The 72,089-nt window shown below is 39.4% G+C and overlaps 3 protein-coding genes, 1 long non-coding RNA gene and 1 pseudogene across 5 annotated transcripts; 4 read left to right on the forward strand and 1 right to left on the reverse strand.

Moving 5' to 3' along the window:
- Positions 1-15,015: 15,015 nt before the first annotated feature.
- LOC121803961 lies at positions 15,016-15,634 on the forward strand. The gene is made up of 2 exons (XM_042203530.1): positions 15,016-15,253; positions 15,303-15,634. The coding sequence occupies exons 1-2, from the start codon at positions 15,016-15,018 to the stop codon at positions 15,632-15,634; spliced, it is 570 nt and encodes a 189-aa protein (XP_042059464.1).
- A 3,172-nt stretch (positions 15,635-18,806) lies between these two features.
- On the forward strand, positions 18,807-29,042 carry LOC121805008 (protein DJ-1 homolog A-like). Its single transcript, XM_042204755.1, has 8 exons — positions 18,807-18,968; positions 19,053-19,253; positions 19,830-19,979; positions 20,111-20,293; positions 21,054-21,134; positions 21,469-21,669; positions 21,750-21,890; positions 28,695-29,042. Exons 1-8 carry the CDS (start codon positions 18,834-18,836, stop codon positions 28,896-28,898), a joined length of 1,296 nt encoding a protein of 431 aa, XP_042060689.1. The 5' UTR covers positions 18,807-18,833; the 3' UTR covers positions 28,899-29,042.
- A 665-nt stretch (positions 29,043-29,707) lies between these two features.
- On the reverse strand, positions 29,708-30,348 carry LOC121803532. The gene is made up of 3 exons (XR_006051046.1): positions 30,079-30,348; positions 29,878-29,939; positions 29,708-29,741 (listed from the first exon to the last, which is right to left on the reverse strand). It is a non-coding gene; the product is annotated as an uncharacterized LOC121803532 (long non-coding RNA).
- Positions 30,349-46,474: 16,126 nt separating this feature from the next.
- On the forward strand, positions 46,475-50,317 carry LOC121805014 (annotated as a pseudogene).
- A 6,137-nt stretch (positions 50,318-56,454) lies between these two features.
- LOC121805015 lies at positions 56,455-58,762 on the forward strand. Of its 2 annotated transcripts, XM_042204762.1 has the most exons (3): positions 56,455-56,749; positions 57,006-57,050; positions 57,836-58,762. In XM_042204762.1, the coding sequence occupies exons 1-3, from the start codon at positions 56,747-56,749 to the stop codon at positions 58,634-58,636; spliced, it is 849 nt and encodes a 282-aa protein (XP_042060696.1). In that variant the 5' UTR covers positions 56,455-56,746; the 3' UTR covers positions 58,637-58,762. The 2 variants fall into 2 exon arrangements, with proteins under 2 accessions (XP_042060696.1, XP_042060697.1); XM_042204763.1 differs by lacking the exon at positions 57,006-57,050.
- The last annotated feature ends 13,327 nt before the right edge of the window (positions 58,763-72,089 follow it).

Raw genomic sequence — 72,089 nt, forward strand, 5'->3', positions numbered from 1 at the left:
TTTCCAGAGGAACATTTGTGTGAGGTGATTTTTGTGCCCAGAAAAATTGATTGGGAAGAAGTGTTCAAGCTTACTGGTCAGAATGATACAGCAAAAGGAAAAGAGAAGGTAGGGCAAGAGCCTTGGTACGCGGACCTGGCCAACTACCTGGTAACTGGAGAGCTTCCAGAAGTGCCAAGTGTTACCAAAGCCCAAAGAATGAAGATCAAGAGTGAAGCGAAATACTACTTTTGGGACGACCCCTATTTGTGGAGGATAGGGTCCGATCAAGTGATAAGAAGATGCATTCCTGACTGGGATCAGCGGGATGTTTTGACCCACTGCCATTCGTTAGCATGCGGAGGACATTTCGGGTCCAAGAAGACGGCTAGGAAGATTTTGGATAGCGGCTTTTATTGGCCAACCCTCAACAAAGATGCATACGAGTTTTGCAGAAGTTGTGAGCGTTGCCAACTGACCGGTGGAATATCTGCCCGGGATGAAATGCCACAGGTACCCGTAATAGTTTGCGAGTTATTCGACATATGGGGAATGGATTTCATGGGGCCTTTCCCTTCATCCTATGAGAATCTGTATATCCTAGTTGCTGTAGACTACGTCTCCAAATGGGTGGAAGCCAAGGCCACAGGCACGTGTGAAGCCAAGGAAGTGGCCAAATTCTTAAAGAGTCATATCTTCAGCCGATTCGGTGTGCCCAGGGCGATCATATCCGATCAAGGCACACACTTCTGTAATCGCACAATTGAAGCTTTAATGAAGAAATACGGTGTGCACCATAGACTATCCAGCCCTTACCATCCGCAAGCAAATGGTCAAGCAGAAATCTCTAACCGCGAAATAAAGAAAATTTTGGAGAAGACGGTGAACACTTCTAGGAAGGATTGGAGTGTCAGGTTAGAGGATGCTCTCTGGGCGTATCGAACAGCCTACAAGACTCCCATAGGCATGTCCCCTTACCGGATTGTCTTTGGAAAGATGTGTCATTTACCAGTTGGAATCGAGCATCGAGCATACTGGGCAGTACAGAAAGTGAATATGGATGCTACAGCCTGTGAAGAGGAAAGGAAGCTGCAACTGCAGGAGCTTGAGGAACTTAGATTGGAGTCATTCGATTCCGCCATGTGGTACAAAGAACGAACTAAATTATGGCATGATCGAAATCTGAGGACTAAGGAGCTCCATGTTGGCCAGAAAGTACTACTCTTCCAGTCAAGATTGAAGCTTATGCCAGGGAAACTCAAGTCCAAATGGACAGGACCTTACATCATAACTGCACTCCGGTCCAACGGGGCAGTAGAAATTTCAGGGAGTTTTTCTAACTCTGAACCTTTCATAGTAAATGGGCATAGGTTGAAAATATTCAGGGATAATAGCGAGGCGGGTGTAGTGGATGAAATTCCACTACAGCCACTTACATCAGTTTCATACTGATCAGTAAGATAGGAATTTGGAATTCCGCGCGGCCAGTTTCCCTTTGAGAATAGTATGCATATACTGGCCAAGTTGAATTCCAAATTACCTAAGGAAGTTGTAAATATTGTAAATACGTAATTAATATTTGCACGCTAGATAATTCCTAAAAAAAAAATCCAAAAAAATATTTTCGGGCCTTAATTTTAATTTGAAGTGCGCATTAACCAAAGGATTGCTTATCTGGTGCTATTTCAAAATGTTATTTAAGTGCCCATTTAGATTAGTCTCTTTTTTTAGGCAAGTAGAGGAGGAATTATGGAAAGGATGAAAATTTGAATTAAAGCTTGTGCAGCTTTTGCAGGGTGGCAGCAAGAGAAATGGCGCGTGAGCAGAGGGAAAAGACGCGCGGACCAATCAGAGGCCAGCAACCTCAACCGCCCTTCCCGTCTGAAACGTCGCGACCGGCTACCGCAAATAACCGGTTACAACCACCTGCAACTGCTCTCTCTCACCCGAATTAAACTTACCGTCTCAACCCTTTCCCCTCACAAACCCTCATTTTCAAATTCGCTCTCAAGAAATCCTTGTCCATCTCTCTCGCGGAAACATCATTCTCAACCCTCAACCCTACCTTTACACCACTAAATCGCAGATTTCCACTCATGGGGAAGAAAGCTTTCGCCCGGAAAATCAAACCGCGCCACCAAGAAACCCAGGAGGCGCAACCACAGCAAAATCCACCGCCACCAGCACCGACCGCTCCGCCACCACCTATGATCTCCATGGATGCCATGATGGCATTTCTTCGTCAACAGGACCCTACTCGGGACTGGACGGCGGCATTGACTGGTTTTGATCAAATAGGGGGCGTAGGAACCACACCCAGTGAACTCCCGCCTGCGCCGGACAGTCATTCAGCAGATTCAGTGCCGAATTCGGCAGAGCTCGACGCTATCACCGCACATTACGACTCCGACTCTGAGGAGCGTACGAAAAAGTCAAGTCAAGGCAAGACAACTCCGGAGGGGAGCGAAGGAACAGCGAAAACGCCCAAAGCGGAGCTGGTAGTTCAAGAAGTGAGAAGGCCGGAAATAGATTTGAATGAATCGGCCAGAAAACAAGGCCTAATGACAGACGAAGAATTTGACTCGATTCTGAACAGGGTCAACCAGAGAGAAGAGGACACTGCACCAATGGCTGAGGGTCTAGACCTCGCATTGGGGGCAGTAGGAAACAGGGAGAAAGCCACATCAGGAGACATACCGGAAGGCCGACCTTTCCAGTTGGTAGGAGGGGAAGGAGAAGCACCGAGTAAAGAAAAAGAGCCAGTAGATCCCTGAGTAGAAGTAGGGGATGGTAGAATGCAGGAAGGAGAGGAGGAAACAGCTGCAGAAACCAATGAACCAGAACCGGTGGCACCTCCGGTAGTGAAGCCCAAGCCCATAAAGCGGGAACTGGTGGTGAAAGCAGACCCCAAGGCAGACTCGCCCAAACCGCGGAGAATTTCGCAGAGATGCTTGGGAAGGTGGGCAGCTAGTAGGGATCAGCCGAACACAGCAGCAGATCCCGTGGAAATCTTGAGTGAAGCTGAGGAGGAAGCCAGGTACCAGATGGAAAGAAAAAGGAAAGGAAAAGCCGTTGTGAAGAACAAGCCGAGCACCAAGAAACCACGTGTCATGAACACTGGCATAGTGATCACCGAGGCTGCTCAGAGGACCCCATCCAGCCAACAAGAGCAGAGTGATAGTGAGTATGAGATCAGTGAAGAATCTGAATCCGATAGCGATACGACCATGGAAGATGAGGAGTACAAGGAGCAGCAACTCCCTAACGATCATCGGGAGCTATTGCATCCACCTGCAGAACCACTCCGATATAAGCGTTGAACGGTGGAGCTCACAGATGACGCGGTGGAGGGGATGCAATTTTTTGACTCCAAGGAGCTCCAATCCGTCTATCGCACCAAGAACGCAAAAGGCAAGAAGGTTAAGTGTGGAAAGGTAATTCATCTCCCCTCGTTAGATGAATTGAAGATTCGGGAATCGTTTCTCGCCCTTTTCCACGAATTGGGTTTTGAATGGCTGTTAAGGAATGAGAATTTGAATGTTCCGGTCGATTTGGCTAAAGAATTTTTCGCGACCTTTTGATTCAAGGTCACAACGGATTTGGATGTAGAGTGCATCAGTTTCAGAATATTTGGAGGAGAGATTAGGATGAGTTTGATTGAATGGACTGTTCGGCTAGGGATATGCAGTTTGGAGGAGGCCATAGGGCTCGAGTGGAGAGATAGGGAGCGGGGGATTCCCCGCAGGCATGTGGACTTTGAGCCCCAGGTAGCTTGGGAAGAGCTTACTCACCCCGGGGCAGGACAGTTTCAGTCCACTATCTCCCGATCTATCCATCTCAACGATCCTAATCTACGTCTGGTTCAACTCTTCTTGGGTTACAACCTTTTAGGACAGTCGAATTCGGCAGTCCGGACATCGATGACGGAATTGTATCTTTTATGGTGTGCCAAGAGAGGCAAGAAGCTGCACTTAGGGTTCTGGACTGCATACACATGTCACCTCATCGCTACCCACCCAGCACGGAATATTTCCCTCTGCCATATATTGGGAATCTTTGTGAGAAACAACGTCTCCGTTTCAGAGGACGAAGACTTAACCCCCTTGACGATGGTGGACGCCCCAGGATTGTTTGATACCCCCCTATTCGTCCGGACGAATGCGGTGTACATGAGGCAAGGCGTGCCACACTTCTACGCGATGGGAGAAGAAGCTGCACCCACTGCTCGGTTGGCAGCAGCTCATGAAGCACCGGCACACGACCAGAGACAAGAGGGGATGGAAGAAGCTGTGGAGAAGATAGCGGAGGGAAGCAGACAGATAAGGGCAGAAATGATCGGATTGGCATCGGACCAGGAACAGCGTCAAGCCAGAATGGAGAAGGAAATGAATGAAGTTAGAGAGGAGAATAAGAAATTGAAAGCAGAGATGGTCAAGCTAGCGGCAGTGATGGAAAGGATGTTGGAGAGATCTGCAGAGCAGAAGACATTGGCTCAAAAGCAAGACGCTATGGAGACGTTAGTGACTACTTTGGGAGAGGAAAACCATCGATTGATCACGGAGATGGGCCGGATGGCATCCGTGATAGATGTGTTGTTGGAAGAAGTGACCAGCCGGAAGAAAGAACAAGCTACAGGAACAAGCGGCCATGGAGGCCAGGACGATGAGACCCACCCACCAGAGACAATGATAGACGAGCCCGAGGAAGAGAACGCTGAGGTGCCGGCAGCAGCCGAGGAACCGGCGAAGGAGAGTGAGGATCACACTGGAACGGAAAAGGAACCCCTGGAAAAGCAGCCTACACCACCTGCCCCACGGAGGAGCAGGAGACTTCGCTAAGACCACCCCCATCTGACCAGTTAGTTTTTCTTTTTATTTTCTCGTTTTTAGCTTTTCGTTTTTAGTTGTGTTTTGTGTGTCTAGGTAGTATAATTTCTGTTTGTGCGCAAACCCGTTCGTAACACTTAGCCTATTCTATAGTCTAAGTGTGAGAAGTTAAGGGTTTGTCTTTTGGCGCATGTGTTTGTGTTTTCTGTTTTTCGTAAGCATGTTAACTCACACTTAGTCCGTTGCACGGCCTAAGTGTGAGGAGTTTTGTGTATATATGTGTTTTGTTGGTTGCTGTTTAGGTTTCCAAAATCTCACACTTAGCCTATTCCATAGTCTAAGTGTGAGAAGTTTTAGTTTTAATTTGTTGTTTTTATCTGTTTGTCTATGTGTCCATCATACTGGCCATTACCTTTTCCACTTCACAGCCCTATCTGAGGGCAGACACTTGTGAAGTGGGAGGGGGGACGCAATGACCAGTATGATGAGTATGTGTATATGTGTAGTTTTTGTGTTCGTGCTTGTGTTAGTGTCTTGTTAGGTTTAGTTTTTTTATTTTTTTTATTTTGTGTGTTGATTGGGCTTAAAACTCAACCGTCTTGAGCTGACGGTGAAGGGAACTGAGGGAGATAAGACGTGCTGGAAAACTGAAACCACCCTCCCTAGTACCTCATAGTCAGGATAGATGATGTGAGTATGAGAGAAAAGCCCATACTTAGAGTCAAGCGCGAAAGCCCTCTTAAAATGTGAGTTATAAGCTTTAAGTGGAACCACTTTCCACATATATGGAAAAGAAAGAGAGGCTGCCACAAATTGCCTAGGAGGAAGTGACCACGGGTAGCAAAGACTGAAGGCAGTAGGAAACCCCCCATCTGAAAAAAAAAAAACCACCCTTAGAACCTTTTTTTTTTCCTAACTCTTTTACCCAGATAAATACCCCTAGCCATTGGGACTGTGTGTGTGCAAAGCATGAGGCGAATGAAGCCTACTGGCCAGAAAGATGTACAAGAAAACAGACTCCAGCTGGGCAAGAAGGTTCGGAAGAAAAATCGACCAGGGAGTTATCCCGGGTCCACAAAAAGAAAAAAAAAGGGGAGAACAAGAAGGAATAAGGGTGGCGAAGCCACATAAAAAAAAAGAGAGAGAGAAGAATGTGGAGAAAAATGGTCAGAAACTTGACCACAAAAAAAAAGAGAAGGAATAAGGGTGGCGAAGCCACATAAAAAAAAAAGAAGAGAGAGAGAAGAATGTGGAGAAAAATGGTCAGAAACTTGACCACAAAAAAAAGAGAAGGAATAAGGGTGGCAAAGCCACAAGATGATACTGAACAGTTGGAGACCCTAGCCAGAAGCGCCAGCTAAAAAGCAACTGATCAGAAGCCTAATGCACACAGTTCCCCCGCACCAACAAAATAGAAATTTTGAAAACTTAGAGCCTTAGGAACATCTACCCCAAAACACTGCAACCCAATAGCCCCATTACAAGCCTTAAAGACCTTCAGTAGCTGCACGTGAGATCCAAGTCCGAAGCAAGCGTGGTTGAGCATATTGAGAGAATGCGGTCCCAACATTCCTGGTGAGGTATGAGAGACCGAGTGAATCTAGTGTTTGGCCGAGAGTTTGGGCGATCTTGACAAGCGGATATACTGACCAGGAAGGAATGGGGGGTGGCAGGAGTTCAAGGCTGTCTAAGGCCGGATTGCACCAGATCCCGAGGTAAGGGATGGTTGAAAATATAGCCCAAATCTTTGTGTTTCGGTTTTATTTGTGTTTGTGTGTTTGTGTGTCTTTTTCTGTGTTTGCCCAAGTGTTTTTCTTTGCGTCGAGTCTAGTTTAGGTAGAGTCGGTCAGGGGAGTAACCAGGCTAGAATTCGACTTATTCGTTTTTGTTTGTTCTTCACGCTTGAGGACAAGCATGTGGTAAGTGTGAGCAGTTTGATAAGTCGTATTCTAGGCCTAGGTTACTGGTCAGTATGATGTGCGTAATTGAATTATATCTGCAAAAACTAGTTGCTTAAGCGTGCAGGGTAAGCATTCTAGCCAGTAGGCAGAGTTTCAGACACTTCAAGTGAAAAGGGCGTCAGGACGATTACGTACTGACCAGTATACATGCAAATATGGCTCGAGATGGAGAAGGAGGATAGCTGGGACTGCTCAATCACAATTAAGGGCAAAGAAGTCATCTCACCGCAAGGTCTTACCCTAAAAATCAAGGGTAAGCCTCCCTATAAAAGGAAGCCACTTGGAGAGAAGAAAAGGATCAACGGGAATCACCAAGAATCATCATCATCACTCTTAGGTAGAATTCTCTCGGAGTTCAGTCCTTCAGCCCAATCCAGAATCTCATTCCTCGCCACTGCCATGGTCACTTGAAGATCTAGATGTTCCCGGAGTTCCAGATCGTCCGTTCCAGCCAGCAGAACTGTAGTTAGAGATATCATCGCCCGGAGTGGCAAAACACTTTTATTCGCTTTCGTAGTTTAATTTACTTGCTTTCCTTACGTTGGATCTGTGTTTGCTTTCGGATATTTTCTGTTTTTGAAGTACTTGTGGAAGATCCGAACGTGTTTAAGATATGAAGCTGATTTCCGTTTCAGTTATGGTGTTGATTTCTTTTCCTTCCTTTTCCGCCTAGTTAGCTTAGATCTAAGGTTCTTTGGTGTTTTAAGTGCTAAATCTTTTCCTTCCTTGTTCCGTCAAAATTTCCTTAATTAAACGTGGAACTGTTTGATCGTGAGTGAATCGCTGCATGTGAAGTCTTGTTTGAGTTCGTTTTCGTTTTCCTGCTGACCAGTACGCGGAGTTACATTTTCTGAGTTTTGATTTCAGATTTGGTGTTCTTATTTGTGGATCTGTGTTCGCGAATTGATAAACTGTGTTTCCGTGTTGAATCTGGAAGTATTTTCTGATTTTAGTTTGTGTTGTTGAGGAAGATGATGTCCCTGTCTAATGTTGGGGACCACTTTGCTTTTTAGATGCTTTTTGCTTTTTGTCCTTTACTTTTAGTTATAACCTGCAGATCTGTTAGCCTAGTCACCATGTCTACCACTACCCTCTGAATATTCTGTCTAGCCCAAAATAGAATCCCGTACCTTCCAAATATTTTCTGTTACAAAAATGTCTCTTTATTTCCACGTACACAGCTGCACCCCTACACTTCTTTCCTCATTCTAGTCAGTAGGAAATTACCTTTAAATTCTTGCCTAGGTAGAAACTCAACCCGAGCGTGGTAGCTAACCAAACCATCCAGAATATCACCACAATAGTTTTAACGCACCATCTCTGTGGGATTCGACCCTTACCACCACTATACTGATCAGTAGAAGTGGGTTGAGGAATTTTTGAAACCAGGGTCTAGGCTTAGTTAGGATCGCTATCCTGACCAGTAGGATATATCCTTGCTTGAACGACACCTAACACCCTGAGGAGAAAAACTCATCGTTTCAGCATGCAAGTAAGTTCTAAAAACAAAATTATTTTTACAATTCATAGTTTCATAAGATTGAGTTTTTTTTTTTTGTGTTCCTAATTAAAACTTCAACTTATATAATATTTATAGATAGAAGAAGATCATAGGACCTCCATGCTACTCCTTGAAATGCATCAAGGTGGGGGGAGGGGCTGTGGTAGTTCCCAACAACAAGTACGACTATGACGAGTACGACGTGTCTATATCGTCGGACTCGGACAACAATGATGATAGATCACATTCTCGTATTCCGTCTAGCACCGGCGGAAATGAGGACATGCCTCCTCCTCCACACACTAAAAAAACATTGAAATCTGATATTTTTGTTAAACACTACAAGAAGGTCCCAGTGGTAATTTCAAGTCCTAATGATCCGCTCTCTCAAGAAGAGACATCGGCGTTTCATGCATATTGTAACTATTGTGATAAAGTCTACAAATTTGCGAGTGGTGGGGGATATGGCACCCTCCGTCATCATTTGGTGACAAAGCATCTGGTAGAATGTGGCACTGCCTCTACCCAAACCCAACTAAACTTCCAACCCGGTGGCTCAGGTTCGTCAGGTACGCCTCTTTTTAAATATGATCCTAAACTTTTTGCTGAAGTTATGACTAGATGGGCTGCAATGAAGCATTTTCTTTTTAATGTTTATGATCACAAAAAATTTGAAGTTACTATGCAAAGTGGTTTGAACGTAGCTGTCAAAAGAGTAGGTCGAATGACCGTTCAACGATCTACCGTTCGACAATGTTTGGAGAAAAAAGTTGAATTATCAAGTTATTTACTCAACTTGGGACACAAAGTGAACCTTTGCTCAGATGTATGGACTGATTCTTTTAATAGACATTCATACATGGGTATTACAGTTCACTTTGTGGACAATAGTTGGACTTTGAACAAGCATTTGATTGGTTTTAGAGAATTTGAGACACCACACACTGCACCCAAAATTGCTTCTTTAATTATTCAAGTTTTGAATGAATTTCAATTATGCAATAAGATATTTTCTATTGGTTTTGATAATGCAACTGCTAACGCTGCAAGTATTAATGACTTGATTGCGGCTTGTGCTCCGGTTATTGGTGGTAAGTATTTTCATCAAAGATGCATTTGTCATATTTTGAATTTATGTATACAAGATGCGCTTGAATTATGACAAAAGCATGCTAGTCCTATTAGAACTGCAGTTAGATTAATCCATCAAAAGCCACCTATTGACAAAGCTTGGAAGAAGTATTGCCATCAAAAGAAGGTATGATATACGAATTTTTACCATGGATGTGTCTCATAGATGGAATTCTTTGTGTGATTTTTTTAAAACCTATCCCGTTTCTGATTTATATCTGTCGCATAGTTGTTGGGATCATAGCGTGAGTTTATTTAAATTGTTCAAATATTTCAAAAATGCGACTGTTGAATTATCGGGTGTTTATTATTGCATTGTTGTTCGTGTTTTAGAGCATTGCATGTATATATCACTTGGTTTTAAAACAGCAATGAGAAATGCTTGCTCTTCTCCTAAATTGATGTGTGTTTTATATTATATGATTGACAAATGGCTTAAGTATTTCAGTGAGATTCCAACGGTGTTTTTGATTGCAAAGGTCTTGGATCCAAAATAGAAATTAGCCGGTACCTCCAGGATTTTAGATTTTTATTATAACAATTTGAGTTCTATTGATCTTGGTCCACTTCAAGCATTGCAAGCGGATACCAATGACCAATGGGGAGTAAACCTAACCGAAACATTTCAAATAAACCTCCCGGACCGATCAATTGTCCAACAAACCTTCCAGTTTAACTTGCGTGCTCTCTACACCGAATATGAAACCATGTATAACAGTACCCACCAAGTCAGAAGACCTACCCCTCCTCAACAACATAATTTTGGCTTCTCATTTCAAACTGATTATGATGACCCCGACGCGCAATCCCAATTACACGATCTATACAACTACAGCACCGGCGGAAGGTCGACCTCAGGTATGGTAAGTGAGTTAGATTTATATTTCGATTCACTCTTTTCCTTTGGTGTCCTACTCTTCCCGCCCAAATCGACGTCCTCAATTGGTGGGGAACACACGAGAAAGATTTTCCCATACTTGTGTCAATGGCCAAGGAGATTTTTTTGGTTCCGGCTTCCACTGTCGTCGTCGAGTCCGCTTTCAGTATTGGATCACGTGTGTTGGATGAATCAAGAAGTAAGCTCTCCATGAAAAATATGGAAGCTGTGATGTTACTGAATGATTGAGCCAAAGTTAACGTCAGAGAACAAGAAAATGATTGAGATGATCGTCAGGAGGAATCACAAGAAGAATTCACCGGGGATGAATCGTAGGCCAACCCAACCGTCAACCGCCGGCCAAGCCAAATAGGTAAGTAAGGTAAGAGAACTACGTGAGCTTTGATTCCCTAATGCAAATGAGCATTGGGGATACGTATGCACCTCAACTTAAATTATAAATTTAAGTTGAGCTCAAGTCATTTTTCCTTTATTTCTTTTTTTTCATTAGTTTCTACTTTAAAAATATGCAAATACAATTAAATAATTGTATTTGTATATACTCTAGTCGGTTAAGTAGATTTCTCTATAAGGCTAAATCCAGGAAACTTTTGACAATTCTACTATAATTGTTGATTGTTAGACTAAACTCAACATTTAAGGTTTAATTGCTAAAGGTGTCGTCAATTTAGTTACGTAGAAACATCTCCTTCGCTGACTAAGAGTATATATACTTATAAATTTATTGTTCAGAACTTCAAGTCTTTTTTGTAATTTGTAATTAGCTTCGTTGTAGACTAGTAGTGTCGTTGTATTTAAATTTTTTGCTTAAGACTTCAAGTTTTTTGTGATTCGTAATTGTTGTAACTTGTAATCTCAATAAAATTGCAATTTTCATCGTGATTTTTTGAATTTTATTTACGCACATTTCATAGATAAATAAATAAGAAAATACAAAAAAAAAATTACGAACCGACGAACCGGCCCGGAACCAGCGGTTTCGGCCAAAAACCGACGGTTTTGAACCGCCACATGAACCAACGGTTTTTTGAACCGGAACCGGAACCGGAACCGGAACCCTTGGCGGGCCGGTTCCGGTTCATGAAAATGTTGAACCGTGAACCGCCGGTTCCGAACCAGAACCGGCGGTTTTTGAACCGTGTGCATGCGCAGTGTAGACCTTTCTTACTCTTAGTCTTGATTTTCTTTATTATTGAAATCTAAATTCTTTGTTTTTGTTGGTTGATTTTGCCATTTTTCTTTCGTTATTTATTTTGATGGACAGACTAACTCTTTTGTCTTTCTTCGATTCTTTGTTTGGTTTATGGTAAGAATACACATAAGTTGGTATTAAGAGCATTTGGTTCTTACTGTTGTAAGTAAATGGCTAAATTCTTGTAAATGGCTATAAAAAGTTTTCCTTGTTTATAGGTATTGTTGTGGCTTGAGCTTAAATTTTACACATTATTAGATATGTTGGTTTGATCTGTATAAAATTTCAGTCAAAACTTCATTAACGTGAGTGGTTAATTGTGAATTAAAAATTTGTTTCCTTTGTTACCAATGTTTTAAAAACCGGACCGGCAAGCGAACCGGCGACGTTACTGGTTCACGGTTCAACCGGTCCAACCGGTCGAACCACCGGTCTAACCGTTTTACTGTTGCAAAAATATATAAAAATATATTAAATTTAGTAAATGATTTACAATTAATAATATATCACAAAACATTAAACCTTATAGATAACTAGTGATGTATAAATATAAATAATATTAAAATTTAGTAAATACAATCAGATATATATATTTAATATTAGTTAGTTTAGATAACAAATTTAATATTTCATGTATTAAAATAGATAATGGTTATATTAATTTAAGAAAATTTATTTCATAAAATAATATATAATTAAATACGAATTAAGTACTTATTAATTAGTTTAGATAAGATTATTCATTAATGTCTATAGCTAGGGTATATAAATTAAGTATGTAATATAAAAAATTTATTTATAGTAAATAATGAATCTTATATGGTACTAATAATAATATAGGTGGTAAGTAGAGCATCATTAAAATATAAAGGATGATAATTATATATATTATAATTAACAATTATATTAAAGAATAATAAAATTAAAATTAATTATTGGTTTTTGTAGATAAAATTAATGGTTAATGTATAAAAATATTTAATGTTCAAATTGTTCAATGAGCCCATGTGGTGGAGTGACAGAGGTCCTCTTAACTAGAAGAGAGGTCATGAGTTCAACCTCTACCAACAACAAATTTTAAAAAATTTTGAAAAAAAAATAGAAAATCGGTTTCCGGTTCACGGTCCAACCGGTCCGACCGGCCGGTTCCACCGGTTCACGGCGGTTCAATGCAGTGGTGGTTTAAAGGGGTGAACCGGACCGGACTACCTACCGGTTCGAGGTCCGACCGGTCGAACCGGCCGGTCCGATCCGGTTTTTAAAACATTGTTTGTTACGATGGATTTAAGAAAAGCTCAAATTGAAGGTCAAATCGAAATGTGTTCAACTGTGGCCAAAAAAATCCAAAATTTCCAAAGTCCTCTTTAAATTTTCAACTCTTTATATGTCTGTCTTGATGTTATTATTTGTCTTTTGGCCTATCACTCACTTTTCACATACTTGCTTGGTTCTTTTGGCTAATTTTTATTTGCTTGGTTTATATGTTTTTTTGGATTGATTAGCGACACTAATATTATTATTATTGAAATATCATAAAAGGAGATGTTGGCCACTCTATTGGATAAAGATGATGGAGTACAAAACGGCATGATTAGATTGCAAGACGACTTCATAACCTTACACCACCTCCGCACATTTGAGATATGAAGGGAGAAGTATAGACCATGGCAACAACAAATTTTGAAGCTTAATTAACACTCATTCACACATTACGAAAAAAATTAAAAACATTAACAATCAGTTGGTAAATCTCAGTACTAGATTTTTTTGTAGTGTAAATTCTAATTTCTAGTAACAATCTATTATTTCCTTTTCTTTTTTTAAGTTTTTATGTTGGTCTTCTTACTTTCATTTATAAACAATATGGCCCTTCAGTATGATAAATTTTAAAAAAAATAAGCATCGAGTTACTTGAAATGACAATATATATCGAGAGAGAACGAAGATCTGAATTGACTTTATACCCTTTTAAAATTTAGAAGAAAAAACACACATCATGATATTTTTCATTTTGAAAATCTAATGATGATAGTATATAATTTCTAATTTGGGGTAGTAAGAGTGTCCACAGGGGAGCCCCGGCGGCGGCCGCGGAGTCGGCGGCGCTGCGGCTCCCTATAGTGGAGGACAGGTGATAAGGATCCATATTGATCGTGATCCATTAACCTAAGATTTATATCCTTTGTTGATGTTTGATCTTCAATTGGAACACAAAAACATAAAAACAATAAAGGATAGGGTGGATCTAGCCTTCAAAAACTAGACCCAAAAGGATTTGATGGAAGACAGGAGATGAAGAAAAGTGAATTTGATATTAGCTAAATCCATTGATATAGAAAACACTCTAAGCAATCTTCAACATGCTAGATTCAACTAATGGCTCCACTACTCGAAGGAATTCATATGCCCTTTGATGCATACCTATACTTGATTGAATCAATTGATGATCAAACAACCTAAAATTAGGAATTGGATAGAAACCCTCTTCAAGAGGAACAAATCTCTCAAGCTTATATAAGTCTAACTATGAAAAATGAGGAAATATACTATTTAAAGCTTGGGTGGCCCGCTGAGGCAGAATGGGGTCTGAAAATGAAACCCGGTCGGGTGATTTATCCTCCTTGAAATTAACCTGGCTGGGTGGAGCTTTTCTGCACTGCGCGTCATCCGTAAAATGACCATAACTCCTTCCACCGGACTCCGATTGAGGCGCGAAGCTCTCTCGAAGACGAAGACATTGGTGGTCTTCCCAAAGCATTTGGACGTCGTCTTGATAGGCTGATCACTGGTTGAAGCCAACTGCAGGTACAAACTTTGATGCACGGCTTCCATGATCGTATCAACAGGGGCGTCGGGGCGGGGTTGGGCGGACAGCCCTCCGCCGAGTATTCTGCGTGGACAGGGCGGGGGTGGGTGAGCCGCGGCGGTACCCGCGGCGGGTTATAGTGAGGCCCAGGCGCCGCGGCGCCTACCCATTTTTTTTTATATTTTCGTATTTTTTTTATTTTTTGAATTTCGCTTATAAATAAAACCCATTCCCCTCATTATTTTACACTATTCCAACTCTTTATTCCAAATTTCTCTCTCTAATTTTTCTCTCTTCCATTTCCAGAAAATGGATGAATTGTGGAATGAAGCGTGAGATTCTCTGATTCAAGAGGTACAGGCGGAAGCAGACGAGGACGCGGCGGCGGCGGCGGTCCCTCTTTCGATTTATCATCGGCGGACAATCCCACGAGACCATGTCGGAGCGCACGAGCGGCTGATGGCAGACTACTTTGCCGATAACCCTCGTTGTCCGCCAGAGATTTTCCTTCGGCGTTTCAGAATGTCGCAACCGCTCTTAACCCATATAGTGACGTCATTGGCGGGGCGGTACATGTGCTTCACCCTCCGACGTGATTGCACCGGCCGGATCGGTCTGTCTACTTTGCATAAATGCACCACTGCAATTAGGCAGCTTGCCTATGCCTGCCCGGCTGATATATTCGACGAATACCAATAGATGGGTGAGACGACTAGCCTAGATGTGCTCCGGTAGTTTTGTAAGGGCATCTGGGAAATCTTCAGTCCGGAATATCTACAAAACCCAACCTATGAGGACTGCAGAGACTGCTAGATATGCACGGTTCAGTGCACGGTTTCCCAGGGATGATGGGAAGCATCGATTGCATGCACTGAGAGTGGAGAAACTGCCCGGTGGCGTGGAAAGGCCAGTTCACTACTGGATTCAAAGGAAGACATCCCTCGATGATCCTAGAAGCCGTTACCAACTACCATTTGCGGATCTGGCATGCGTATTTCGGTGTCGCAGGTTCGAACAACAACATCAACGTTCTGCAGTCATCGCCTCTCTTCAATGATGAGTGCCGGGGGGAGGGTCCAGAAATCAGATTTGTGGCCAACGGCACCCAGTACCACAGGGGATACTATTTGGCTGATGGGATATACCCTCGTTGGTCCGTATTTGTCAAGACAATTCGGCAACCGGTTGGACTGAAGAAAACTTATTTTGTGCGAAAACAAGAGGGTGCTAGAAAGGGTATTGAGCGAGCTTTTGGTGTGCTCCAAGCGCGGTGGGCCATTTTACGGTGCCCGACACGAGTTTGGCACGAAGATGATGTCACGAATATCATGTATGCGTGATAAGGATCCATGTGATTTGTGATCCGTTAACCCAAGAATTATACCCTTTGATGATGTTTGATCTTCAATTGGACACAAAAACGCAAAATAAAAGAAGGATATGGTGGATCTAGCCTTCAAACACTAGATCCAAAAAGATTTGATGGAGAGGCAAGAAATGAAGAAAGTGAATTTGATATTAGCTAAATCCATTGATGGAGAAAACACTCTAAGCACTCTTTAACATACTAGATTTAACTAATAGCTCCACTACTCAAAGGAATTCACAAGCCCTTTGATGCATACATATATTTGATCATACTTGAACTAGCAATTGATGGAAACCATACTTGAACTAGCAATTGAGGAACAAGCAACCTAGAAAACTAGGAATTAGATAAAATCTAAAAGGGGAAACTCTCTCAAGAGAGAACAAGCTCACAAGCTACAAATTCAACAATCAACTACTAATAAAATGAGAAAAAAATGCTATTTATAGTTTAGGCCCAAATTCCAAGAAAAGACCCACAAAATTAGCCTCTGCATGAATCACCCGCCCGGGTGGACTCCGTGTCCTCGAGACATCCGTCCGGGTGGAAGTCCCCTGGTTCGCTGCTGCCTTGGCCTTGTCACATGTGCAGGTGGCTTTTGGTGGCCGAAAGTCACCCGCCCGGGTGGCTGTTTCTGCACTGCGCGCCTTCCGTAAAACAGCCATAACTCCCTCCACCAGACTCCGATTGAGGCATGTGAGATACCTATGTGAAGCTCTTTTGAAGGTGAAGACATTGCTGGCAGTTTCAGAGCTTTTGGACGTCATCTCGATAGGACGAATACTGATTAAAGCCAACTGCAGTTGCACGACTTCCATGGTCGTATCAATGCGTGTATCATATTGCACAATATGATAATAGAAGATGAAGGATTTGCTGCTGAGCATTGGGCACCAGAAGATGGTGCTAGTTCAAGTCAAGGTGTTGCCTCCGCGCCGATATAGATGGGTGTACCGCGTAGTAATGAATATCTGCTCCAACGTTTTACTGATATGCGCAGGGACACAACACATACCCAACTCCAGGCCGATTTGATTGAAGAGATCTGGGCACGCGGGGGAGGGGGCGCAGCGTGAAGAAATTGTGTGATTTAAAAAATTTTTGTTGTATAATTTTCCCCTTTCATGTAATACAACGAAAATTTAGTTTATTATTTTTATTTATTAAATTAGCAGTTATTTTCTAATTATTTTCAGTCGGATAATTTTAATTCTAATTGAATTAAAATATACGATAAACAAAAAAAAGTGGCTTGGAAGTGTCCACTATTAGTGGACACTTAAAAAAAGTGGCTTGTCCACCAAAGTGTCATCCCTATTGTGGACACTCTAAGAGCATCCACATCGGTGATCTCCGGGAAGGATGGCGTGGCAACGATCTGTCCGCCGCTGGCACGGCGCTGCTCGATGCATCGAGCACGTCTGTGCCACTGAGCAGGCTGACGTGGCGCGACGGGATTGGCCAACGGTATAGCCGTTGCCATTTTTATTTTTAATTCGAATTTAATTTAAAAAATCGTTTTTAAAAAAATATATATATTTTCCCACTTCCCAATAAACTATATCCGTTTTCTCTCCACTTTTAATTTATTTTTCAATTTTTTCCCAAAATTCATATTTTCATCTATAAATACCCCCATTTCCACACAAAAAATTTCCCACCACACTACACAATTCTCATCTAAATTCTCTCATCAATTCTCAATCTTTCAATCTTACAAAAAAATGTCCAGCTCCGGCGATTACCCCTCCGACTCCCGCAGTTGGAACCACGAATGGTTCAGTACACAACCATTCCCTAGTCCGGAAACACAATTCTCGGCCCCCCTCAAACCCAAGGTTATCAAATTTCGGGTGGTTAGCGGCCTTACCCGGTGGACGACCAAGATGCCCCCGATGGACGATACGGGTGGGCACCCGAACTCGGATCGGGAGGGAGCGGCGACACTCAAACTCCTCCTACTCCTCATGGTGTTTGTGTTCAGGGTCGTGGCGGTTACAGTCATCACGTCTGCACCCCGTACACTCCGGCGGAGATGAATCAGTTATTCAAAGCCTATTTGATTATCTCCGAAGATCCGGAGGTTGACACGTACCAAAGCGGGGATAGGTTTTGGTGGCGCGTCTGCCATGAAAACCGACCGGATAGAACCATCGAGCGCAATGAGAGTATGGTGCGCAATGCCATCTTCAGAGCCAACGAAGAAATCCAAAAGTTCCAGGGGTATTACCTCCAGGAAGAGCGGTCGGCTGGGAGCGGCAGGAGCCAGCTCGACATCATCAGTGCCACCATGGCGACCTACCAATCCCAACATTACAAACCATTCAAGTACCTTAGCGCTTGGCAGGAGGTGCGTGTGCATCCGAAGTATAAGGAGGCGTATCATCCTCCTCCAGCTTCTCTAGCAAACGGTCGAGGTCGGTATCCCTATCCGACGTCAGCGAGGATGAGGTGGCTAGCCAGCTTACCGGAGCTAACTTGGGTAGCCCCGACGCCGGCCCGAGCAGTTCTCAATGCCGACCGCAAGGAAGGAAACAAGCGACGGCCAACCGCTCCTGCTCCCTTTGTGCCATCTCAACCCCCCACCAACTCGTTGTGGACCATCTTGGCTCGACTCAATATGGCTGAGACGTCTCACATGTCTCCCGAGCAACTTGAAGCGCATCGGACAATGATACGAGGTCTCCGACAAACATTGGGGATAGGGCTGGAGAACTAGTCTTCCACAGATGTATTTTTTAGCTTTTAATTATGTAATTTTTAATTTGTAGGATTTTAATTATGTATTTTTTTATGTTTTAGGATTTTAATTAAGTAATTTTTATTTTTTAGGATTTAATTATGTAATTTTTATATTTTTAAAATTTGTAACAGAGTTTGTGTATTTTTAATGTATTTTTATATTGTAGAAATGTTTTTAGTAATTGAAGTATTTAAATTAAATAATGGAATGGTGGGACCCTTGAGTATGTCCTAGCGGAAGTGTTGTACTCCTCCTATTGGGGAAGAGCAGTAAATAAAAAATTAATAAAAGTGGATCCGGGTCTATATTCATATTTGACAATAGTATTGACGGGGATCCTCTAATTGTCCAAATTTATTACTAGGAAAATATACTATATTCCTATCTCGAGAGTCGGTGGGTTTTATCTACTGCGAGCAGACATAAAATGGTGGCACTAAGCTCGCACCACCTCACCCTTCATTTATCACTCCCTTCCAGACTATTTCTCGGCTCCTCACACTCCCTTCCGCGCAGAAAAATTCGCTCATCGTCTTCGATCATGGCTTCCGCTGCTAAAAAGGTATACGGAGTTCTAAATTATCCACACTGATTGTCGAAGAAACTACTTTTCGATTAGATTGAGCTAAGTTTTTGCAATTTTTAGGTTTTGGTTCCGGTCGCCAACGGCACGGAGCCACTGGAGGCGACAGTTACGATTGATGTGCTACGCAGAGCCGGCGCCGATGTTACGGTAGCGTCCGTCGAGAAGCAGCTCCGCGTTGACGCCGCTCACGGCATCAAAATCCTCGCTGATTCGCTTATTTCCGACTGCGAACGTTCGGATTTTGATCTTATCTCTCTTCCGGTAGGATGTTTTATTTTTTTGTGAATGTTTCAGGTTTTGGTGACGACATATGGCATCTAAGTTTGCTAGAATTACTAGTTTTCTGCTGGAATTTTTTTTACTGATGATGCTTTTTTATCCACCCTCCTCATTGTTGCAATGTTTTGATTTTTGTTATATACGGAATTTGGATTTTAGTATACCACAGCGACACTATAGTTTAAGTTACGACATGATTTAGTGAATCATTTGGTTTTGTGGCTAGATTTTAATGGAACGACAAATTATGATCCTAGTATCGTACTATATGTGTTTGTTCAGTTTGTTAGACAAAATAATCATGGGATATAGTCTATGATTAAGTTGTGATTTTATTTTAGTTGGAAGGGGTGGCTATGTCTAATTATCACATGATTATCCATGTAGGATTGAGTTGTGAGATTCAATCTCATGAACCAAACACAATACATATTTGATCCCCTAGGATTGAGTTGTGAGATTCAATCTCATGAACTGAACACAATACATATTTATCCGGAGATATAATCTTGCAAACAACAACCCCTATATATATTAATCCATGTTGTGTTTGTCAAGGGAGGAATGCCTGGTTCAACCACACTTAGGGATTGCAAAACATTGGAGAGCATTGTGAGAAAGCAAGCTGCTGAAGGCCGGCCATATGCTGCGATCTGTGCAGCTCCTGCTGTAGCACTCGGGTCATGGGGACTGCTGAAGGGGTTGAAGGTGAGAACGAAAATCAGCTTAATGTGTTTATTGCCATATGGTGTTTACTTATATGGATTTAACAGCACAAATTGTCTTGGCAGTGAAGTTGTAACTTGTAAATGACATGGCACATATTGATCCTTTTACAGGCAACTTGCTACCCATCTTTCATGGAGCAGTTATCATCCACTGCATCTGCTGTTGAATCTAGGGTGCAGAAGGATGGCAAAGTAGTGACAAGCCGTGGACCTGGTACAACAATGGAGTATGCTGTTTCGCTGATTGAGATATTGTATGGAAAAGAAAAGGCTGATGAAGTTTCTGGTCCCTTGGTATTTCTCTTACTTTACATGAAAGATATGCTACATGATTTATCTATACGTTTCGTTTGGTAATTAAATAAGTATGTAACATCTGAATGCTATTTGTGGAGAATATCTTAAGTTTCTATACTGAGTCTAGTAGATTACTGTGTTGAACTATTGAGCAATGAGGTGTTGACAAATGAGAACATTGTCTGGATTAGAGAATCATAGATTGAATGTTTAGATATGTCGTACAGGTACTGGGTGTTTACTCATGCTGGTCCTTGTGTGATTATCCATTGTTTTCTTTCCTTCAGTCCCACCAACTTTGGAGCTTGACCAATCCAGCAATGCATTTTGGTCAAACTCAGAGGAAAAACCAAGAAAGTTTCCTGGCTTGCCACCACTGATTCCTGCTAATCCGAGCGTTCTTTTTGGCTTTGAGAGCAGTCTTTGGCTATGTACCAAATCCATTTGTGCCTAGGGTTATTTAGCCTAGAGAATACAAGGAGAAGGTGGGCCCCTCCTGAAATAAACCTTGCTCTTCTTATCCACTCCAACTCAATATTGCCTCCAATCCAGCATATATAGCTCCGACCCGAGCTCAGCTTGCTATCATGCAACTAGAGTTTTACCAACTTATTTCTGCTCTACATATTCGTAGCTGATATAAAGTAACAGTTTTTTTAATTTATAGTATACTGATATGGATCTGCACACACACACACACTTTTGCAGTTCTATTCCATATGTTTTCTTGTTTTCTTATCCTTGTCTCTGTTTCCAGGTCTTGCGATCAAATCACGGGGATGTGTATACTTTTGACGAGCTAAACCCTATCCAATGGACGTGTGGTGATATTCCCAAGGTTGACTTTGAATGTCTTTCTTCTTGTTTAATCTTCCATCGGTTATTATGCCTATTTTGTTGCACTTGTGAGGATGCTTATTAAAGATATTATTGGCACTCGCAGAACATGTTTAATTGGCTTTGGTTTATGTGTGTAGTTTAGCTTCTTGTGGACTGATGTGTCTTGTGAAGATCCCAAATAGTAATCAGCGACATTGCGATGTCGCTCTTGTCAATCTTGAATGAGTTGACATATTAGACTGTCTGCTTCCTCCAATTTATTGCTATAAAAAGTAATGAACCATACACGATCAGCCACTGTTAATCTAATTTCTAACTTTGCATGTTGCCAGATTCTTGTGCCTATTGCTAATGGGAGCGAGGAGATGGAAGCTGTTATCATCATTGATGTACTCCGACGAGCAAAAGCTGAAGTGGTAGTGGCTTCTGTTGGGGAGAAACTCGAAATTGAGGCTTCTAGGAATGTTAAACTAGTAGCTGATGTTCTCCTAGATGACGTCATCAACAATTCGTTTGACCTCATTGTCTTACCGGTAAGATGGTCCTCTGCTGTAGGTATCTTCTAATATGCAATGGCATATTTTACCTGGTGCTTAACATTTTGTGCGTATAGGGTGGGCTTGGTGGAGCTCAAGCGTTCACAGAGTCAGAGAAGCTGGTAAATCTGCTGAAGAAACAAAGAGAGTCAAATAAACTATACGGAGCAATATGTGCATCTCCAGCTTTGGTCCTCGAGCCCCATGGTTTGCTCAAGGTATGCTTTATGCATTATTTCCAATTTGAAAATATTGGATTCAAAACTTTAAAATGGCTTGCATTTTGGCGACAACATAAATTTTATGCAAATTGCATATTATTGCTTTTGTGGTGCTGTGTATATAATCGAACAAGAATGGAAGGAAATTGATTTAATAAAAGGGAATACAAACACAATAAAATACTTGGGATTTGCCAAAATCCTCGAGTCCACAAACATTCAAGTTACACAACATTCACGATGAACTAAGCTAATTCTACTGATTACCGATCTAGTATTTATTTGATGCCTTCCTATTGAAGATTTGAGCTGTTTCGATATAACCGCATATAACTACTCCCATATGATGTGGCTGCTGACTCATCGGTACTCAACTAATTCTTCTGTTAAGTGGAAGCACGTCTTTCCTTTTTTCTGATTACATTCTTTTCCTCTTTCCTCAATGCATGTGTGATACTTCCAGTTCCCAGCTAGCTCTAGCTTATTATCGTAACAATAGCCTCACCTTAAGCTTCATTGTACACAAGGAAGATCACGTACACCTATTTTCTTCATAGAGATTGTTGAAATCGTATAGCCAAGTGATCGAAAGAATAAGCAAGCAAGAACAAGAATGGGAACTAGGATTTTAACTTGAAGATGGAAACTGTAAACTAAACCTTTTGAGAGAGAATCAAGAAGTGATTATGAGCTCATGTTGTCTCACAACCGTAAACAGCAAACTACTTATACTAGCTATGAGTGAGCTTTACTTCACTCTTCAATCGGTTACAACAATACAAGAAACAACTCAAGAAATCACAACGGCTAGTAGTCGTTACTAACTAACTAACTTTCAAAACCTTCTTTCTTGATTTGCTGCGATGGAGTCCAAGATTAACTCCATGCATATGCATGCTTCGTCGTCCACCACTTATAACAATCTCCACCTTGGACTATGAAGCAATGCATCAGAAATCTGCTGTACACAAGCCTACAAGCCTGCAGCAGTATTGGAACTTCTCCTTGCTCAAGGGCTTTGTGAGCATGTCGGCTGGATTATGAGCTGTGTCGATCTTCACCAGCTTCACTCTCCCACTCTCCACCTCGTCTCTGATAAAGTGCAATCTCACGTCGATGTGTTTGCTACGCTCGTGAAACGTTTGGTGCTTAGCAAGACACAATGCACCATTATTATCACAATGCACCGAGACACTGTGTTGCTCCACCCCGAACTCACTCACCAGTCCAAGCAGCCACTTTCCCTCCTTCACAGCCGAAGTTAGTGACATATATTCAGCTTCGGTTGTTGACAAAGCAACCACGCTTTGCAAACTTGATTTCCAACAAATGGTTGAACCAAATAATGTGAAAATGTACCCGGTTTGTGACCTCCTTGTGTCAACATTTGCTGCATAGTCTGAGTCACAATAGCCTACTAGAGGCTCCTCCTCAACTCCACCTGCACCAGTGAATATTATGCCCAGCTTGTCTGCTCCCACAAGATATCTCAGTGTCCACTTGAGCGCACTCCAATGTTGTCTGCCGAAGTCACCCATATATCGGCTAGTTGTACTTATAGCATGAGCTATATCCGGTCTAGTATATATCATAAGATACATTAAGCTACCCACAACGTTAGAGTAGGGTACTAACTTCATTTCCCCCTTCTCTTCATCTGAGATAGCCCTTTGATTCTTGGACAGCTTGAAGTGCATGGCTAAGGGCGTTGTTGTGCTTCTCATGCTCTCTAATCTGAATTTCTTCAAGATCTTATGGATATAGTCTGTCTGAAATAGCCATAGCTTCCCTTCTCTTCTGTCTCTCACTATATCCATGCCTAGAATTCTGCTTGCACAACCAAGGTCCTCCATTTCAAAGTCAGCCTTGAGTTGCTGCTTCACCTTCCTTATCTCTTCCATATCTGGCCCTGAGATGAGCATATCATCAACATACAATAGGAGGTAGATAGGTTACTTGTTCTTCTGCCTTTTAACAAACACGCAGCTATCATAGAGAGACCTCACAAACCCCAGTCTTGCCAAACTCCCTCCAAATTTCAGGTACCACTGCCTGCTGGATTGTTTCAATCCGTAGATGCTCTTCTTGAGCATACATGTGCTCAGAACCAGGAACCTCGAACCCTTGTGGCTGATCCATGTATATGGTTTCATCAAGTTCTCCATTATGAAAGGCCGTCTTGACATCAAGCTGCTCTACTTCCCAGCCGTTCTTTGCAGCAACTGCAAGTAGTATGCAAGTAGTACTCTGATTGAATGATGCTTCACCACAGGAGAATATACTTCATTGAAGTCCACTCCCTCCACCTGGTTGAAGCCTTTAGCAACCAACCTTGCTTTAAACCTGACCCTCTGTGCATTAGCAGCTTCCATTTTCTTCTTGAAAACCCATTTGCACCAAACAACCTTTCTGTGCTCAGCCTTCTCCACCAAGATCCAGGTCTTGTTGCTTATGAGGGAATCAATTTCCTCTCTCATGGCTTGAAGCCACTGCTCTCTCTCAGGGCCATTCACTTCCTCAGTATATGTGGCAGTCTCCGAGGCTTCCAACTGCTCAGCAACATGCAAGGCATAATAGAGCATTTCATAGTTATCAAACCTCGCTGGTGGCCTCACATTCCTTCTTGGCCTATCCCTCGCTATCTGATGTTGCTGGGGGCTTTCATGCTGATCCATCAAGACTTCATTCTGATCATCTTGATTTCCCTGTACTTCACTAGTACTCTCAGCTTCAACATCAAACCTGCTGCAAGAAGGACTTAGCACATCCTGTGACTGAGAATCAGTTTTGTCAGCAGCATTCTTACCAGCCTTGCTATCCAACAAAGGCATTGAGTCCTCTATAAAGACTATGCACCATAAACGATACCCCTTAACACCCTTTTGATAACCAAGCATAATACATTGCAATGCTCTAGCTTGTAGTTTTCCTTGCTTTAGGTATGCAAAAGCCTTGCAACCAAACGGCTTGAGCCTTGAGTAGTTAGGTATTGACCCATACCACTTCTCATCCGGTATTGCTCCCTTTATAGCAGAGGATGGACATTTATTTAAGCAATAAGCCGCTGTGCTCACTGCCTCTGCCCAGAATTCCCTTCCAGCTCCAGATGATGACAAGAGGCATCTGACTCTCTCCAATAGTGTTCGGTTCATACTCTCTGCCACCCCATTTTGTTGGGGGTTGGCTGGAACTGTTCTGTGGTGTTTTATCCCCTTGCTTTTGCAGAAATTATCAAACTCCCTAGACAAGTATTCAAGCCCATTATCTGTTCTCAATGTCTTTGGAGGCCTTCCCTTTTCATTCTCCATCTCAATACACCAATTCTTGAAAGTTATAAAAGCCTCAGACTTCTCTTTGAGAATAAAGACCCAAACCTTTCTTGAGAAATCATCTATAATACTCATGTAGTATCTAACCCCACCAAGACTTCTGACTTGAGATGGCCCCCACAAGTCTGAATGTATGTAATCTAATGGTGAGGTTGAGGAATGAATACCTGTAGGGAATGATTGCTTCTTTGCCTTTCCAAGCAAGCAGTCTTCACTTGCTCATCTTCTCTACTTTCACTGCATCAATGAGCTCTCTCTGGAGCAATGCTTTAAGAGTGACTTTTGCCGGATGTGCTAGCCTGAGGTGCCACTGATGTATATCAGATTTGGTGGACACATTGGCTTCACCAATAATGGCATTAGCCTGCAAGTAGACTTCCACCTCTTCGAGCCACCATCTTGACATCCTGCCCTTTTGAGATTTTCATGATTCCATTTTCAGATATAAAGGAATATCCCTTCTTCTCTAGAGTCCCGAGTGAGATGAGATTCTTCTTTACCTCGGGTATATATCTCACCTCAGTGAGAATCCTTGTCTCTCCATCAGCCAGCTTCAATTTGACATTACCAATTCCTTTGATATTACAAGAGTTGTTGTTGCCTAGCAAGACTGATCCGCGGCATTGGACAAGATCATGGAACCATTCAATATGTGGGCAGATATGAAAAGAACAGCCGGAGTCCATGATCCAAGACCCCTCTTCAATCTTGCCCACCACATTCATCACCTCTGAGCTTTCTTCACCATCACTGCTTATCAAGTTTGAGTGAGGCTTAAATCCAGATGCCAGCTTCTTCTTCCAGCCGTGACCATCCTTCTTCAAATGCCCCGGCCTCTTGCACCAGTAGCAAGTTCTTGTTTCTTTCACACCAGAGACATTCGGCTTGAACTCATCAGCCTTTTTCTTGAATTTTCCCTTGCTCCACTTCTTGATATTAAGAGATTCTGGTTGATGATCTTGGGCTCTGTGACTTCCTTTCTGCAGCTCCTTTGCCATAAGAGCCGAATGGACCTCACTATAGGTAATCGCCTTGTCCCTTCCATAAAGAATTGCGTCCCTCAACTGATCATATGAGTTGGGGAGTGCATTGAGAACCAAGATCGCCTTATCCTCGTCTGAGATCTTGACATCCACAGCCTCAAGATCGTCCACACTCTTGCAAAAATCTTCTAGTTTCTCCACGATGGATTTATCCTCAGAGAAAGCATACGAGTACAGCCTTCTCTTCAAATAAAGACGGTTGGCGAGCGATTTCGCCAAATAGACACCATCCAACCTCTTCAATATTCCAGATGCAGTCTGCTCATCCTGGACTTCGCGCAGAACCTTATCACCAAGGCACAATATCACCTCGCTATGCCCCTTGAGCTGCATCTCCTTCATCTTCGCGCGAGTCTTCTCATCAGGCGCAGGAGCCTTTCATTTCTCATCAGATTCAACAGGTGCAAGAACCGCAGCCAGACCCTGCTGCATCAACACCGCCTTCATTTTCATATTCATTTTCCATAGGCCGTAGTCATTCTTCCCATTGAATTTCTCCACATCCAATCTAGCTGCCATTTCAGAGACGTTGATCGATCACTTTGCCGGTTCCCACAGACGGCGCCAATTGTTGAAATCGTATAGCCAAGCGATCGAAAGAATAAGCAAGCAAGAACAAGAATGGGAACTAGGATTTTAACTTGAAGATGGAAACTGTAAACTAAACCTTTTGAGAGAGAATCAAGAAGTGATTATGAGCTCATGTTGTCTCACAACCGTAAACAGCAAACTACTTATACTAGCTATGAGTGAGCTTTACTTCACTCTTCAATCGGTTACAACAAAACAAGAAACAACTCAAGAAATCACAACGGCTAGTAGCCGTTACTAACTAACTTTCAAAACCTTCTTTCTTGATTTGCTGCGATGGAGTCCAAGATTAACTCCATGCATATGCATGCTTCGTCGTCCACCACTTATAACAGAGATCGAATCCATTTCTGTCGAGCCATTTGATATTCCTTGTTCTTCCCTCCAGAGGCCTTAAGAGTAGAATTCCTCATGGCCAACTTGACCTCAATCTCCAATGGAAGCCTTGTCAGCCAACCAGACTTCTGCCCAAATTGCACATAGGGACACAATGATCCTATTCGAATTCCCATTACTATACTACTGACTCCTCTGTTGCCTCACCTCTGCACTTTCCTACTCAAGAGCAAATTGCTTCCCAAGATTCCCACCAAACGGGCTTAGTAAACCAAACTGACAACCACTTTAATGCAAGATAGTTACCGAGCTTGTTTTTTCTGAAGCTAATAACCAACCCAATTTTTTAAACTCACTGAACTTGTACTCCTATTGACCGACATCACTACCTTTTGCAATAACCTCCCTCAAACAATTATAGCTATAGCCATTCAAATTGCAAGTTGCAAACATTTTGATATGATCAAACAAAGAATTAACTTCCTCAACTAGACCCGAATTAGCTGAGCAACTCATAAATATCCAAAAGCGCCGACGTTGTATAAAACGCTGACTTAGACAAAACTACGTCGAGCTCTCTCAATGGGGCATATATCAAGGTGTTGATAGGATTTCACCCTTCCTAAGCTTCTTTCATTTCAGAAAATCCCACACTCTGAAAAATCAAAACCCCCAATTTCCCTCCGAGTCCCCATTGGAAATATTTCCACTCCTGAATATAGTCCTTTGATTCTTGAGAGGAACTCAAAACATATGGTTATGAAATCAACACCATTCACCTTCACTTTCTTCCGATTCCATAGTGATTGATCGTCTATCAATTACATCTCATCGCCAGCGAATTCGGGAAGCTCCTAGCGAGTAGGTTTTCACCAACTCTTCCAGATTTCTCCCACAGTTACTACTTTTTGTTATCAATTCCTATTGCATAAGAGGAAGGGTTTGTCATGTCTCCTGAACTCAATTATCTTTTCACCAAGATGGTTAGATGATTCCATGGAACCATTGAGCCCATTGCTACACCCTCCAACCTTTGAATTCTTAATCAATTTCTCATACCTCCCATAAAAACTACTCTACCCATCATTCTCATACAATGCGGTAATTCGCCTGTCATTGTAAATTCCTCGAGCTTAGGGATATGGCATAAGCATCAGCTAAGGTTTCGGGTTTAAACATTTAGACCAGCATATGTAGTTCATCTACTAACCCTGATAAAAACAAACTCAATGTACCGTCGACTCCTATACCAGTCCTAGAGTGTACCTCATCATTATAATTTCGAATAGTTGATACCTGTTTGAGATTCTGCAAATTGGCAACTGTATCCTCTTTACCCACATGTGATTCATGGCTGCCGGAGTCTGTGTCCGCTGTCGTTGTTGTTCTTCCCCAGTTTGCGAAGCTAATACTATCTTGGATCAGTCGGGCTAATTCCCCTAAACACTGTTGAGCAGTGTGTAGTTAGTAAATTGATTTGGGTCCTGATCTTTATCTTGCAGGGTAAGAAGGCCACTGCTTTTCCAGCCTTGTGCAACAAATTGTCGGACCCAAGTGAAATAGAAAACCGAGTGGTGGTGGATGGTAATCTCGTCACGAGTCGAGGACCGGGAACCACTATGGAGTTTGCATTGGTGATAGTTGAGAAGTTTTTTGGACGGGAGAAAGCCTTGGAGCTTGGAAAGGCCATGATTTTCGTGCATTAATAGAGATATGAGGTAAAAATGAAGTTTAACTAGCCTCGTTGTTTACTGGAATCCCATGAAGTGCTTTACATAAATGATGTTGTAAACACTGCTGCTGGCCGGTTGTCTTGATTATTAATAAATCTTTAATGAGGTTTTGAAGCATGTACTTTCCACACTAAAATGTGATCACATGGCGAAATTTTTTGGTGGGAGTAAATAAAGGGAAAAAAATTTACTACATTGGCAGATCTTTAGTGGAGTATTCAAGTAGAAAACGAATTGACTGGGGTAAAAGTAGGTGTAAATTTTGAGGTGTGTACAAGTTTATCAAAATCATGTGTATTGTGATCAGCTCTATCGAATCCCAGGTTCAATTTACTTCCTCTGTTCATAAAAAATGTCACACTTTTTATTCACAAAAAATGAGTAGTATATAATTAAAGTGGTGAGAAAGTAAGTCAGTGTAACACCCGTACTTTTTAAGTACTAAATTAATATATATCATGAAAAAAAAAATATAATAATAAAATGTTATCGTCATGTTATGCTTCTCGTTAAATATGCTTTGGAAAGTATGTATTTATTTTGGGCTTTTCAAATTTAATTAGAGTCCAATTGTCTACAAATAGCTTGGACCCTAATTATTTTAAATCCACTAAATAATAATAGTAACACCAACTTGGGCTTACAACACTTGAGCCCAACAACATGTAATTAATTTAATTGGAGCCCAATATCTCTCCAAGAAAATGGGGTAAGCCCAAGAACTCTTCTTCTTCCTTCTTTTTCCTTCCCTCTTGGCCGGTTCCTTTGTTCATGGAGACCCTTCGCCTTTCAAACCTTCCATCTTCCTCATTAATCCTACAAACCAAAGGTCACACAGTACTTATTCATGAAACCTCTTCCCTAACTCTTCCCAATACACATTACAACTTCACACAAAAAAAAAATTGAGAGAGAGGGCCGAGAGATAGAGAAGAGCCGAGAGAGAAGAGACCTTACTACCATTCTTGCTCATCCACCACCAAGTTCAATCTTTGTTTGAGGTATAATCTATATCTAATCCCCAAAGCATGAGTCTTAGCATCTCTATCATACATCATTTCACAAATTTTTTTTCCTTAACCAACTCAACAATTTAGCAATTGAAACAAATCGAATAGTTGCCGTATGAAATCAAAAAACAAAAGAACTTAACTTTATAATGATAACGTATATTGCGGGACGTTTCGGGGTGGTTCCGGGAGTGTTCGGGGCTGCGCGGTGCCTGGCCGGCGGCTGGACTCCCGGCGACGGCAGGAGGGTGGCCGCTCCAGCGGCTGGGTTGCCTCCACTCCAGGAGCGACGACCGACGGCGACGGAGCAGCAGCGGTGGCCGACGGCGAGCTGCAGCGGGCGACGGCGGCGTTCCTCCTCGCTGCGGCAGCAGCTTCTCCCGGCGACTCTGCGACGGCGGACGGACAGAGGCGGCGAGGTAGCAGCAGCTGGCGACCGCCGCAGCAGCTCCGACGGCGGTGTCGAGCCGGAGAGAGAGCGACGGAAGGGGGATGGCCTCTGCGATTGAGGGAGGCGGGTAGAGAGAGAAGAAAGAAGAAAGAAGATAGAGGGAGAGAGAGTTGACCGATTTTTGGGGAAAATGGGAGTCAAAATTGGGCAATTGTATTGATAAAAGAATTTGGGCCTTTACTTGTTTTCTTGGGCCTATTAATTAAAATGGGATGGTTGCTAGATTGGGCTCCTTTATTTGTTTAATTGGGGCTTTTAAATTAAATGAGAAGTAAGAGGTGAGGTAAATAATTAAGTATTGGGTTTTTAATTAAATCGTTGGACCGATAATTAATCGTGACGAATTATTTAATAATTCCCGGATTAATTTTGAAGGATGAATAATTTTATCCTAAGTATGAAAAAATTGCGAAGAGAAATAATTGTGATAATTAAGGTATACACTTAAAATTTTTTTTTGAAATTATTTTCGACGACATGGAAAATACGAGAAGCCAACGGAGGAAAGAACGAGCGCACGCGACGCCTTGGACGGCCGTCGAATAATCGGAAATGCACGAAAACCGAGAAAACGAATTAAAAGATTTTAATTAGAGTGCATGCATTCTAAATACCTTCGTTACCGAGAATTTATGTGAACCTTATGTATTTTCCAAAAAGGTGGTTCGCACGGCCGCTAAAGACGGAACGAGAAGCTACTTAAGGAAAACTCTAAGCTTTTGAGGTGGGCTTTCTAACTAAGTATTTTGTGAGCATTCGAACTAAATTATTTTCAAGAGCTTGCGATTTATTATATCCGGTTTGAGCATCTTTTAAAGTGATGAATTGCTTTCTAAGTGTGATTGCCAAGTATTATTTCATTCCATGACGATGTGATATATGTGTTTAAGGTGTGAAAGTGATGGTCATATGTTGTGAATTGATTGTGAAAGTGATAGCTTTTGAGTGGTTGTGAATTGCTCAACTTTGTGGATGTGATATGATGATGCTCGACCTTGACAGAAAAATGAGTTATGTTTTAAATATGTTTTTGAGGAAAAATAAAGTTTGCAAAGAGTATGTCATGCCATGTTTTTGTTTTGGAGAAATGCCTATCTGTTTGTTTAGCAAGGGAGTTGTCCCTACTAGACCTATTGAAATCGAATTCGGGTCTGACTGGGGAGTGAGTCCCTACTCAGGCTAGTGTACACTAATGGGGATCGTGAGCCGTCTTTTGGGTCGGCCGGTCTAGTGAACGAGTTTGCGGCCACATTCTCGTTCACAGGATGTTGATGAGATTGATGTTGATGTTGATGATTGCTTAGTGGGGAGTGAGTCCCTACTATGAGTTTAATCGAATTCGGGTCCTAGCAAGGGTGCGTCCCTACTCGGACTAGTGTACACGAGGAGGACCGTGAGTCATCGAACGGGTTGGCCGGTTTTCGTGCTCGTGGTAAGTGGCCCCTTACACGGCACCCTAAAGAACAGATATGGCAGTTTCTTAAGTAAATCAAGGAGAAATGATTGTTTTTGAAATGATGAGGAAATGATTTTAGTGTTTCTCGGCATTTTTAAAGTAAAAGAGTTTCACTCAACGGTGGCTTGACATAACTTTATTGATAAAATGTATTTTGGGCATGAGTTCACTGAGTGCATCAAGTACTCAGCCCCTGCATATGTTTTCCCCATGTGCAGGTTGAGCGTTGACGAGGACGGAGGATGTTGAGCATTTGGACAAAGACAATATTCAATAAATGTTCCGGTTGCTATTGTGTCTTCATACATAGTAGTAGCCAACTCTCAAATGCTTCCGCTATGCCAAGTTTTAAAATTCTGATGTTTTCTGTATTCTGTTGAAGTATGTCATTCACACTATGTTACTTCGTGATTTGAAACTTTGATTTGATAATGGAATTTCGCCTTTTGATCTACATGTCGTACCCCTTGATCGTTTCCCCCTTTCTTCCCCGCTTCTTAATTCCCCCATTAGTCGCGACCCACCGTGCTTCCTATCCTTAGGGAGTGCGGTCGTGACAGTCAGAGACAGAAATGTCGAGTGCAAAAAAGAAGCGTGACATCTTTGACATCTTTTATGAGACGGAGTGAGTAGTATAAAAATAATAAACTCAATTCATTTGATTTTAGGGACATTTTGCATTTTACTATTCCCTTTGTCTGCCATTACTTATTTACTTGTTACTATTTTTGAATAGTTGTCACACTTATTTTTTAATAGTTTTATAATGGACTTTACATTCTATTAACTCATTTTTTCCATATTTTATTATAAAATTAATATATAAAAATAAAATTCACTTTCTATTACTCCATTTGTCCTACAAAAATATGCACTTTGTGTTGGACACGGGTTTAGATATATAACTGGTGAAGTAAGAGAGATAGAAAGAAGAAGTAATTAAAGTATTGTTAGTGGAGAATGAGTCTCATTTTATTAGAGGGAAAAGTGTTTCTAAAATTAGAAAATGCATATTCTTGTGGAACGAACTAAAAAGAAAATAACGCATATTATTGTGGGATGGAGGGAGTAACACTTAGTGTTAAAGAGAATAGTTTGACTTTTTAAGCAGTGCATACCTTCCAGCTAGTGATGCCCACAGTTCATAAATCGGCGGTTCCGGTTTCAAGAAATGTGGAACCGGAATCGAATGAGGCTATTTCACGGTTTCGGTTACGAACCGCCGGTTTTCGGACGGTTCTCGAGGTTCCGGTTCGGTTTTGACGGTTTTGGCGGTTTTTTTTTGTTAGGTAATTTGGAATTTTGGAGTTATACAATAATTGGAACATGACAGTGGATAATTCAAATTGAAATAAGACGAATAAGGTGAAAATAATATCAATTTTATTGAATTTGAGTTGTAACGGACAACGATACATTACAATTTACAATACATATACAAGTGATATAATTTACAAGTGTCGTCGGAACATAAATAAAAAAAATGAAATGGGGGGAAAAAGGAAAAAATTGAAAAGGGCTTGAGCTCAGCTTAAACTTTCAAAGTTAAACTTTTCAAATTTAAGTTGAGTTGCCTACGTATCCACAATTTTATTGAGAAATCAAAGCACACGTAGTTCTCTTACCCTGCTTACCTTTTTGGTCGGTCGTGCTCGCCATTCACCGCCCCCCGTCATTGATATTGTTGAGCGCCCTCACTTCCGACCTCGTCAATGGTGGAAAAGTCTTCACCATCACTCTCTACACGGAAGTCGAAATCCGGCTCTTGTGCTCTCATGTCCGCCTTTGCCCAATCATCAAGTAACATAGTGGCTTCCATGTATTTGACGGAGAGATTGCTCCTTTTGTCGTCTAGGACACAACCGCCGATACTAAAAGCTTGTTCAACGACGATGGTGGAAGCGGGAACGGCAAAAAATCTCCTTAGCCATTATCGAGAGTATCAGAAACTCTTTCTCATGTGTTCCCTATCAATCAAGGACGTCAATTTATTGAGTAGGAGGACCTGCATCTTGAAAAATAGAGCGTGATTCCAAATATATATCTAACTCACTAGTAGCTCTAGTTCTATTGGTTGTAGCACCGTATAGATCTTGCAATTGTGATACTACGTCTGGATCAATCATGACATTGCTATAGTTCCCGCCACCAAAATCAAATGTAGAAGGACTAGGAGGAGCACGTACCTGGTGAGTGGTGTTATACCGCATTTCATATTCCGCGTAGAGAGCACGAAGTGCACTATCTAACCTTAGTTTGATTTCATCAACATTCGGAAGACTTAGTTCGAAGCCTTCTCCTCTTGTCAAGCCCATTTCGCGAAGTTGAGAAAAATCCAAATCGTACAAACAACCATAGTACATGTCTAAAATTTTATGAACACCATGCAACTTCCACTTTGGATCCAAGTATTTTGCAATAAAAAACACATTTGGAATACGCGCAAAATATTTCAACCATATAAAACAAAACAACCTTCAACTCTATGAATTGAGTATTTTTCACACATGTCTTAAAACCAATTGCCACATACATGCAATGCTCCAAAACGCGCACAGAAGTAGGATAATAAACACCGGATAACTCAACAGTGGCATTTTTGAAAGCTTGGAATAATCGAAACAAATCCATGATGTGGTCCTAACAAGAGGGTATCAAAAGCAAATCAGAAGGAACATGCGGGCAAGTTCTAAAAAAATCACATAAATATTCAATGTGGTTTAAGGTCGACTCCAACATATCGTACGTCGAGTTCCAACGAGTTGAAACATCCAAACGAAAATTGGTGTACCTGCACTGCTTGCTATGACAATATTTCTTCCAAGCTCTACCAATAGGAGCTTTGTTATGAATCAACTTAACAACAGTTCTAATAGGATCAACATACTTTTGCCACAAATCGATCGCATCTTGAACACACAAATTCAAAATATGAGCAATACATCGCACATGAAAATATTTGCCATCAATAACAGGAGAACATGCACTGATAAGTTCATCTATACTAGCAGTGTTAGTGCTTGCATTATCAAAACCAATAGAAAAAATTTTATTGATCAATTGAAATTCATTCAAAACTTGAATGATCAATTGAGTAATTTCTTGTGCAGTGTGTGGTGCGGAAAATTCCCGAAATGCAATCAAACGTTTGTTCAAAGTCCAACTGTGATCAACAAAATGCACAATGATGCCCATATATGAATTTTTGCAAAAACAATCAGTCCACACATCAGAGCAAATTGAAACTTTATGAACCAAGTTAAAAATAAACGTACCTAATTGCGCCTTCTTTTCCAAGCATTGTCTAACAACAGCTCGAGTCATAGAAGTTCGACACAATTTTCTTGCAGTCGCATTATAAACTTGTCGCATACTCAACTCAAACGCATCGTTATCAAAAGCATTGAATGGAAAATGTTTCATCACAGCAAATCTAGACATCACATTAAGAGCATTTTTGTGATCATATTTTAAAAGAGTAGTTCTACACATACCTGATGTTTGGGATGAACCAGTTGTTAGGGTTTGAATACTAGAAATCACATTTCGAGTGATTGAATACTGTAAAACTCTAATTATTATTTTCCAATGAATGCAACAGATTATTTTTGTCGTAATGTTGTTATGTTTTACATTTAATGGATGTTTATTGCATATTTAAATGTATAAGTGAACATAACAAAGTCTAAGTCTTTGTTTTAATAGACCGGTTGTGGGCTGCGCTCAATTTAAGGTACGCGGTCAGTCCTGAACAAAGAAAAATAAGAATTTTACAACCTAGATAGGCCTAGACTACCTATCGTGAAAGGTTGCAATGTCAGTTCAATTATTTCTAAGCCTTATTGAAATATGATGACGTTGGTGTGGTATAGCACTGAATGGATCTAACAACAAGACGAGTCTTTATGCTATCTACTGAAAGACGAAGTCTTGATAATTAATTTCTTAATCAATGTACGTTAGCATTGAGCATACGATATTGAGTATCTACTACTTTAACTTACCAAATGTGCGGGTTTTTCGTCACCCAACGATCCAGGTATATTGGGTAGTGGTGATCATTATCTGGCGGTGCTAGGATTGCTATTATGTTGAATCGTGCGCGAGGAGAGTCTCGTTTGATAACATCCACAAGAGGAGCTCGAAACAAGGTTTTATTATTCGGAACCTAGCTAGTTGGAGTTTGATTACTCTATGAATAATAAATAAGAGTTTCTTGCTAAGTCCACTCTTGGAAATTAAAATATGTTAATTAATTAAGTCCATAGCAGACATTGATTAATTAATGGATGTTTCTATCTTAAGCGCGGGAAATAAAATTAAACAAATTAAAAGAAACCCGGAATACTTGTAATTTCGGATTTGGAAAGACAGTGCAATACTACTTCTGTAGTGACTGCTTGTAATATTCCAGTATAAGCTTGTATTAAATTGAGGGTTCAATTTAATTAGTAAAAAGTTAATTGGGTGAGGTCATGTCCAAATTCTTCCTTAGATCCCTGACTGGGCCCAATATGTGACTTAATATAAATAGGAGAATAAAGGAGACAGAAAACAACACTTTTTCTCTTCAAAATTTTCGTCCACTCCTTTTGAGAGAGAGAGAGATCGAAAATTGCTTTCTTCCGTGAGTAGAGTTCTGTCTTCGTTATTTAAGTCCTAGTACACTGGTGAGATTTGCCCACACAAATAGCAGTCCACAGTCCGGGACACCAGTCAGAAGATCCGAGGTCGAGATCTGAAGATCTTCACGTGGAGAAGACGCAAGCCATCTTCGATTCTTCAGTGAATCAACGAGGTAAACTGGCTAACTCCATAGTATACATGTTTTAGGATTTATTTGTTCTAAAGCATGATTATGATTCAAGTTATGAGCATGATACGTGGGATAATTACGCGAATAGAATTTGTCTAAATAATCTGCTAAATAGATCAAATTCATGCGCTCAGTTTTACTCATGCATGCTTCCGCTGCCAACCCCTTCACCCGTCCCACTCCCGGTCCCGACTCCATGTTGAAAGTTGAGTTGAGTTTGGGTTGGAGCGATACCAAACTCGACCGGATGCGCTTTCTCCATGTGATGGGTAAATGTACCATATCCTTCCACCCTTTCGCAATGTGTATACGTTTTCGCAATAGTTGCAATACACATTATAAATGTCTGGATCGGTACTTTCTCGTACCTTCTTGAAATGTTTCACCATGATTTTTGAGGTTAAAGACATTTCAATTGGTTTAGGAGGTTGTTGAGGAGGGTGTCAACGACCACGACCACGACCACGACCACGACCACGACGACTCCTTGGTGGTGGTGGGGGTGGCATTTCTTGTTGTTGTTCCTCTTCTGCCTCTTCCTCCTTCTCCTCCTCCTCGACCTCGTCATCATCATCGTCGTCATCAAGATTCACCGGGGTTGGAATTTGTTGAGAATAGGCACCGGGACCGGGAGCACCACTACCACTACCAACATAAGCATCGCCACCACCATATCCACGTCCGCCTTGGGATTGAGAGCGAGAGAGAGCAATAGCATTGGCCATATCTTGCTCTTCTCGATTTTACAAAATAATATTTGTAGTGTAAATATCAAATAGAATTATGAACATTAATGTAATGTAATTCATAATTAATAATATTAGTAGATAATAATTATTAACCTGCCACATATCCATGTTCCTTTGAGAAATCTCATGAATAACGGATTTTCGACTTGTCCTCTTGGACTTTACCTTTCCCTTATCAACACGACCTTCTCGGGACGGAGACATCTTGATAGTAACAAATTATATAGTAGAAATATGGAATTATATTTTTTTTTTGTTTTAGCAATTGAGAAAGACAACTTATAGAACTACGGAACAAGTATAACAATGCGTAATACAAGAGTAGCACTTGAATAATTCAAATGTAAGCCCAATAGCACAAATGAGAAATGAGAGACAAAGAGAGAGAATTGGGAGATTAAAGAGAGAAACTCTTGTTAACACAAAAATGGGGGTGAATGTAAGTGAGGATAGAAGGGGGTATTTATAGATAAAAATGGGGGGGAATGGATCAATTTGAATTCAAAATCAGAATTTAAAAAAAAATTGAAAATCAGACAAAACCGCCGGTTTTGGTCAACAAACCGCCTGCAAAACCGCCTGACTACCTGCATGAAACATCCAATCGACGGTGCAACATGTCAGCCTTGTGTTCCGCACCGGAACTGGGAAACCGCCGGTTCCGGTCAAAAAACCGTCTGAAAAAGCTGCCAACGGCTGACGCCTCGTATACACTGCCGGCGGTTCGGAACTGTCCGAAACCGGCGGTTCGGTGACGGTTTCGGTTCCTAAAATCTTGAACCTGAACCGGCCCGCGGTTCCAAATGTGGCGGTTCCAGTTCGTAAAAAATGTCACGGTTCCGGTCGGTTCTGATTCTGCGGTTAACTGCCGGAACCGAAAACCTTGGGCATGTCTACCTCCAGCGATTTGTATAACCCCACTCCAGAAAACAATATTTTTATATCTTGATGACAAGGTTCCTAATCATTTTTCAGTTCATCCATGAGTAGTATTTTTATTATTAAATTATACTCTCTCTGGTCCATATTAAGTGAACTATTTTTCTTTTTGAAATGCCCACTCTAAATAACACATTTCCAAAAATAAAAATATCATTCTCTCTATTCTCTTACTTTGTTCTTTTTACTTAATTCACAAAATAACTTTACATAAAATTTCATGCCGAAATAGAAATGTCTCATTTAGAGTAGGACAAATGGTGTAGTACAATTTTTTTAATTACCAATTATATCTGACCTTCTTCAATAAAAATAATTTAATTAATGTAACTACCAGGTGAAAGTAATGTGGATAGAGCATACTACTCCACTTCCATTTGTGGTGAAAATAATTATCAAACGAATAAGAGAAAAGTATGAAATTAGTGTTCTCAGTTTACCAAATAATCATATTTCATATTCTAATTATTTTTGAATTAGTTTGGTGTACATTTTGTTAGTATTAAAAAAAGTTGCAAGTGAATATTATATTATTCAGTATAGTTATTTGTTAATATGAATATAGTATTCACTCAAACTAATGTTTTAGACTATATAATTTTGGAATGCTTTTTATAACTAATAAATAAATTAAATAAAAAAATAGACATAAAATAGATAATGTGTTTAATGAGATAAAAATGAGAATTCTGGTGTTTTGACGTAATTGACAATGATGTAATTCAATTATGAATCCAATATTCAATTGTGATTCATGTTATATTAATGGTTTGGGTCCTTATCGAGCCAACCCAACAAGACTCCTAAGAGTGTCCATAATAGGGAGGCCGTGGGCCGCGGCGGACTATAGCTGGATGGGAGGGAGCCGCATTTGCGGAGTGGAAGGGGCGGTGTGGATGGGAGCTGCTGGGTGGGAGGGAGCCGCAGCGCCGCCACACGGTTTTTTTTATTATTATTTTTTTATTTTCTTAATTTATTTTTATAAATACAACCTATTCCTCTAATTTTTTTTACACCATTCCAATCTCCACTCTAAAATTGACCCATAATTGATAAAATAATGTAATTTGTGGCTGTGGCGTGACTATTATTGGGCTAGAAGAGTTTTTGTGGTTGTACCTTAGCAAAATCGTGACTATACCACTCTATTGTGGACAGTCATGATGCATACGGAATTCTATAATTTTTTTGTTGTCTTTATCAATAATGATAATGATGGTATTGAATTGAATGGAAGGGAGTTTTGCTTTTGACATGTAAGAAGGAAAATGGTGTTGCCTTTCTTAATACTTATTTTTTGTCAAATTGAAAATGATGTTGGTCTTTCGTATCAAAATATTATATTGTCGTTACTATTCCTTTACAATAATAATTACTATAAATTTGCAACGTTCAATGATTTACTCCCTTCCTCGATCCCATTAAATATGCAATATTTGCTTTTACGCATTTATTTTTAAAAAAGTATTAATAAATAACTAAAATGGTGAAAAAATAAAGTAATAGAGAGAATAATGTAGATTAGAGTCCCTTTATAATATTCTCTTTTTTTACTTTATTTTTTCTCCATTTTAATTATTTATTATCATTTTTTCAAAACATGTGTGAAAAAGTAAACGTTTCATATTTAATGGGACAGATGATATTAGCTACATGAAAAATGATAATACAAGATATAATTTGGATTCTCAACTTCCAGGTTAATGGTTATTACTTATTAGACGGAAATCAATATAGATGACCAACATCATTTTTTCCCTTTTCAGAGTACCAATTTATCAGTTATTAGTACTTAGAGCATTCACTATAGGCGCGAGGCGCGCCTATAGCCCCGGAGGGGGCGACGCCGGGGCGGCCTATAGTGGAGGGACGTCCGCCCCGAGGCGGACGAAAAAAGGGGCCGGACGGTGCATCGGCGACTTCCGGGCGAGGATGGGGCGGTCCGGGGCGGACGCCGCGATAGTCGGGGCTATCTATAGTGGGCGGTGATAGGCACGGGCGGACGTCCGAAATTTTTATTTTTTATTTTTTTAACTTCAATTTAATTTACCTATAAATACACCCCATTCCTCTCATTATTTTCACACAATTCCACCTCTTCATCACTCATATTTTCTCTCACTAGAATTTGTGGACTGAAATGGACGATTTATGGAACGACGCGTGGAATTCTCTGATTCAAGAGGTGCAGTACGAGGCCGGGGAGGAGGAAGCGGCGCGCACGGCGGAAGTGGCTGAGGGCGCGATCCCTCGTGCGATTAGTCGTCGGCGGACCATCCAACGAGACCATGTCGGAGCGCACCAGCGGCTAATGGCGGACTACTTATAGCCGTTTTTTAATAATTACGTATAGTGCGATAAATTTAATTACTTATAATTGAATTAAAATTAAAATGAAAAGTGGTTATAAAATTTCGGGGCTATTGGAAGTGTCCGCCTATAGTGGCGGAAACAAAAAATTGGGGCTGTGGACAAAAAATTGGGCGAGGCTATTGGGGAAAGCCGCCTATAGTGGATGCTCTTACTCCCTCCGTCCCTAAAAGTTTGTCCCATTTTTCTATTTCTATTCATCCCATAAAATTTGGCTCATTTCACTTTTTACCATTTTTGGTAGTATACCTCATATTCCACTAACTCATTCCTACTAATTTTTTATTATAAAACTTATATATAAAATTATGACCCACATTCCACTAACTTTTTCAACTTACTTTTCATTACATTTCTTAAAACCCGTGGGACAATATTTGAGGGTCGGAGGGAGTATTATTTTAAAAAGGGGTTATCAAGCTAGTGTGACTATATAAATACTCCCTTAGTTTTATTAATAATGAAATATTTTCTAGAAACAACATCATCTTTATCATTTTATAGCTCTTATTTTATTTTCTCTTCGTTAACTCACAAAACAACACTGTATATGCCGAAAAGTAAATATTTTATATTTAATGGAGCAGAGGAAGTATATATTATAAATTAGTACTTCCTCCGTTCTCTCTTAGTTTAATTACTTTTTTTACCCTACTAATTTTAGAAAAATATAATAAATAATTAAAATGGAGAGAAAGTAAAATAATGGAGATAATAATGAATCCAGATATAATTTGGATCATTCATTTCGGCTAAAATCGTTGTTGATGACGACCAACACCCTGCATCCAAGTTATTTGTTATAATTTTAAAAATGAGTTATCATGTCATATGTTTATATGTCATATATCAATTATAGTTCGCAATTCTTAAATATTTAAAAAAACTTAAAATTGGTATTATCCTCTATATTTAAATTACCTTTTCATACACCAAGTACTCCCATATAATATTAAATTACAGATAATTTTATGAATATTCTAACGAAATTTGAATGAACACTTTGATCAATATAATATGAGGCTTGTGTGAGGACTTTTATCGTATAGGAGCTGAACACTAAATATTTAGAGGGACACCTTGGTGCTAATGAGCAACCAACAGATTGTATACTTGAAGAGAAGATTCAATCTACTTTAGTGATCATCATAACAACGCTCTCTATATGTTTCAACCATAATTATCTATAGTCATAGATTAATCAACACTTAGTCTTTTCTTGGATCGAATATGACTATAGATTAATCAACACTTAGTCTTTTCTTGGATCGAATATGACTATAGATTAATCAACACTTAGTCTTTTCTTGGATCGAATATGACTATAGATTAATCAACACTTAGTCTTTTCTTGGATCGAATATGAGATTAAATTGGACGACTTTTAAATTTTTGGGATCAAATTGGATGACCTTTCATTTTCTGGGATCGGCACACTAAGTCGTTAACATTTCATTTCTCTTCTTTTTCTTATTATTTCCCTCACAAATACATGAATTGACTAAACCACCTAACATAAGATTTCTTTGTCAATCATTATGTTCCTCTTTTATTTCAATCGTTCTTTTTCCTCTTCTCTCTATGTTCCTCTCTCAGAACTCTTTTCCCCTGCCTTTCTCCCTCGTTCTTTTCATCTTCTCTATGTTGCTCTCCCTCAAAAGTGACCGTCTTCTTTCGCGTCCAGATAGAGGGAAAAAAAAATTGAAAAATACTACATCCGTCCCCCAAAATTCATCCCGGTTTGACCGGGCACGAGTTTTAAAAAGTGGTTTGACTTGTATTAAATGAAGGAGTGTAGTAGAGTTTGGGTCCCACATGGATGCTATTCTTTTATTCTTGTTTAAATGAGGTGTAATAAAGGGTGTAATTAAAGTTTTTTCATCCATTTTTTTGTGATTAACATGTATACTTAACAAATTGGTTGTAATTAATAATTTTATGCTAAAATGACTACAAAATTGATTAACTACAGTGGTTGAAAAGTGCAAAAAAAATTCAATGTATGAGTACACAACATAAAAATTGCCTCTGCATTTCCAAATTTAGGGGCTATCACCCTAAGCCATACATTTTCAGAGGGAATTCCCCAACTACCTACTACACTTAGGAGGAAAATCAATTAAAACTAATGGAGGGAACCCCATTTCATACGCACAACAATGGAGGGAAATTCAAGCTTAACCTATCTATAAAAGGACTAGCTCTAACTACAACATGAGATTTTTAGAACTAGTGCCATCAGAAAAATTTCATCACTTGGCTATGGAGGAGGAGCCTGCTGGAAGAGACTCATGCATAATACCAAGCACCACAAAAAATCTGCTAGCTCAAAGTCTGCTGCAATCGAGCCAGGCAGGAGAAGTGCCATATGGAGCTATTCAAAAGGCAGCAACAGAGTTTGGAGTATGCAGGAAAACAGCCTAGAGAATATGGGCAGAAGCAAAACTCCAAATTCAGAGTGGAGTACATGTGAACATAAGAGGCAGAGTTAAGGGCTAATTCCAGCTTGATGCTGGCAAGGTAAGAGATCTGTCAGTTCTTAAGAGACATCAGTAAGCTTGCTTCTAAACTTGATGTAAGCAAGAGCACCGTTGGTAGGTTTGTGAAAGAACATCATCTCAGGCCACACACAAATGCCATAAAGCCTCTACTTACTGCCTCAAACAAAGTTGCCAGAATGAGATGTGGTCTAAGCCATATTCAACCACTCATAGTCAATGGTATGCTGAAATATCACACAATGCACAATGTAGTGCACATAGATGAAAAATGGTTTTACATGACTAAGACTTCAGATAGATACTACCTGCTGCCAGATGAGATTGAGCCATATAGATCATGTAAGTCAAAGCGGTTCATCACAAAGGTGATGTTTATGTGTGCTGTGTGTAGACCACATTTTGCAGAAAATGGAGAAGTGCTTTTTGATGAAAAAATAGGCATTTTTCCATTTACAACTATGGAGCCAGCAAAGAGGAAATCCAAGAACAGACCAAGAGGGACTATGGAGACAAATCCCATTCAATTAGTGAACAAGGAAGTGATGAGAGAATGCCTAATTCAGAAGGTACACTTTTTGTTTTCCTTATGTATACAATCACATAGTAACAGATCATATATGTGTAGATCGTACAAGCAATCAAGGCAAAATGGCAGAGAATATAAGCAAAGAGATATTCATTCAACAAGACAATGCCAAGCCTCATATACACTGCTGACTTTCTGTCAGTTGCTTCCACAGATGGGTTCAAGTTCCATATCAGGTGCCAACCACCACAATCCCCAGATTGCAATGTGTTGGATTTGGGATATTTTAGAGCAATCCAATCTGTACAGGATGATAAAGTGGCTAAGGGAGTGGATGACTTGTTGAGAAATGTGCATAGCTCCTTTGATGAGCTTAGCCCATACACACTCAACAATGTTTCCCTTACTCTACAAGGTTGTCTAACTGAGATACTTAAGGTACAAGGGGGAAATGGCTACAAAACTCCACACATGAATAAAGAGAGGTTAACAAGGATGGGGACATTGCCAGATGCATTAGAGGTTGAAGAAGGAATTGTGAAGGCTACTGTGGCATACCTCCAACAGCCAGAACATGATGTGAGTACAAATTATGACATCTCAGGTGTCACAGAAGTTGTAGGCTTCTAGTTCAGCATGTAGGAATCATACTTTTTGTCAGTTGGTTGTGTAAGCCTCAGAATTAGGTGTGGCTTGCTATTCAACTGTTTTTGTCATTTTGTAAAGCCTCCAAACCTGTGTAGGGGTGGCTTCTAAAATCCTAATCCCTCGGAAAAATTTCATCATAGGGCAACCTCTAAACCTGTATAGGGGTGGCTTCCAAGGGTGCCTATCTCACATAACAACCTCCTAACCATGTACAGGGGTGACTTGTAATGTGAAAGTATTTCCATCATGAATTTGTATGGTTTTTTAAGCATAATCCATCATATAGCATGTTTAAATCATGGACAAATAAGCCTCCTAACCTAAGAACATGGGTGACTTATTAATAAGAACAACTCAGCAACAAGCAACACAAACATAATCATCACACGGAACACACCAGTATCAGCAAACCATACAAAATCATCACGGGGAATACATCAGACACAACAAACCATTCAAAAGCCTCACATGGAACAAGTCAATATGAGCAACACAAGCATCATAAGCATTTATTACAACCACAACAGCAAGATAAAACAACAACCAAAGCCTCCAATCCCACATAAGCCAAACCCATCCACACCCACAGACTACAGATCAACAACAACCGTGGCATCCAACCCCACAGCCTCCAAACCGATCCACACCCACAGCCTCCAGTGTAAACAACCACCAGAAACCCTAAATCAACTTAAACCCCCAGCCTCCAAACCTATCTACACCCACAGCTTCCAGATTAAACACCCACCACATACGCTAAATCAATCCAAACCCCCAGCCTCCAAACCCATCCACACCCACAGGCTCCAACCCATCGAACAACCACAACCTCCAAACACAAATCATCCAAACCCGAAAGATAGGAATTTGAGGGACAACATACTTATATTAGATCAAAAAACCCAGGCAGCAAGATCGCAAACATTTCCCTCTCGGCAGCCGAATACACGATGGGGGAAGCTTGAGGTAAGTTGACAGAGTTGGATGGTAGTGGTGGACCGTAGTAGGGGGTGGCTGATGGTGGTGGTGGACCGTAGTATGGGCTTTCAGAGCCAAAGTACTCAAACATCTCAGATGGGGGGAGGTTTTCAGGTTCCGTTTCGGGGACAACGGTGTCGGTAAAAGTTCCGACATGATAGGGGGGACGATGGGGGGGTATGACGGCCATAGATGCTCTGACGTGTCTGGGATGACGAGGTCGTCCAGATCGTCGGACGACAAACAAGGCCAAGAGTCGGGATCTCCAGCCATCCCACAAAATTAGGGTTTCTGTGCGAATATTGGACGGAGGTGAAGGGGCGACAAAATTAGGGTTTTCGGTCGGTGATATATGAGGTTGATGGTTGCTGAAATCAAATCATGGAGGGAGGAGTTACTCCACGACCTAGGGTTTCAGTGGAGTGAAGGAGACGGTGGGTTGATGGGGGGATGGATTTAGCCCATTTAAATGAGGGAGGCGATAGAGGAAGGGGAGACGTTTAATGGAGAAGGTGGGTGGGTGGTTGAATGGCATTGATGGAGGCGGTGGGTGTGTGGAGGGAGGCGAATGGATGGAGTGAATAGGCATTGACCGATTGAGAATGAGATGTGGTCAAAGTGTAAATACCATGAATGTGGAGGGGTATTTTCAATGTCCATTTTTAGTTAGTTTGAAGTGGGACAAATTTTCAGGGACGAACTGAAATGGTAAAATGAGACAATTTTTCAGGGACGGAGGTCTTATGTTGGGTAGTTTGGTCAGTTCATATTTTGTAAGAGAAATTAAAAAAAGAGAAAATATGAGAAAAAGACAATAAACCCTTAAAATAAAAAATTGCGTGCCCCAATCCCAACAAATGAAAAGTCATCCAATTTAATCTAAAGATCATCTAATTTAATAGGATTTGACTTTTGTAAAATATGAGAAAAAGACAATAAACCCTTAAAATAAAAATCATCCAATTAAGTAGTACTTGTATTTTGATAGGATTTGACTTTTGTAAAATTTTACTACTGTGAAATTGGATGCGTGAGATGGGAAGAAAGAAATGCAGCGAAAGAAGAAAAGAAAAGTCTGATTGACCTTGGATGTAATATAGAGTGGGCCGGCATTGCAGCGAAGCAAGTAAGTAGTAGGACAGACAGACACTCCCACTAAATAAAATTAAAATTGCGTGATTTGTGTTCTTCCATCCTCCACCGATATGGTCAGAACTCTTCTATTCGATTCCAAATTCTTTCACTAAATTTTTTCCCCCAAATCTGTAGTAGGAGTACTAGTTTAGTCTATTCAAGAATTATGTTTCCCTTTCTCAGCTGTCTTCAGTTTTTATTTATGGAAGTTGGATACTTTGTCTTTTCTCCTCTTCTTCGTAGTTTTCGATTCTTCCAAGTTTCCCTAACATAATTGTTGATTATATTGGCCTCTCTCCCTCTGTGTGCATAATATGTGTTGTTTCTGTTTAGTGGGTTTATATTATGCATGATTTTTCCCCTTCTGAGTTGTGTCTTCCATTTCTAGTTATGGGACTTGGAGTTGAGTGGAAAGTTTCCATTATATTGCTCTTATTCTGTAATCTTTTGGGTTCTTTACATGAAATTATTGAAGGGCTTCCCTCCCCCCCTATTGTATTCAACCGTTTTTCTGTTATTTTAGGAGGAGTTTACTTGATGATACACATGAATTGATTGAGTTTTTTTTTATCTTCATCGCTGGAATTTGTCCAGTTTACCCCTTGTCAACCGTTTTTCTGTTATTTTAGGAGGAGTTCAATTTCAAACTTCCAATCCATCTTAGGAAACAATTGATTAACCTTTACTAGTTTTTGTCTGTCAAGGCTGTTTCTCATCCTCAATGGTAAATGCCCCCTTAGGGAGTGTTCGTTCGTGATTCTTGTGGTATTCTTTTGTTATGCCCTTTCACTCAAGCCCGCAAGCATAAGTGTGAGCCTCCTCTGAGCAACGCAACATCTTTAGGTTTCATTTCCAACCCTGGGGTGCAACTGATGCGGATAGGCATTAGTTAAACAACCATTTCATCTTAATGATAGAGTTGGAGGAGGATAATAAAGGGTACCTCGTTGCTTGATATTAAAGAAAGTGTGGGACAACAACCATTATTGTAGTCACTTAGCGGAGTCCTTGATAATGTTGTGTAGAGTTGGGAGAAGGGACACATCATTGAATGTAGTATTGAATGGAAATTTGCGCCTAAGGTTTTTCTTGAAGGAAAGAGGGCTTTCTGTCAAGGAAAATATTATCTATTTACATTCTTTTAATTTCCATCCTAAGTTTTCAGCGCGGCAATGCGTTATGCTACTTATGGAAACATATTTTTATGAATATACGGCCCACCCGTCTTTCGCTCTGTATCAGGATAAGACCATAGTTTTTGAGAGAAATGTGTGATGACATTTTTCTGTTTCATGATTACTTGGAATTTTGCTTTTGCGTTGCTGTATGAACTATGAAGTAAAGGAAGATTGTAAGGCATTTCCCTTTTCTTTAGGACTTAATTTGGAACTGAGAGATTGCATTTTGTGGAGTAATATTTTACATGCTTACGTCAAAATCCCTAAGAGTATCTAGTTTCCTAGATTTTCTTGAATTTGATGCATAGTTCCTCTTTTTCTTAATGTAGAGTGTGAATTTAGTAGCACCTTGGTAAATGACTCAGAATATCAGAGCATTTCCTTTTGCTTTATTTAAGATATGAATGTGTGAAGTATGTTAACATTAGTTACAAATGCATACGTACATTGCAGTTTTAATGGGCATATAGAGATTGGTGGGATGAGTTGCTTTACCGTTTGCTGTAGGCAAAAAATATCTTCCCCTAAGAAGCGAACAACAGATATAAACGAAGGTAGATATCTCATGTCCAGACTGTTCAAACCGGTGGTGGGATAATCTTCATGAAGCGATTTTTTCACAACATTGACGTATCGATGCATCATGTGCTTAAAGAGAAGAATTTTCTAATGGAATTTGAAATGAAATGCAGAAATTTTTTCAAGCGTTGAAGATGCTAAGCTGTACAGTTACAGAGAATTACAAATAGCTACTCAAAGTTTTAACGTGTCTAACAAGATTGGCGAAGGAGGCTTTGGTTCGGTCTACAAGGTATGCGTGCAATTCCTTGCTGCATCATCTGATGCTGCAAACTGTTTTGTTGTCCTGCTGGATCAACTAAATACTCGTTCTAACTTGTAGGGAAGGCTAAAAGACGGCTCTTTAGTAGCTATAAAGGTTCTCTCTGCCCAGTCAGAGCAAGGCGTGAAGGAATTTTTGAATGAGATAATCTCGATATCAGGAGTCGAACATGAAAACCTCGTCAAGTTGTACGGTTGCTGCACGGAAGGGGGCCACAGAATCTTGGTATATGGCTATCTCGAAAATAATAGCCTTGCTCGAACTCTTCTAGGTGACCTTTCCCATGTGTCGTGCACGTTTGATTTGTTACTGTAATTCGAGAGGATGCTTATTAACTTGTAATGTAGGAGGACGAGTCAGCCGTGTTCAGTTCACGTGGAAAATACGGTCTCAGATCTGCATAGGGGTGGCACAAGGACTCGCATTCCTTCATGAGGAAGTCCGGCCTCATATCATTCACAGAGATATAAAAGCAAGCAATGTACTCCTTGACAAGATTTCAAGGCAAAGATTTCAGATTTCGGTTTGGCGAAGCTTTTCCCGACCAACGCGACTCACATCAGCACGCGTGTTGCTGGGACACAGTAAGTTGGTGAATTCCTATCCCATTTTTATTTCCTTAACTTTGGAATTGGATGTATTATTGTGTTTTATCTGTTATATGATAAGTAAAATGGATGATAATGCAAAGTTTAATGGTGTCTAATTCCTTAGAGATCTTCATGTGTCTGCATTTTTCAGTAATTGGGTTTAAAATACTCGATCTTTGCTCTGATAGTGGTTTTGTTTGTATTTTGTCCTGATTTCACTTTCCAACAATTGAAGCTAACCCCACATACAAAATCATTTTACGACGCCTTTTCTATTCTACCGGCTTCTTGAGCATCACCATCTAATCTTGATAATGAATGGAAATGAATCATCTTAGATGATGTTAGAAGTTTATCACCATCTGATTTTGAATATGGTTCTAACTAATAGTCGTCGTGCGCAGTGGTTATTTAGCCCCAGAATATGCTATTCGTGGAAAGCTGACACGGAAAGCAGACGTGTACAGCTTTGGCGTTCTCCTAATGGAAATCGTCAGCGGAAGAAGCCTCAGAGACAAGAGATTACCAGCCGGAGCACAAAATCTCCTCGAAATGGTTTGGAACATTTTGATTCGGTGTTTCAATTAGTCTTGGTCCGGTTATTTTAGTTTGGATTTTATTTGAAATATCAGTTCCTCGTTTCAGGCGTGGACTCTATATGAGAAGGGCCTGCTGTCCGAGCTGGTCGATTCATCGGTGGAGGGGGACGCCAACATTGATGAGGCTTGCAAATATCTCAAGATCGGGTTTCTATGCACCCAAGTGATGCCCAAAACGCGCCCCGCCATGTCTGAGGTCGCGAAAATGTTGAAAGGCGAGATAGATGTGGACGATGAGAACATCACGAAGCCGGCCCTCGTGACGCAGCTGTTGGGTCTGACGAGCTCGAGCTACGAACCACACGGATCATCGTCAGGCTGGGGAACACAAGATGAGTCTCCTCCATTACAAGTCACAAATGTGTCGCATGGTACCATGACTTTCAGTTCAATATATGATGGGAGTAATTAAGTTGAGACAATGTCTAGCATACATCCATCTTCTTATATATTTTTATTGATATGGCAATTTTTTGTGAAAATCTTTGTGTTTGAGAGATAATAGTATATTTCAGTCTACTTCAAATATGTCAATTTAGAAAATTTCGAATTGCATTTGGAATTGAATTAGTTACTGGTTTTGTATAATTTATATTCTTTTGTTAATTGAGTTTGTGATTCAGCTGTCAAAGGTGTGGTGGTGGTTAATTTACGCAGAACCATAAAATAGAATAATTCAAGTCAAGTTATGAGAGCATCCCCATCGCTACTCTCCGGGGCAGACGGCGTCCGTGCCAGCTGCGCGACACAGTCTCGTCCGTCGCTGTGCTCGTGCCAACGGCACGGCGCTGCTCGATAATAAGAGCACGTTCGTGCCGCTGAGCAGGTCGTTGTGGTAGCGTGCGATTAGCCAACGGCAATGCCGTTGTAATTTCCTTTTTTTTAAATAGAAAATAATACCAAAAATTAAAAAAAATTTATTTTCGGATTCCCAAAAAATATATCCGTTTATTACCTTTTTTTTGAAATTTTTTTGATTTTTTTTAAATTTTTTTAATCCCAAAATTATCTATAAATATACGCATTCATCATCCATTTTCTCATACAACACATTCATCATCCATCTTCCTCTCTTACTCAAACCCTCTCTAAAAATTCAAAAATGGATTTCACCGATATCATGGTTGAAGCGGAGCGCGAAGAACAAGAATACTATGAACAATATCGTGCCGCCTATGAAGCCTATGTCGCCGCCGCCACCCCTGCCCTTCCTCTTCAACCAACTAGATCAAAACGCCGCTACATTCCTCGTGACCGGGAGGGAGCCCATGAAAGGCTCGTTGCCGACTATTTTTTTGACACGCCGCGGTTTTCGGAAGATTACTTTCGGCGCCGTTTTCGCATGTCAAAACGGTTGTTTATGCGCATTGTCAACACATTGTCTGCCCGTGTTGAATACTTTCAATCACGTAGAGATGCAACCGGTCGGCAAAGTCTCTCGGCGTTGCAGAAGTGTACTTGTGCCCTTCGCTAACTTGCTACTGGGCAAACGACTGACCTCTTCGACGAGTATTTGCATGTGGGTGAGTCAACTGGAATCCTATGCCTCAAAATTTTTTGCGACGACATTCGTTCTGCTTTCGGAGAGGAATTCCTTCGGGCACCCACCACCGAAGATTGTCAACGGTTGCTTCATCTTCACAAAACAGTCCACGATTTTCCCGGTATGCTTGGCAGCATTGACTGCATGCATTGGAAGTGGAAGTATTGCCCGAATGCTTGGAGGGGGCAACACTTAAGCGGCCACAAAGGCGGCGGTCGAACGCTTATCCTTGAAGCGGTTGCCGACTACCGCCTATGGATTTGACATGCATATTTCGGTGATGCCGGATCCAACAACGACTTGAACGTGCTCTATTCTTCACCACTATTCGATGATGTTTTGAATGGTGTGGCACCGGTGATCGACTTCACCGTCAACGGAAATCCATACCACATGGGTTACTATCTCGCCGATGGTATCTACCCAAGGTGGTTGACTTTCGTGAAGACGCTCAGCAATCCGCAAGACCAGAGACGAGTTCTTTTTGCGAAGCTTCAAGAGTCTGCTTGGAAAGACGCCGAAAGAGCTTTTGGGGTCCTTCAAGGCCGATTCAACATTGTGAAGGCCTCGTCTCGGCTGTGGTACTCTAAGAATATTGCCAACATCATGTACACGTGTATTATCTTGCACAACATGATTATAGTTGACGAAGGACCGATGTCGGCTAACTTTTACGACGAGGATGAAACCGGAAGCTCAACCGCAAGGTCTCCCTCACGCTGAGGTGTGCATACGACGGTGCGAGAGAGGATCGAAACAAGACACACAATGCGCGATACTAAAGCTCGCATTGAGCTACAAGAAGACCTAATCAAACACATTTGGGCAAAATTCGGCGACGAGTAGTGGGTTTTTAAATTTTATGAATTTAATTAAGTAATTTTTAATTTTTAGGACTTTAATTATGTACTCCCTCCGTCCCACATAATTTGACCCAGTTTTCCATTTTGGGCCGTCCCACATAATTTGACCCATTTCACTTTTACCATTTTTGGTAGTGGACCCTACATTCCACTAACACATTCCTACTCACATTTAATTATAAAACTAATATATAAAAGTGGGACCCACATTCCACTAACTTTTTCAACTCACTTTTCATTACATTTCTTAAAACCCATGCCCGGTCAAAGTGTCCCAAATTATGTGGGACGGAGGGAGTAATTTTTAATTTTTAGGATTTGAATTATGTAATTTTTAAATTTTTAGTAATTTGTAATAGTATTCCGAGTATTTTTAATGCATTCTAATATTGTGGAAATGTTTTTATTTAAATTGAATAATAGAATGGTGGGACCCTTGAGCATGTCCTTGCGGAAGAGCATGCATGTGAGTGTTGTGCTCTTGGGGAAGAGCAGAGAGTAAAAAATGAATAAAAGTGGGTTCGGACCCACTTCCATTCCATGCTTTTACCTAAAAGCATGGATGGGGATGCTCTGAATATAGCTAAGTAATGAATGGTTTTGCATAAGAGTAATTAGAGCATCCACATCCATGCTCTTGCCAACGAGCACGGATGTGGGCCTAATCCAACTTTTACTCCCTGCTCTTAGGCAAGAGCATAACACCCACATCCGTGCTCTTCCGCAAGGACAAGCTCAAGGGTCCCACCATTATACTATTCAATTTAAATAAAAATATTTTCACAAAATTAAAATGCATTAAAAATACCCGGAATAATATTACAAATTACAAAAAAATTAAAAATTACATAATTAAAATACTAAAAATTAAAAATTACATAATTAAAATCCTAAAAATTAAAAATTACATAATTAAACACCTAAAAAATAAAAATTACCCTCGTGGATGACTATTCATCCGGCTCTACCCCCAATGTTGTTTGGAGACCCCGTATCATCGCCACATGCTATCGAAGTTGCTCGGGGGTCATATTTGACCTATCGGCCAAATTGAGTTGGGCCAAAATCCCCCACAACGAGTTGGTGGGGGGTTGAGGTGGCACATAGGGAGGGGGAGCGGGGGCGGATGGAGTCGCGGCGCGACGGCGGTTGGCCGCCGCCTTCTTCCTTCCTTGCGGCCGGCGTTGGGAACCGCTCGGGCCGGCGTCGGGGCTACCCAAGTTAGCTCCGGCAAGTTGGCTAGCCACATCTTCGGAGCCGGCGTTGGATAGGGATACCGACCTCGACCGTTTGGAGGAGGAGCTAGAGGAGGATGTTACGCCTCCCCTATACTTCGGATACGACCGCGTCTCCTGCCAAATGTTGAGGTACTTGAACGGCTTGTAGTTCATGAATTGGTAGGTCGCCAAGGCGGAACTGATGATGTCAAGCTCGCTCCGGCCGCTCCCCGCCGGCCGCTCTTACTGGAGGTAATACCCCTGGAACTTTTGGATTTCTTCGTTGGCTATGTATATGGCATTGCGCACCATACTCTCGTTGCGCTCGATTGTTCCAGCCGGTCGGTTTTGATTGTACCGGCGACAGATGCGCCACCAATAATGGTCACCGGATTGGTTCGTGCCAACCTCCGGATCTTCGGAGATTGACAAGAACGCTTTGAACAATTGCTCCATCTCCCCCGGAGTGTACGGGGTGCGGACACCGCGAGTAGGAAGATGAGGAGTTTGAGAGGGGCGCTCCCTCCCGCTCTAGGCACGGATGGCTCGGGTGTCCACCCGTATAGCCCTTCGGGGGCATCTTGGTCGTCGACCGGGTAAGGCCGGTAGCCACCCGGAACTTGCTAACCTTGGGTTTGAGGAGGGGCCGAATATTCCATTTCCGGACTAGGAAATGGTTGTGAACCGAACCAATCGGGGTTCCAACCGTGGGAGCCGGAGGGGTGATCGCCGTGGCCGGACATTGTTTTGTTGTAAGAGTAAGTGTGAAAGAAAGATTGAGAATTGAGAATGGAAATGAGAGAATTTAGATGAGAATTGTGTAGTGTGGTGTGAATTTTTGGGTGTGGAAGTGGGGTATTTATAGATGAAAATGTGTATTTTTGGGGAAAAAAATGAAAAATAAATTAAAAGTTGGTAGAAAACGGATATAATTTTTTGGGAAGTGGGAAAATATATTTTTTAATCGGATTTTTTAATTAAAATCTGATTTTTTTTAAAAAAAAATTAAATTGCCAACGACTATGCCGTTGGTCAATGGGAGGCTGCCACGTACGCTGCTCGCTGGCACGGACGTGCTCCATGCATCGAGCAGCTCCGCGGACAGCGGTGCCGCTGACACGAACGGACGGACGCCGTCCTGCTCACCGCTGCGGATGCTCTTACGATCATGACTTCTGAATTAGTCATTTATGTATCAAAGTTCACAACCAAGTCATGCCCAAGACTGAATTTGCTCTAAGACTATAATAATAAGAATACTGATTTAATCGTTTTTATCTTAAGTTCTGAGTTCATTTCTAGGATTCAGAATTATTTTTGATTTTGGCATCGTGCTTGCTTTAGTTTGGTTTAATATATTTTTCTTTGTTTGATTAGTTCGTTTTTTTGTGGATATTAGTTCAAAGGTTTTATTTCTTTTATATTGTTAGTTGCTTCGTTTTTAATTTTAGTTAAGGTGTCATGCTTATTTTAATTTTAATTTTCCTAAAAAAATTCTCTTTGTAATAAATGAGTATCTTTTCGGAATGAAGAGTAAATTTTTAATGCACCGGATAAAATAAAGTGGGAGAGAGAATAAAATTAAAGAGATGAAATGAGAATAAATTAAAAGGGATGATAAAGTATGAGAGAGAAAATATATTATTTTTTTGCTAAAAATTATGATATTTCCCATTTTCAACTTATCAATTTTTCATTTATCAATAATTCTTGAGTCGATATTATAACTAATTAATATCAAAATAAATAAATCATAAAGGAAAATAAATAAATTTTATTAACACAAAAAGGTTAATTAAATTATGAAATTTGTTAAATAAATCCAACCAAAAAACACTTAAATAAAAATGCATTAGTATAAGACCTAATGAAATAAAAAATTGTAAAAGGACTCAATGAAACAAAGTGTATTAGTATAAGAACCTATTCAATGAAACAAATTGTATTAGTATAAGAATCAATTGAAAAAAAAATTATATAATGACCTAATGAATTAAAATATATTAATACAAAGACAGATGTGTCTTGTCTCCATAAAATGTGTTGATAAGATGTAGGGAAGATTGTCATTTAAATTATACTAGTACTAACTTTTAGTTGACTTCTGGTCAATCTCATAACTTATAAACTTAGCTAATTAGAGCATCAACAATAGAACATCCTAGTCAATAGTCTAACACTAGGACTAACCAAAAACACTTCCTGCCACATCATTAGGACTTTCCACAACCCAGTAATAGCCTAGCACTAGAACTAGCCGACGCCCTAGCCAATAAAACAAATTCACAAATACGAAATTAAAAATTCGACACGAATACGGATAAAATGCAACCATTTTATTTCATAACAAAAACAAACATACATATTTAAATTTTAAAAAAATACATAGTGCAACAAAAAAAACCATCTTCATCAAGCTTCACGCACGCGGCCCACGTTTCACTCTTCGGAGTCCCCTTGGCCATCCCCGGCGACATCGGCATCCTCAACAGCTACCCCAACGACATCTTCAGGCATTCCGCCGGCGTTCCCGCCCATTCCACCGGCGTTTCCCCCACCTCCAACGGGGAAGTCGGCGTTTGTGATTCGCTCGTCGCCGGAGAGTCACTGTCGTGATCCATTTATTTTCAATAGAAATGAGAGTGGAGAAAGAGAAACTCGTTAATACAAGTGGTGCAAATGAAATGAAGTGCAACAAGCCCTATATATAGAGTTGGAAAAAAAAATTAAAATAAAAATCCGCTCGCCGACAGTTAGCCGATCGCGTCAGCACAATAGCGGACGAGCGATCGGCTAACGGTCTCCGACCGCGGACGGCCGCTCATCCACCCCGTTCGTCCGACCCGTGTTTACCGACTCCAATAGTGGACGAACGCTGACGCCTGAGCCGCTAGCTGGTTGCTAGGGCGTGCGTTCGCCCGCTATTGCGGATGCTCTTAAATCACAACTTTTGGACGTTTTTCTATTTTCCCATAAAATTAAAATTTTGGTAAAATTTGTCGTTTAAATCATAATTTGTCGCTAACTTCTCGATAAATTAAGAAAACTTAATTAACTCAAAAAATAAAAATAAAGTTAGTAATAATCAAAATAGACATTTGATAGAAGCTCTCAGCCGCTCTTTCTTCTGTTCGAGATTTCTCCTTCTCTTCTTCTTCTTCACTAGATGTTTTTGAAACTTGAGGATTGAAAATGGACTGTTTATATCGATATCAATTTTATAGTGTAATTGTTAAAAAGAAGAAGAAAACTGGCGGATGAATAGAGGGCCGTAAATTGGGCCGAGCCGGGCCGGAATTCTTATCCAGGCCCATTACCGCACTGCCATATTGGCCCGAAGCAAATCCAACTAGGGTTCTTATTGCATTTCTCCGATTCGATTTCCGATTATTGCTTTGTATCACTCCGCATCATGGTAATTTTACTCCCTTTTCGTGGAATTCCGTTCCAACTAATTTGTGTGTGATTCAGAATTATGCGGTGTGATTGAATTTTAGATATTTTTTGTTAGTTAGGAAACTGATTTTTTTTGTTTTTCGAAAGTAGTTTTACCTGATTATTATGTTCAGTGTTGGATTTGACAGAGTTGAACTGAATCAAGCTTTTGTTTTAATGGATACTGTTATACTGCTGAGAATTTAATCGTAATTAGTCGTTATTTTTATTTTTAGGACGGAAATCATGGCCAGGAAATCATGATGATTGGGATGACTGAAGTAAGATTTTTCTCTAACTGATTGATTTATACCATGCCAATCCGATTTTTTTTTGCTGGCGATTGTGTTTCTTGAATTTTTTTTCCCTGCAACTTAGTTTTGTTACTTGCAGAAATCTGGTGGTTTTTTTCTAAATAAAATACAAATGGAAATAGTAATATCTTGCTTGAATGTATGAACTTAATTAGAGCTCAAAACTAGTGTAATAACAGAAGAAAAATAGCAAAAATCGCGGAGAATGATCTGGCTCAAAACATTCCAGTCATAGTTTTTGGCTTATCGAAGAACAAACTTGTAATTTGTGAAATCATGATTGAACATATAACTGAAGTAAACAGTGTTCGAGGTCAAAATATTGTGTTGAATTATAAGATAGATAGTCTAACTAGTGATATATTGAAGAACAATTTTTGTAACCTGTAATATGTAAGGTGCCTTGGCTCGAGTTAAAGATATGGATATGGTTTCTTATGTTGCTACATTGCTGAGATCGGTTTGTACTGAATTTTATGCTACTTGTCATAATTGGTGATATATCGAAGTGCAATCGTTGTAACTTGTAAGTTGCCGTGATATAAGTTAAAGTTAAGGCTATTTGTATCTTACTTTTGCTAAATCTGTGAGACTGGTCATAATTGGTGATATGATGAGAACAATCTTTGTAACGTGTAATTTGCAAGGTGCCTTGGCGCGAGTTGAAGTTAAGGCTAACGTATCTTATGTTACTAGGTTAATATGATTGGCGTTTGATATCTGCTTAGGTTGATTTCTGTTCTTGTGTGTAGATAGAAGATGCGAATAATGAAACTGATCTGGAAACAAACTACAATTCCGAAGCAAGCATTGGGGACAAGCGGAAGCGAGATGGGAAGTTGAGATCCGAAGTTTGGCTGCATTTCACAAAGGTCATTCAGGAGGACGGAACATGTGAGAAATGCCAGTGTAATCACTGCCGGAAGCTGTTCACTTGTTCGAGCAGAAGTGGGACGACTCATCTGAAACGCCACATAGATGCCCGGATCTGCCCCGTCTATAAGAAAGACAAGGATAAGACGGTAACAATATCGAGCTATCCAAGAAACGGCCCTATTCCATGGAAATACGAAACCTCCGCCCAACAATGCTTGGAAGCTGAGGCCGAACTGCTACCACCGGAGAGGCTTGGTAATCTTGAACTTCAGTCGTTCAAGACAGCCGAAGATGACTATGGAACTCCAGTGCCTTTACGGAATAAACTCCCCCAGCAACCTGTGGGGAAGTCTCAGCCAAGAGGAGACGCATGGATGAACGAATTCAGGACGTGTGTAGCTAAGCTCGTGGAACTGAACAGCGGGAAGGTTCCAGTGCTATCGCCTCAGCCATTGGCAATTTGTGCTCCCGATCACTCAATATCCGCTGCTCTCAAATCATTGAACGAGATGGAGGATATCCCTCAGTCGAGCGAGATGTACTTGGATGCTTTCGAGATTTTGCAGGATGCTGGAGAAAGAGAGTGCTTCGTCTGCTTGCCCTCGGAGCCGCGCAGGCGCTGGCTGCAACGAATCCTGCATCGTCGTCATCCCCTGCGCTATAGCCCGAATATGTGACGGATTTGTATCCATTTTTAGGTATAAATTGTTGTAATTTGGCTTGTGTGAAGTTGCTCGCCTGAGGTGTGGGTAGGGAGGGATTTACTCTTTTTTAGTAATAAAACTGCAGATATGTCATAAAAATATTCGTTTGGTGCCCAAACAGATCTAATTTATAAACACACATTGTATAAATTTTAAAGTATAAACATATGACGTCATGTTCTGTTTAGAATGCAGTTTGTTATCAGCCAATCATCATACAATATGTATCAGAGCACTCACAATGGGAAGACCCTCCCAACAGCCTTTCCAAAAATACCTTCAACCCTCCCAATAGCTTTTCTAACAGCCCTTCCATTTTAATTTGTTGGGGTTTGATCAAATATTTAAAATAACGATGATGAAATTACTTGGACATAAAAAGAAGGAAACACAAACATACTACATTAAAATAAATAAAAAAATTACACCAAAAAAAACCTCCCAAAAGCTTAAACATGTCGTCCCGTGCGGCTCACTCGTCGGCGTCCTCCCCAGCGTTAGCCCCACCATCGTCCTCATCGTCGTCCAGTGGCAACCCCATAGTGCGCTTCATCGACTGAATGGCGATGAAGTACTGTTTCTTGACTCTGGGGTCGGTTGCCACGCTCCACTGCATGACGACGTCTAATATGTGCTTTTCATGCTGCATCCTGATGTTTAAAGAAAGAGTCTTAGCGGCGGAAGATTGGACTTCCGTGGACCAGCTCGCCGATCCTCTCAACATCTGCATCGCCGTTTTCTGGCCAATCGGACGCTGGGGGAGGCACCTAGTCGACATCTTCGGAGAGGTCGACGGAACCGCCGCTGCTGCTGAAGTTGCCGGAGATACCGAGCCGCATCCGCTTCGGAAAGCCCTCAGCCCTCCCCTACTGGAATTTGGGGGAATCCTTCGGGACCAGAAAGGAATCCCAGTACGAAAACGCCCGGCCTCGGGGTACTGGCTCAACGACAACTCCTTGATGTTGTCCATTGTCTGGCTGCTGGTCATCGAGCGGACGTAGTTCTCGTAGATGCCCAACCGCCGAGCCGCACGGCCGGCGGGACAGCGGCCACTGTGAGTGCTCTTATCTGAGTGAAAAACTATTGTGATATAATTAAGCAAATAAATGTGCATTAAGATATAAGGAATGCATTAGCATGACATCTAGGCTTGAAATATGTCATTTTGGCAATTGGAAGCATATTTTAATAAGTGCATAATTAAAAGAGGGGTGTAATTCACGTATTCAAGCGTTGCATAATAACTTTATTTTCTCCAAAAAAATATCTTAAAACTTAAAATTTCACATAACTCACTCAATTAAAATTATTTTTTATAAAAAATATATCAAAGTAAAAATAATTTTACGAGAATTTAAAGCGAAATCCTAATTATATATGTTCATATAAAGTATTTTTTTATAATATAGAAATGACATTCTAAGTGGTGAGAAATGATAACTTTGTTAGTTGAAATGAAACATTTCGGAAGAAAATTGATACTATTTTGTTGTAGTGTTGTTTAAATATAAAATGATTTTATGAGTGGTAAGAAATGATCATTTTGTTAAATGATTGAAAATGATATATTTTGAATGAATAACGATATTGTGTTGATTGGCTGTTTAAATAAAAAATGACATTTTTAATGGTAAGATATGATAATTTTGCTGATTGAAAATGATACATTTCGAATGCAAAAAAAATGTTGTTGCATTTGTTATTTGATTGTTATTTAAATCAAACTATATACCACCACCTAAGGATGTCAATCCAACCCCAAACCCGTGGATCAGCGCAAATTGGATTGCAATTTTATAACCCGAATACAAAACGGGCTAAACGGGTTGGTTGCAACTTTTAATTAAAAAATGTTAAGTTTTAGGGGATTTGTGTATTTTTGAATTTCATGTGGCACAATCATTAGTCTTCTTCAATCTTCAATCTACACTTTTTTCACTCGATCCCACACTATCAACTTTCAAGTTCCACATCGACTCATTATTTCATCGTCCCATCATCTGTCACTATTGTCTTACTGTTAGGATTGGTATACTGAAAAACACATTTCGAGCATGTTGCACGGATAGAATTGCTTGTATACAATAAACTTTACAATCACTTTTAACCTAAGGCGAGAAGAAGTAATTTTGTCGCATTGGTGTTTGATTATGCATTTATAAGATGTTTCTCAAACATTTAAATGTATAAAAAGCAAACAAGTCTAATTCTTCTGCAGAGTAGACTGGTCGTGAATGATGTTCACAGAAGGTGATGCAGTCAGTTCTTTGTAGAAGAGAAATAGACATTCACGACCTAGATAGACTTTGGCTACCTATCAAGAAAGGTTTCAATGTCAGTCCGCATGTTTCCTCACCTTCGGAAATATATGACATTGGTGTGGTATAGCACTGAATGATCTAACAGTTGAGATAAATCTTTCTTGCTATTTACTGAAAGACGAGGTCTCGGTGATTGTTATTTCTTAATCATTGTTGATATAACATTGAGCATACAATATTGATTATGCACTACTTTGATTTATCAAATGTTGCGGATTTTTCGCAATCCAAAAATCCTGATATCGTGGGTAGTGATGATCAATGTCTAGATGTTCTGGGTGAGTCCAGTTTGATAATATCCTCAAGAGGTGTTCGAAAAAATATTTTATTATTCAGAAACCCGGCTGGTTGGAATTTATTCCAGAATAATAAATAAAGATTTTGAACTAGACAACTCTAAGAAAAAGATATTAATTAATTAAAGTCAAATAACAGACTTAAATTAATTAATGGATATATATCTTAAACACGAGAATAATAAATTAAAGAGGTAAAGCAAGTATTACTCGTAATTTGGGATTGGACGGACATTCAATATTATTATACTATAGGATGATAATAATATTCTGTTTAGATTTGAATTAAATTGAGGCTTAATTTAATTAGTAAAAGTCCAACATGTTTGGCCCAAGTCCAACCTCCATGGATCCCTAATCTGGCATATCACAACTCTATATAAAAGGAGATTAAAAAGGAGATTTAATAAAAATTTACTCTTAATTTTCATGCTCCCCCTTTGGGAGTGGACAAAAAATTGGTTTTTGACAGAACTGATATTCTGTTTTCTTTCTAATCAAGTTCTTTTCAATTCTGACAAGCTTTGTCCACCCAAAGATCAATATCTGAGTTCGGGATACATATTAGAAGGTTCGTGATTGAATACGAAGAACATCACGTGGAGAAGGCGCAAGCAATCGTCGATTCTTTGGAGAATCATATCGATAATTCTAAACCGTAGGAAATTCATGTTTAGGTTTTAATTCCTTTTACATGAATTTATGTGCGTTCTTGTATGCAATTGTTTAATTAATATGTGGTTAATTAATCCCTTAATCGGTCAAGTAGATATGTAGATCTGATTTATTTGTTTATGCATGACTTCCGCTGTGCACCGGGCACCAAACCCCAATACTTACCACAAGATTTTTAATTTTCATAAAGAATTAATTATGAACAATGTCAAAATAATGACACGAACACAAGCTTTAATTCAAATTGGTTGATTTAATTTGAATTTATCTGTGACATCCCTAACCCGAAATATGCATTAATTTCATATTTGCGTAATTTATTATTATTATGTAATATATAGGCGTTGTCATTAGCATTATAGATATATTATACTATGTGTATTATAAAAGATAAAGTTGATACCTTATAATAGTTGTGACGACTCTAACCCAAATCATACATCATACTGCACAAGTGCATATTTTATTATAATTACATTATATATTTTACAGATTTGAGTGGGTTGCTATATCATATAGTATTTAGTAAACTAAGAGAGGTTAAGTTAATTATAACTTTTTATATCTAGAAATATACTTTCATGATATTAGCAATTATGTAACACATAATTACATGTAATTGAGTTTAAAATTAAAAATAATTGAATTATGTATTAGGCATTTATGTATATGTACGTGGTAGATTAGAGGTACTTTTCCAATTACTAAGTCATGCACATAATATTTATTTAAGTCATATACATATGTCTATTTGTCTATATGTGAAGGCGTTTAGTTTCAATCAATTAAACTACACTTTTATATTTACTTAGAATTTTATCTAATACTAGCATATATTATAATGTTTTAGTTTTAGTTGATACGTGTAGGAATTTTAGAGTTAGCATAGGCTAAAGAAAATGAATAGATGTAAATCCTATTCTTGTAACCGACTAGAAAATTCTATATATAGGCCTTTAGTGTATTTTGTTAAAAAAAGGAAAAGAAACGAGAACCTGGAGTCGAGAGGAAGAAAAAAAATGTCCGAAGGTAGAAAGGTAGTAGGAATAGTTATTTTTCTTAAATTATCTCTTTATAGGCATGTTATAGTATAGAAGGTAGTTATGATATTTAATATTTTTAATTTTGGTATATTATATAGGATCAAGGCTGAACAGGAAGAGGAGTTAGGGGTTCGGTTGGAACACTTACAATAATCAGGTAGGTGTGTATAAATCACACTTTTAATTTTACATATTTTATGTGACTGATTGCTATGTGTTAAATTGGAGTTAATATTTGAATTATACGATGTGAGCCTGAAATAGTTATGTGTTATTTGATATTGATTGTGTAATATAATGTGGATATGTGATTTGTGAAATGGAAATGTTTATCTATAGTAATTGATGGAATATATGGATATGTAATTGGTGCAATGCATATGTTTGACGGGCATTGGAATTATTCGCATCATGGGATTAAAGAGGATATGTGACGGTCTTGCTTTGGATCTGATATACAATGACAATAGACCTCCGGATCATATACAATGATAATAGACCTACGGGTCAAAATTTAAAATCATTTTATAGAGGAAAATTTTGATACAAGAGATTATTACTGAAAGTTTTGATGCCCGAATAGCCCGATGGATTAGCCCGAAACCCGGTGGGTTAGGGTTAGGGTCGAAAATTGATGACCCAAAAAATTCATAACCCACACCCAAATAGCCCAATAACATGGATGAAATGGTCCAAACCCGAACAGCCCGATTGACATAATGCCACTTAATAAGACTCATAAGTGATGTGTTGGACAATCTACGAGTACCAAATTAAACCAAATAAGCAACATGTTCATTAAAATCGAACATTAATAAGGATAAATAATACTACCACAACAACCATCAATAATAATATCTGTATATATCAGAAATGACATTTTTGACTGTGAATAAAATAAGGGTAGTGATTTAGAGACATAAGGTCTCTATGCCATAATACCCTTATATCATTTTGCCATAATCGTACTTTATATTGTGACTAATTTGCCCTATTGTTGTTTTAGAAAGACAAATCTTAAATTATGAAATTTAATTAACACATACTTGCATTAATGTATTCATAACTTTAATTAGACTATTTAAAATCTTAATTAGAGTATTAGTAAATGTACGTAGGATAATTTTATGGGAAATGATAATAAAAATTTTAAAATATAAAATTAAAAATGATCGTTCTTATAACTAAAAATAATTGTGTTTATAAAAAAAAATTATTAATTTTATAAATAATAATTATAATTTTTGTGAGTAAAAGATATTAATATTATTTTAATAATAAAATTTATTCTATTCATTAATAAAATTTATTCTATTCATTAATAAAATTTATTGTCATAATAAATAAAATATATTGTTATTTTCAAGAAAAAAATGAATAAAAATTATTATTGTAAATAATAAATTTAATTATTTTTAAAGCATCAATAGTCGTTTTTCATCATCGAACCCTTTGATTTATCGGATAGATGAGAAGCTTATTACCAATTGAACTAAACTTCATCGGATAGATGATGACTCAAACCCTTTGATTTATCAGATAGATGAGGAACTTATTACCAATTGAACTAAACTTCATCATCGAATAAAATTTTTTATTTTTCAAATAAAAGTTATACTCTATTTATTATGAAAAGTCATAACTTTTTTAAAGTATAAAATTTATTACTCTATTATATAGAATTATTATTCTTTTGAATAAAATTTATTACTTTAATTTTTTAAATATATGTTATTATTCATGAGAATAAAAGTTGGTACTAAATTATTGTTTATGCAAAACTAAAGTACAGTTTAAAACACATAAGTTATTATTGTTTGAATAATAATAAACATAATTTGTTTCAATGAATAGAATTTACTACTATTTTTTATTGCAAACAAAAGATTTTGTTTATTGTAGGCAAAAGTTATTTAATTTTTCTATTGTACAAGAGTTAGTATAATGGTGAAAAAAATAATCATTTGATAAATAAAATGTATTGTACTAAAGTTGTCAATAAAAGAATTATTGTAATAAAAAAAGTGTTTTTCTTTAAATTGAAAGTTATAATAAGAAATAAAAATTATTACTCCAATAAATAAAAGTTTTTATGCTTATGAATAAACTCTATTATTCTAGAAAATAAAATTACTACTTTTTGCGAGTAAAATACTGTTATTGTAAATAAAATTTAGTAATATTATTTTCTAACAAAAGTTACTATAAGTTTAATTGATAAAAGTTAGTATTATTTTAATTAATAAATAATTTTGTTCTATTGGATGGTGTTATTTTTTTGAATAAAAGTTGTGAAAGAAAGTTAACTTTTTTGTGAATGAATAAAAAGTTATTCCACAATTCTAGTGAATACAAGTTTGTGTGAATAAAAATTAGAGTACTATTTTTGTGAATAGAAAATTTTATTTTTATGCATAAAAGTTGTACTAATATTAAAAGCCATTGCTTTTACGAATAAAAAAATTGGGATTTTTGTGAAAAACGTTTACGTTGTTATAGATAAAATTTTTGATCATAATGGAGTATATAAAAGTTATTGTTCTTATAGACAAATAAAATGTGATAACTAATATTGATTAAATAACTTAATATAAATTTAAATTATCCTAATTAATCAATTAGTATAAAATAGTAACAGTTTTTATAGTAATATTGGAGAGAAAAATCAATTTTTTTTGTAAATAGTTAATAAAATCAAATTGGAAGTGAAAAAAATAGAGCACACTAAAAACTATTTTTTTATTAAATTATTTTCACTAAAATTTATAAAGACTAATTTAATTAGAAACTCATGTATGTTAATATCTAAAGACAACAAATTTATACTAATATTTTATATTTAAATATATACCCATAAATAAATGCAATAAAAGTAGAGAAACAAAATGAAGATTGTCCATCATAAATATACGGGCCTCATGTTAACAAATACACTACTTAATTAGATCTAATTAATATAGTAGTACAATTTAATGTAAAGGATAGTAAAGTAAATATACAAAATATCAATTTAACTAAAAATCAAATCTGACATATAATTACTATAAAGTCCCCATTATGGCATTGCCATTATGTCCCTAAAACATTTCTCATAAAATAAAATGATATTTTGACTAAGAATGAAAGAAATGATATTTTTATCAGTCCATATGATTGGCATCATTTTTGCATTCATTTTAGTTGATCCCTATATAGTCGTATTATCATCTTTACTCACCGAACTATTATTCTATCTTTCGAAAACTTAACACTTGATATTTTAACAAAGGATAAGTAGTTATGATTGATAAATAATAATTTATGACACAAATGATACAGAAAACATAAAGAATAAAATAAATTCTAGAATTGAAAGAAAATGAAATCTATTCTTGTACGATCACAAATATATCATTTTTAAGAACCACAATATCACTTTTCACGACTCATAATGTCTATTCTTTCAGCCTTTGATATTGTTATAGATGGATGGTTGAAGAAGCAGCACGTGTGCATGAAGAATTAATGTGGAGATGCAACACACATGATCAAGAAGTGCAAGATTTGAAAGGTGGTTAAGTCCAACGGCTACTAGCCGTTGTTGGCGGTTGAGAGTTCTTGATTGAGCTCAGTTGTTGTAACTACTCAAGAAGTGAAGGCTCGATCACTTCATCCTTTACTGATGTATAAATAGCTAATGTAGAGTTTTGTTTGAGTAAGTTCCTTTTGTACATCACATTCTTGAAGCAATAAACAGTTCACTTCAACATTCTCCAAAACCCTATTCTTCTATATTCTCTTTAACACTTGTTCTTGCCGATAAAACCCATCATTTCTTTCTTTCAATCGGCGCCGTCTGTGGGAAGAGGCGAGTTAATCGATCAAGTGCGTAGAGATGGCAGCGAGGCTCGAGGCAGAGAAGTTCTCGGGCAAGAATGACTACGGCTTGTGGAAGATGAAGATGAGGGCAGTTCTTGTTCAGCAGGGTCTTGCGTCGGTTCTGACTTCGACTGAATCAGATGGGAAGGCGAAGTCTCCTGCGTTGGATGAGAAAACACAGGCTAAGTTCGATGAAATGCAGATGAAGGCTCATAGTGCTGTCATTCTATGCTTAGGAGACAAGGTTTTGAGAGAGGTACAAGGGGAGATTACAGCCTTGGGTATCTTGAAGAAGCTTGATGAAGTTTATCTTGCAAAATCTCTGGCCAATCGCTTATACATGAAGAGAAGACTTTACTCTTACAGCTTCTCTGAAAGTAAATCGATTGTTGAACAGCTAGAAGACTTTTGCAAGGCCGTTGATGATCTAGAGGCAGTTGATGTCAAGATGAATGATGAGGACAAGGCAATTCTGGTCTTGAATGCCTTGCCTAGCTCCTATGATCAGTTAAGAGACGCCATTCTTCAAGGAAGAGATACTGTCATATCCTATAATGAAGTTTATTCTGCACTCATGGCCAAGGAGTTACAGAATAATGGCACAAAGAAACCAGAATCTCAAGCTGAATCTCTCAATATCAAGAAATGGAATAAGAAGAAGTTCTCAAAGAAAAGCGAGGAGCCAAGATTTCAAGCCTCTGGATCTAAGGAGACTAGATCTTGCCATTGGTGCAAGAAGCTAGGCCATTTAAAAAGGGATTGCTATGGCTGGAAGAAGAAGATGGCTGCAGAAAATAAGCCTAATACAAATCTTGTCAGCAGTGAAGGAGAGGAGCCTGCTGAGGTACTGAATGTTGATGAAAGGATTGAGCAAGGATCTTGGATTATGGACTCCGGGTGCTCATTCCATATATGTCCAAATCTGGACTGGTTTTTTGAGATGAAAGAATGTGATGGATCAGTTCTTCTAGGCAACAATAAAGCTTGCAGCATCAGAGGCATTGGGAGCATAAAGCTCAGATTGAATGATGGATCTATAAAGATCCTCACTGAAGTCAGGTACATACCTGAGGTTAAAAGGAATCTTGTATCACTAGGAACTCTTGAAAGGAAAGGATTCAGCTTCCTTTCTGAGGGTGGAGAAATGAAAGTATGCAAGGGACAACAAATCAAAATGATTGCCCACAGGAAAGGAAGTCTGTATTATTTGGATGTTGCAGTGGTTACTGGTGAATCCCATGCTGTTGTTCATGCGGATATCAAATCTTGGCATCTAAAATTGGGACATCCAGCAGAGGGCACCTTGAAGGAGATGATAAAGAAGGGGGTGATAGAGGCAAGCAATCAAGACAAAGTGATGAAGTGTGAGGACTGTTTACTTGGAAAATCAAAGAAACTGCCATATCCAGTTGGTGCTCATACTTCCACTGCACCTCTAGATTATGTTCATTCGGACCTTTGGGGTCCATCTCCTGTCAAGAGCCTTGGTGGGGGCAGGTATTACATGTCCATCATAGATGACTTCTCTAGGAAAGTGTGGGTGTTCATCTTGAAAGAAAAGTCAGAGGCTTTTGGGACATTCAAAAGCTGGTGCACAGAAATGCAGACTGAGAAGGGTTCTTGTCCTAAGGTGCTGCGGACTGACAACGGGCTGGAGTATTTGTCCAGAGATTTTGATACTTTCTGTAAGGAAAAGGGCATTAGAAGGCACAAGACCGTGCCAGCCAACCCCCAACAAAATGGGGTGGCAGAGAGGCTCAATCGCACTCTTCTTGAGAGGGTGAGATGCCTTCTCTCATCCTCTGGTGTGGGTAAGGAATTCTGGGGGGAAGCCGTGACAACAGCAGCCTATCTCATCAATAAATGCCCATCTTCAGCAATAAAAGGATCCATCCCTGATGAGAAATGGTATGGATCAAAATCTGATCACTCTAGGCTAAAGCCTTTTGGATGTAAGGCTTTTGCTCACTTGAAGCAAGGAAAGCTCAGTGCAAGGGCCTTGAAGTGCATCATGCTAGGCTATCCAAAGGGAGTGAAGGGGTATAGGCTCTGGTGTATTGAGCCTAACAATCACAAGATAATTGTTAGCTGAGATGTTGTTTTTATTGAAGATGATATGCCATTCCTGAGGCAAAAATCTCCAGACAAAGTCCATAAAGATTCTGCTCCTTCTACATTCATGGATGTTGATACAAATTTTGATGAAATGAATATGGAAGATAAGGAAGCAGGTGGAGCTTCAGAGCATCTAAGTACTGGAGCTGATGATGAGCAACACACCACACCAGAACATCAGATTGCCAGAGACAGACCAAGAAGAGTTGTGAGAGCACCAGCCCGGTTCAATGACTATGAAATGCTCTATTATGCCCTCAGTGTGGCAGAACAGCTAGAAACAGCAGAACCTAATTCCTATCAGGAAGCTATGAATGGACCAGAGAAGAGTCAGTGGCTTCAAGCTATGAAGGAAGAGGTGGAGTCACTAATCAACAACAGAACATGGATATTGGTTGACAAGGCTCAGCTCAGAAAAGTTATTGGATGCAAGTGGGTGTTCAAAAAGAAAATTGAGACAGCAGCCACAGAGAAGGTCAGGTTCAAGGCTAGGCTCGTTGCAAAAGGGTTCAACCAAGAAGAGGGGATAGACTTTAATGAAGTCTATTCACCAGTTGTGAAGCATAACTCCATTAGAGTGCTTATGGCAGTGGCTGCCAGAAGAGATTGGGATCTGGAGCAGTTAGATGTAAAGACAGCTTTACTCAACGGGGATCTTGAAGAAACAATATATATGGCTCAACCACCTGGTTTCGAGGTCCCTGGGTCAGAAGGGAAGGTGTGTCTCCTCAAAAAGAGCATATATGGTCTTAAGCAAAGCAGCCGGCAGTGGTATCTCAAGTTTGGAGAGAGTTTGGCTGATCTTGGCTTTACTAGATCATTGTATGACAGCTGTGTGTTCATCAAAAGGCAGAAGAATAAGGCTCCAATCTACCTACTTCTCTATGTAGATGATATGCTCATATCCGGGGCAGACTCAATGGAGATAAGAAAAGTTAAGTGGCAGCTGATGAAAGCATTTGAGATGAAGGACCTTGGTAATGCAAGAAGAATACTAGGCATGGATATAGTCAGAGTAAGAAGTGAGAAGAAGCTATGGCTGTTCCAATCTGAGTATGTCCAGAAAATCCTCAAGAAGTTCAGGGTTGACAACATGAGGAAGACTTCAACTCCAATACCTATGCACATTAAACTATCAAAGGAGCAGTCAGCAAAAACAGATGAAGAAAGAAAGGAAATGGAAGTAGTCCCATATTCTAATATCATTGGGAGTCTGATGTATCTCATGATATGCACAAGGCCTGATATGGCTTATGCTATAAGTATAACAAGTCGACATATGGCAGCTTATGGCAAACAGCACTGGAGTGCTCTCAAGTGGTCTCTGAGATATCTGGGAGGTGCTGCTAATCTAGGGATTTTGTTTACTGATCAAGGTGGAGCTGAGGAGGAGGCATTACAAGGTTACTGTGACTCTGATTATGCCGCAAGCATTGACACTAGAAGGTCGCAAACCGGCTATATATTCAGTTTGTTTGGAGCTGCTGTATGTTGGAAGTCAAGCCTGCATAACGTAGTTGCTCTATCTACCACTGAAGCTGAGTATATAGCAATGACTTCAGCTGTAAAGGAAGGTAAATGGTTGCTTGGGCTCATTGGTGAATTCGATCTGAAGCAGACTGGAGTCACTATACACTGTGACAATAATGGAGCATTGTGCTTAGCCAAACATCAAATGTTCCATGAACGTAGTAAACACATCGATGTTAGGCTACATTTTATACGTGATGAAGTGGAGAGTGGGAGAGTGAGGCTGGTGAAGATAGACACAGCTCACAATCCCGCAGACATGTTAACAAAGCCTCTGTGCAAGGAAAAGTTTAGGTACTGCTGTAAATTGGTCAGTGTGCATCAGCTTGAGTTTTAAGTGTTGCTTCATCATCCAAGGTGGAGATTGTTATAGATGGATGGTTGAAGAAGCAGCACGTGTGCATGAAGAATTAATGTGGAGATGCAACACACAAGATCAAGAAGTGCAAGATTTGAAAGGTGGTTAAGTCCAACGGCTACTAGCCGTTGTTGGCGGTTGAGAGTTCTTGATTGAGCTCAGTTGTTGTAACTACTCAAGAAGTGAAGGCTCGATCACTTCATCCTTTACTGATGTATAAATAGCTAATGTAGAGTTTTGTTTGAGAAAGTTCCTTTTGTACATCACATTCTTGAAGCAATAAACAGTTCACTTCAACATTCTCCAAAACCCTATTCTTCTATATTCTCTTTAACACTTGTTCTTGCCGATAAAACCCATCATTTCTTTCTTTCAGATATAATAGCATACGATTATGATTTTGTTAGAATCGCCATAAAATATATCATTTTGGATTGCTGAAAAGGTATTTTAGTCATGGTATAATCATTAGATTATTTCTCGCACTTACAATTCCGGTTAATTTTCTGATAATTCTAGAAAGTCGGTTAATTGAATGATTGATTCGATTCACCTAATCTAGATTATCTGAGAATTTATAGATATGTTAAGAAAATTAATTCAAGTTAATTTTATATCAATGAAATATTAACGTCTAATATTATGAAACTTTTTAATTTGTTTTTTTCACAAACTTTAAATTTGACATATATATATCATAAACTTATATAATTGTTGAATTTTTTCCACCAGCTACAAAATCCGGTTATATTTCATTTGTTTATACAACACACTATGCATAGTCAAACATTAATACTCCCTCCGTCCTAGATATTACATTTTCATTTTTAGTTTGTTTCAAAAAAATGTCGCATTTCTTTTCACATTAATGTAAATATATTATCTTCTCTCTCCACCTAATATAAATTCTCAAATGTGTCATCTATTATGGGACGGAGGGAGTAGTAACGTAGCCTATTATATTAATTGTACCATTTCATCGTTTTATTTACAAAAAGAAAATCAATTTTGTATATATATATATATATATATATATATATAGGATTGTGATCAAGATAGAACCATTCTTAAACGTAGAACCATTCTTAAACGTAGAACAAATGCCAAACGGAGGTCGTTAGATCTTTTAATCCAATGATGTTGATTTGCACAACAACTTCCCATTACAACCAAAACTATTATTAATGGGTGAATGCAGATAAGTGAAAAAATAAAGCATGCATGGACTCT

Source organism: Salvia splendens, chromosome 5, assembly GCF_004379255.2.
Source record: "Salvia splendens isolate huo1 chromosome 5, SspV2, whole genome shotgun sequence".
Taxonomy (NCBI): domain Eukaryota; kingdom Viridiplantae; phylum Streptophyta; class Magnoliopsida; order Lamiales; family Lamiaceae; genus Salvia; species Salvia splendens.

Bases quoted from the DNA above. Each gene is read 5' to 3' on its own strand.
- LOC121803961 (XM_042203530.1), top strand. From the start codon at position 15,016: ATGTGCTCCGGTAGTTTTGTAAGGGCATCTGGGAAATCTTCAGTCCGG. The intron at 15,254-15,302 runs GTTACCAACTAC...TCGGTGTCGCAG, and splicing joins CCTCGATGATCCTAGAAGCC to GTTCGAACAACAACATCAAC.
- LOC121805008 (XM_042204755.1), top strand. From the start codon at position 18,834: ATGGTGGCACTAAGCTCGCACCACCTCACCCTTCATTTATCACTCCCT. The intron at 19,254-19,829 runs GTAGGATGTTTT...GTGTTTGTCAAG, and splicing joins TTGATCTTATCTCTCTTCCG to GGAGGAATGCCTGGTTCAAC. The intron at 21,891-28,694 runs GTATGCTTTATG...TTTATCTTGCAG, and splicing joins AGCCCCATGGTTTGCTCAAG to GGTAAGAAGGCCACTGCTTT.
- LOC121805015 (XM_042204762.1), top strand. The intron at 57,051-57,835 runs GTAAGATTTTTC...TCTTGTGTGTAG, and splicing joins TGATGATTGGGATGACTGAA to ATAGAAGATGCGAATAATGA.